Consider the following 71,851-nt stretch of genomic DNA (forward strand, 5'->3'; position numbering starts at 1 on the left):
AGCCTCAGTCCCAGTCACTTGTTTGTTTGTTTGTTTTCCTTCCTTTGTTAGTACTGGAGAGTCCCTGTGTCAACTGAACCAAACAACACCTCTTTAGAAAAAGAATCGCCTTCCAAACTGTTTGAATGCACCTCACTGTGGATTTATTTTGTCTCTTTGTAGGAGCAATGCACCAGCAACAAGCAATTACCAGATATCTCAAATGGAATTAGAAGAAATGTGTGTATGGAATATGTTTCTGAAGCAGACACGGCTTCCCTCTGTGTTTCTTTATCTCCTATATCCCCAATATGCAAATAGCTGCCAAAACTTGCATAATTAAAGAAAGCAGAAGCCATCTCAGCAAAATTAGCTTACACATGCACTGCAGCTTCATGTTCACTCAGCCTGAGCCCAAGCAAACATGCAGCCACACATAGAGCAAACATGAAAAGCAGAGCAAGCCCCTTGGTGAAGACCTTGTTAACACTACAGCAAATATCCTAACGCAACCTGGCAACCAGGGTTATAACGACATTATTGTCAGTGGCTCAGGGTGCCCAACAGAGACCTGTATCTATTTGACAGCTTAATTACTGCAATTGCATGCCAAATATCAAACAACTCCAGGGGTAAAACGTATGTTCTTGAATCGATGCCACTGTTTACTACTCGGCCAGATGCACGTACACTTCCTGAGCGTAAAATAAACACGCTGCTGGGATTCACTGGAGCTGAATGCAGAATTCCCGTCAGCTTTTAAAACTGGGCCTCCAAGTCAGTGGCCCGACTTTGAGGCGTGTTCCATTATTGTGTCTGCACATCTGAAAACACATACTGTAGGTTCACACTGGGGATTTTCTTTCAGTAATTAATAGAAGAGAGTTTCCGCTGAAGGACAGATGTTCTGCAAGATGGACAGGAAAGTGCAAAAAGGCGAAGAAGACAAACAAAAGTGGGTCTACGTACAAATTCGCTCTGTGAAGTTAGAGTGCCATGAAGTAGCTAATCATTTTAGCAACATATTCACTGCTGCTCTGAATAACACGGCATTGCAAGACAGCAGTGAGTGGAAAAAAATCTCTCCGTTTATTGACCGACTGATGGCCCGACGCTCAGCAATTTCACCAGGATTACATTTGATACACAGCAGTCAGAATCAAGTTCTATGTTATTAAAATCAGGGAGGAAGAGTCACGCGCCACATCGAGTGAGACGCGCTGGAAAGTATGCTGAGAATCTTTATGGTCCGAAGTCATGTAAGCGATGCTGCTCAGAGTTTTGGGGGGGAGTTTTTTAAACACCACCATAAATATCTCATAGATAACCTGAAGATAAGCTCAGAGGAGAGACACAAGATAAGTGATGGAGGGAGGTTTTAACGTTCAGGTTTAGCCAGTCCATCATTGTGGCCTAAAGGAAAAAAAAAAGATGTCTCAAAAATAATCAGTGGACTGAATTAATATCTGTCAGCTTCACTTTTGTGGTTGTTTATAACCGTTTTCCTCTCAGATGTTGTGCTGCTTCCAGTTTAATTATTTTTCAGCTGATTTTAACGTACATTTCAGGTTAATTATGAAACACGCATCAGGAAAATATAGAACAGAAATGGGTCAGATATCTCTAAATACATCTAAGATTCCTAAAATGAGTTCTGATGCTAAAATAAGATGCATCACAAAAAAAAACACAAGAAAGAAAAGTATTTTAAGGTTTGCTTAATGTAGCTCTTTGGGTCTGTGTGAGGTGATGCGACAGGTTAAATGACGCGCGCATCATGTAATACCTCATGTAGATTAGCTTGAATTCTACGTATTCTCCTTCTATTTGCAGCTCTGATAAGAAGACAGTGAGTGGTTGCAGTGAAGTGTGATACAAAGTAGTAGCTTATATCCATCTGGTTCATATAAGATCTGGCACAGTGCTGTGTTCCACTGCTCACTGCCAAGACTGCGCAGAGAAAGAGTGACCCCTTTGAGCTCACTAAACCTGTTCTTACTTAAGATGCATTCACGCGGTCACATCTATGCGATGGTCGCCAGGTCGTAACCCAGGTCAGCCAAAGACATAGGAGAGCCATAGAGCTCAAAGGTCACGCAATTAAACTGATACTTTTTGTCGCGTTTCGTGTTTCAGACGTCCGATGTCATGTTTTGGGAGAGAGGGCAGGATTTCAAAAGCATTTCAAGACCCCAATTTCAAATGTGACAAAGGATCCAGATTTGGGTGAAATGTTTGGGGTGCACTGTCACTCTCGATGTCACAGAGATGCCTTATCTGGGTCACAGCAGGTCAGAGCTCTCTTAAGGTTTACCATTCAAAAAAAACAAAAAACATGTCTGAGTTGGATTTAAGCTGTTTGCAGTGTGCAGAACTCCAAAAATATACACTATGCTTCAAAAGTTTGGGGTCACCCAGGTAACTTCATGTTTTCAATTAAAGTTCACACTATTATTCATGTGCCAACATAATTGCACAAGGGTTTTCTAATCATCAATTAACCTTTCAACACCATTAGCTAACACAATGTAGCATTAGAACACAACAGTGATGGTTGCTGGAAATGCTCCTCTGTAGATATTCCATTAAGAATCAGCTTTTTCCAGCTAGAATAGTCATTTACCACCTAATAATGTCTAGACTGTATTTCTGGTTAATTTAATGATAAAAATGATTTTCTTTCAAAAATAAGGACATTTCTAAGTGACCTCAAACTTTTGAATGGTAATGTATATGATGCCTCAAAATTACCAAACGCATTAATTCTGTGGTAGAATAAAAAACGTTTGCCGACACAAATCCGAATCTTTCATCATTGTAGTATGGATACGCACTGATTTATGGGTGGTGGCTGTTCTCTTCAAGCCTTTGATCATCCCAGAGCATTTTGTGTAACAGCCAGGCGATAGCCTCTTTTCAGCGTATGCATATAGACTTACCTTTCATGCTTTACTGCAAATAGGAGTAGTGTTACAAAGTCTGTGTGGGAGAACATAAAGCACATTGTGACAATTTCATATTGGTGGCAAGAGGGACAAATAGGTTTGCAAAATAAAGATCATATTTCCACACCTGGTGACAATTGTATGTTGGGGTTGAGATTCTGTTCACTTCAAGGCACTGTTAGATGTTAAACTGATGCACATGACTGAGAGGAGGGGTTCATTATTAGTAGGGAAACATTAAAGGTCACAAAGTTCATTGAATTGGTTCATATATAAGCTACATAAAGGCAAAAGTGAATAAGTAAAGTCATCGTCCAGATGAAGCCAACAAAAGTGACTCAGTTGTTTTCAACCACTTCAATGAGCACTTCCATTACTCTCCACAGCAGTAGCAAGAGTTAAACTCTCAGAAGCATTTGTCCACTGTGCTGCAGAGACTAGTCCGTCTCTCCAGGATTGGTGGGGGCTGCTGGTTTAAGCCAATAGGCAGGAAGCAGCGCTAATGTCATTTCACTGTGACCGCCGAGAGGAGCACCACAGCGCACCGTGCGCAGCTGAAATGACTGAGATGTGGTGACAGTGCGTGAAGTCAGACCAGGCTCTCTCAGCGCTCCTCTCCAATGCAGCCAGTATCTGGGGTTTAAGCTTATCGCTTTGCACAGCTCCTGGTTCAGCTTTTCGGCACAGCGGTGCACCCTCTCTGGACTTTGCATCTAATGCCAATGAGACGCAGCGTGACTCGCCTTTCTCTCTTCGGGAATATTGGTTCTGGATACTCTGCTTGCTGCGACTCAACACATTTGGAGGTGAGTTGACCAAACCTTTTTGAGATTTTGAGCTCGCCAGTCTACGTAGTTTAAAAAAAAACTATTTTTACTTCTATGATCCGCTAAAGTCTGTTTGTCGGATTTTTAATGTAATTTTATTTGTAGGTTTTACGCACTGAAAATGTTCGAAGTGATGCTGTGGAAAAGCGAAAAATTGTGACTTGGTTGTTATAGTTTACCTGAGAAAAACAAGCAGAACTTTCAGTAATATATAGTTTAGCACTTACATTCTCTATAAAGGCCATTTGTACTTGTCTCAGCCCCTCAAAGTCAGCATACTGACTGAAAATCCCCCTAACGCAACTTTGCGCTTTTACGCAGCAACATCTCCAAAAAGAGACGTTTCACTTTCTTTGCGCGTAAAGTCAGATTTCTCTGAGACTGAAAAAATGGTTAGAGTCGTCGGACGTGTGGAGGTGTGGAGTCTCTGGGGCCTCCAGATGTATGGACTCAGCTGTCGCCTGTCACTTTGGTGACAACTGGTCGACGCTCCGTGACCGCTGTCTGTCCGCCACTGCGGGCTACGTAGCTGTCAGGAGTGTTGCTTATTGAGAGAGAACGTAGTCACACACGTACAGTATGAGAAGTTACCCTCATTTTCTCCACTTCTAACCATGATGGATAAGATGAGAACGACTTTAAAAGTGGACTAACTGAAAAAAAAGAAAAAAGGATTTCTCTCCAGTAAGAGTCAGTCCTCTAATGTTTTATTAAAGTAAGTGAATTCAACTGGAAACCTTTTTTTTCCCTGGAATAACTTCTTTTGATTAGTCAGTGTAGATTCCCCTGATAAGATGATCTCCATCCTGCTCTAAAATTCACTGGCTGCTTTCAAAACTGAACTTGAGACTAAGATGTACTTTTTTTTTTAATTACAGCTTGTAGAAAGAAAAAAAGAACATTTCTGCATGCTGTTTGAGTGAATTCATCACTCCTTATGGACCTCTCATAGAGCTAAGCATGACATAAAGCGGTTCCTTTGGAGAGCAACGACACACCCTCTAGTTCAAAACATTTCCATCCTCAGCTGTGATAAAAAGTGCCAAACTTACAAGGCACAGGAGAGCTGTTACTGTTATATTTAACCAAGGCTGTCTAAAATAATATTTTGCTCTCATTGGACCACAGTAACTATCAGCATAAGCCATTAAATCCTGAACATACTTTCTTGAGGGCTGACAGAATGACAGACCTACTTGGCTCAGTGTAAGAACGCGGAGTCAAACTGGCCTGAAATCTGTCACTATGACCGCAGCTGATGAAAACAGAGCAAAGCTGATCCCGGGACAGTCCATGTAGGTGAAAGGACAGACATAGGATGTGACATGGTCTGCATGTGGACACATTAAACTGATGGGCTGTGGAAGTGGTGTGAAGGGTTGCAGGGCGATACAAGTGAAAGTACATTGAAAAAATGGTATATTTTGAGGCACTTTGACAATACAAAGGACGGAGAATAACTGCAGGTTCTGCACAGCATCAGCACTGCCACTTCAAAGTGGAACTCTCCTGGAAAAAAAAAATCAAGCTACAATTGTTCCAGAAGTTATTTTTATACACAGTCGCTCCCATGCATGGATACGGCACGAAATATGTTCTCATTTTTGTTTTGTTTTGCTTTTTTGTTCTTGAGACTGTGGCCTGTACAGGAAAAAGATCATACCAAAAGGTAGTTTGAATGGGAGTGCTGTGGATGGAGACGCAGGGAGGACAGAGCACAGAACCAAGGTGGTGGTGTCACCTAGTGGCCACATTACAGGTTGGCGGCTTCACTGCCTTGGGAGTCACAGAAGTCTTCCAAATGAGTGTAAAATCAGTGAACTCTGCTTCAAGGCTTTGCACAATAAGGTATCATTGCCAAGACAGCTTAAGGTCAAATAAAGACATTCAGTTCAAGATCTTGCATCCAATTCCAGCTCCACATTGCCTTATAGTTGCAAATCAATGATTTTACACGTATTTCACTGTGAATATTATTTGATGTATCAAACATGTCGTAAAGCCTCTGAAATCTGCATCTCATACAGCACAGCTGCAGATATTAAGGTTGAGATGATCTAGCAGGAAAGGCATGTGTTGAGGTCGTTGGGAGCTGAGCTTACGCTTTCAGCGATCGGCTGCAGGTGAGAATTCTCTCACAATCTACAGTTATTTTTAGACTAAATGATTTGCAAATGGGGCTGTTGGGAGCGGCACCACATGTCACACGCTACTTGTTCACGTCTCATTTCCAAAGCCTTGAGGTGAATCAAAGGTGCCACTAATAGAATCAAAAGACTTCCAAAGCGTGTTGTCAAGGGTTTGTGTGTGAACGCAGGAGGGGAATAAATATCTGGCTTTATCATCACTTTTTTTTTGGACACAGTAATGGAAATGGTTCTGATTCCACTGAGTCAACCAAATATTCACTATATAAATGTGGATTATGTTGTTCAGCTGTTGTAGTACCAAAGTGCATTGTTAAAAACTGGAGATTTCAGGGCTGGACAGCAGATACAGATCAGTCTGCATTATGTATAAGCAGCTCTTAAAGCTTCTTTGGACTAGAGAGGCTAACATTAGAACACATGGTGCACAGCAAGAGTGGTGGAGATGGAAACAAATCACAGAAATGAAAACAGCCTCAGACATAAACAGTGGGTCACGTCTTGGTGTGTGTGTGTGTCTCAGATGGACAGAGGCAAAGTGTTCACCTATGTGTGTGTGTGTGTGTGTGTGAATGTGTGTGTGCGACTGTTGGTGTCGCACAGTGTGTGCACATGTGGCAGACGCCCAGATGAGTGCGACTGAGCGGAATGCGAGTCCCAGTGCCCGTGCGTATACGTTCCCCAGTGTTGATTTAAAAGGCCAGTACCAGTGAAATGTACACAGAGGCCTGTTTGTGCAAAGCTAGAATGAATCACCCTCGCGTCCGTGTAAATCGCCTGCAAGCCAAACACTCTGGCAGCCTTTTATCCACAGACGTGGTCCAGCTCACCGCAGTAGGGCTAAAAGCAGAGCAGGACAGGGCCGTGTGTTGTGAGGAGCTGTCAGAGGAGGCCAGTCTTTCATGGCTCTGGACGGGGAGATGTGGCATGGAGTCGAGTTGCCACAGACAAACTCCAGAGAGCAGAGTCCATTGACTGTAAACTGTTTGTGGTAGGTTGGCAGGAGATTGGATGAAATATGGCTTGTTTAAACGCCGGTGGTCCCTCAATCTGTGGTCACTGGGCCTGGCTGAATGGACGGTGGCTTGGATGGTCAAATTTAGGGCACTGTTACAGTGTGGTTTTAGAGAGCGGGATAACCATTGTGGATGCTGCTGTCTGTAGGAGAGATTGTTACTTTGTGCTTGCCATGCAGTGAAGCTCCCCACCCCCCGCTTTCAAATGGCATCATGTATGAGAGTGAGTGGGATCTGCCTGAAGCGGTGGCACACATTGGATCCACATGCGAAGCATTATTCTAAAGTGATTAAAGGTAGTTAGTGATTTAGCGCTTCCAGGCACAACTCTGTTTATTAGGAGCTGCAGGATGATGTTAGAGGAAAACGGGTTTGGCTCGCACACTGGAGTTTAATGCCCCAGCAGATCTCTGGTAACCACACAGCATAATTGTGGGGCCAACCATGAGACCACCACGATGATGAAAGTCATACTGACACACATGTTTCATTATCACCGCCATGTATAGGCATGATGCTCTGGATGTATACTGCATAATAAGCATGGTGCAGCACTACGAAGCCGGCTATTATCAGCATGCCTGTCTTGAATAAAGGGGAATAACAGATGTAAAGAAGCCAAACGTCAGCAACCTTGGTGATGGAGATTTTGGAAAGTTCAGCTGAACCGACCTGACAGAGGCGGTGGGATGCTTGCATGTTTTCCCTCCATCCTCCACTTCTATCTATCCAAACCATCACAGGGATGGAAGCAAAAGAAAGCATATTACCCTGAGATAGTCATTAAAAAGCAAAGCTCATTTCCCCAGCACACAACAGGGGATTCAGTTAAAGCTTTCCGGACCCCCGGCTGGAAATATGCAAAACACACTCCCCCTCTCCACTCCCCTTCCTGTGGCTCTTGTTCCTCCTGTTGGCATTGTCACAGGGGTGGAGTCAGTGAGCACGGATGATATGGAAAAGGTCAACGAGGTTTAAAAATGGACCCTGCAGGGCAAGGGAGTTTTGGCCTGACAACAAAGGCATTTCCTGAGATTTTTTTTTTTGAGAGGTTACAGTTACAGACTTTGGGGACAGTGGCTGGATGTCTGCCAGAATATTCCACACAGACCTTTTACTCATTAAAACTCATTGTTATATTTTACTGTGTCATTAATCAGGTTTGGAAGCAAATAAATGTACGGAGTTTGGCAATTTTCCCAAATCACACAGTGCTGAATATGGTTATAATAAGTCTTTTAGAGTATTTCTTAAAATCTATCATAAGAAGATTATCACAAACACAAAGCAATAAATCAACACAATCTCCTATTCTGTCAGTTTTGGGAAGTGATTTAAAGATCTGTTTCTTCTTCACTTTGTTTTCCAGAGGATTTTTTTTTTAAATTTTAGCTTGTTCAGAGATAATTCTTAACAGGATCTTCCTACTGCAAATGCTTTATATTCATTATGAAACACTAACCATCTTCATCTCTACATTACATTGGTTAGTCTCTGTAGATAAAGCACACTGATATTCTTGGCATTTATTTACTGTAATCAAAATATGATTATACTCTGCACCACTGTTAGGTGGTAAATACCGACAGCCAATTCTGAATCAAAGCAGTGGCGTGCACAGACATTTTGAGGGGCAGGTGCTCAATGGAGGAAAAAAAAAGGGCACCTTGTGTGGCGTGTAAAACCACTGGCTGTCTTAATATAACAGTGTGAGATTTGAAAAAAAATAAAAAAATCTTTTTCTGTTACGTCATTTATTTTAACATTTTAATTAAAACACACAAAGGGTTAATAAAACATTGTACCATCACATTGTAAATGACATGTAGCTCCCTTTCATTGTCTTTCTTGATCCTTTCCCTTCTGAGCATGCTGCAATTGGTAAATTAAGAGATCGACAATATCAAGACTGATTCCTGACATTAGGCTACAACAAGGCAGAAAGCTACTTTTTCCTTTTTATCATTTAGCAAATAAGTCACAGCAGTGTTACCTCTACCTACTGTAGACTAATAATAAACCTACACAAACTAGATATTCATTTATAGCATACTGATCATATGCTGTACCAATTCACCAAATAACTTTGGTTGTGTGGTCATCGTCATTGCATTATGTCGATTGATAATTATTATTATTATGGGTAGCCTGGAGCTTGTTAAGCAGGTGGGCTAAAAAGGAGAGAAGGTCTCCAGGTGGGTGGTTTCAGAGTGGAACAAGGTATGAGGTGGTTCAGTTAGAGAACACGCAGCCAGACATTCCAGGTTATTGGTATTCATTGCTGGATAACTCAAAAAGCTGTTGTACTATAGACAGCTGTGGCAGATAGCTGTGCTGTGATAGCTGTGGTTCTGAAATATTATAAACAAACAGGAATAATAAATCAGTGACAGACTTGCGATTAGTACAGCCACAAAAATAATAATAATTATACTGAGAAATAACATAAAATGCACATGAACATAATAGCACAAACTGCAAAACATTGTGTATGGCTTAGCATTTCAATCACATTAACTCACATAACATTAGCAAGGCAACCAGACACGCCCTGACAATTGACAACGTGATAGGCTAATAGCTAAGCTAATGTCCGTCACATAAAGTATTGAATAACGATCAACAGGTAACAATGAACAGTGAACGCTCTACACTGGGGGAACACAAGACCACTCAGCTTTGGTCATTTACACAGAGCAAGTAAAGGAAAAATGCAACATGTATTCAGTCCGAACATGGGCACAGGAGAAACTTGTCAACAAACTGCTGCTAAAGAGAAAAACACGGCACTCGAGGTGCGTTCAGGGACATTCAGGAAAAAACATCAACATTCGATTAACTCAGCAAAGGACGAAATGCACAACACAACCCAGACAATATTCCAATCGAAATACGAAGGCTTTCTAACACGGGCAGTTGGCTAATTTAGGCACGGTTGTTCAGCGCTGCATGAGACCGGCTACTTCACAACAGAGACAAATAAATGCACCATGTGGGTTGGCAACCAAAGCTTATGAACAATACACTTGATTCATTTAGGTGTTACCTGGTTGGTGGCTACAGTCGGTGTGGAGATGCTATGGACTGTGCAGCTGCTGCCACACGCGTGATTCGCTCCTCGTGTTCACGTTACGAGATTGGGCGGGGCGAGTAGCAGCACGGGTCGTTTGTGTGTGTGGGTCTGTGTGTGTCTTTAATGTAAACTTTTTTTTTTTAAAGTTGAGAGGGGAAAGCACCTGCTTGATACTGAGGGCAAAGGGCAGGTGCTCTCGCACCACCTGGTGACTATCTGTGCACGCCACTGAATCAAAGCATATATGGAATGTTTAAAACCCAGAGGATATTCTTAAAAGTTGTGCAAAATGAAGCTTGGATCTTCTGTCAAACATAAGCATTTGAATTGTGGATAAATCTGTGTTTAGAAATGAGTGTAGGCTTAAGAAAATACAGCAGTTGTGCAGCAAAAATACTGACAAGGATAGACATTCATTCAGCACATATAGTAGCATAGTCAAATGAGCTAATCAAAGTATTTGAGTATGTAAAGTAAAACAAAATAAAAACCTGCAAACATTCATGTTGCGAAAGGCCAGAGAAAATGTAAATGCATTTATTTTATCATATACACAATCATCATTTGACAAATGACTGTTTATAGCGCCATAAATCAGCTAATTAGCGCAGCTACGAGCAGATTTTAGTCGCTGTTTTTGGGTGATATAATTCTGCAAAAATGCAGAGCCAGAACTCTCTAGAAACTTAAGGAAACGGAGGTTATATACTCACTTCATTAAGTGATACAGAAAACAAGTAAATTGAGGTTAATTTTGCAACCCTGGATGCAAATATTACAATAACAAAAATAAATTCCCAGACTCTTATTTTGAATGGCACCCTTACTTGTGAAACCTTTTTTTTTTTTTTTTTTTTTTTTTACATTTTTATGCTTCATTTGTTGCCAAAATTTACTTTGGATGTAGACGTCTGTTGATGTCAGCTGTGCACGATGTATTCTCTAACCTACACTTACTGTGATTTATACTGTGAATCTGACACTTCTTATAAAGCTTACACTGTGGATTTATGTTTAGTATTTTCTACCTTGTAATCTTGTATAATCTGTTCACACAGATGAAACATATTATTATCAGTTGGAAATACTCATTCATCCCAGTGAAGACAGATGTTGCTGGATAACATACAGATGGGTTAATATTGACAAAGGCCAACTAAGGACGTTTCTTGCAGAGCAGCAGTCTGAGACCAACAGTGGGCTCGCTGAGCTGACACAGAAACAGTTCGTTTGGCCACAACCAGACGGCAGCTCCTAGTGAGAGGCCAGTTCAAAGAGCCTGGCTTTTGTTTGCTATGCTCGCACCGTCTTCCTGTTAAGGGCTGGGCTCCCAAAAAAACAAGAGCGAGCTCAACAGATGTGCACATCTGTGCATGTGTCCTGTCTGTAGGCAAATGCATGCTTAGGGAACTCGTTGCTCATTTTATGTGCTTGAAAAGAAATCAAAAAATGAAAAGGCAGCTTAGATTTCATGGAAAGGTTTATGACTTTTCAAATTAATCAGAGTGTATCCACACTCCACTCACATGTTCCATGGCTGAAAATGGTTTGGTGTCATTACTGACCTCAGCATTAGCAGCTCCAAAAATAACACACTGATGCTGACAGAAACAGACATATTACATGCAAGGCTTCTAAGAATACGCTCTGCCCTGGAGGACTGGTATCCGTAATTTGCAGGGTGATAAGGCAGCCAGTTGTGTCCCGTTTTCCATACCACACATGCATTGTGCCAACACACACTTGTGCACACAGAGATCCCAGGCACTTATGTCTGGTCTGTATCTGATATACAGACCGAGCCCTCCTGAGGGCTTCAGACTGGACCTCAGTATATACTGTAAACAGTATAGCATGTATGCACACACTCCAAGTTAACTATATCATCTAAACTTACATCTCACAATTCATAAAGCAAGTCTTGGTGTCTGAACCATAGTTACATAAAGAGAACTGGAGTTTAACATTCATTTAATCAATGCACATCTGTACGTCAAGTCTGTAGTCCCAGTGTCACCCCATCCCAGATGTCACCTAATGTTAACAGAATTTTAGCCTGATAACAGGTTCGCCCCAAAGAATGATGGCTGTCAGGAACAAAAATGGGTGTCAAATACAAAAAACTGCCCACACAAGTCAGTTTTTCTTTTCTTATTTTTAGGTTTTTCCAGAGACAACATGATCAGTATCATACATGCTGCTTTAAACATTCCATAATCAAGTAACTGAATGCAGCCACCATCTCATTAGACAAAAATAGTATTTAGTTTGAACCTGGAATGCAGTAAGAGTGCAAGGTATGCTTTTTATATTTGAAAAAATTGGCATTGGGACAGCATTTAGTGTCAGCGGAGAGGCTTAACTAAGGTAGCTGGATGTATGAATCCCTGGTTGAGATTAACGTTTTTAAGGTTCGTGTTTATAATTAGTAGTTTCTCAGTCAGTGAGTAAAAACGCTTTATGTATTTCTGGAGTGGCCATTTTTTATATTTCTCTTAGACCGTGGGTTATAGAGGGTTGGAAGGAAATCAGTAGAGAGATACTGTATTGGGAATGACATGAGGTTGTTGAGACACCGGCTTTTCCTGACCAGCACCCTGAGGCCACCACACCCAACTGTACACATTCTTACAAATAACCTTCATTTATTAAAAAATGCAAAAAGACAAACGTTTTAAACATTATACGTCTCTCAGTTTTAAATGATGTAAGCCGAAAAACTCAAATAAAGGGAGGTGTCAAATATATTCTACACCACTAGGTTATCAGCTTGAACAACAGGTTCAATAGCTCAACCTGTTTTACAGCAGAGGCTACATCTGCAAAAAGGCTGTTTAAAAAACTCTATGGACAGTGCACCAGCAAATTAAAGTGTCAAAAGTATGTATCAAAGCAACAAAGATCCCAGTGGTCAATGGATGGACACATATCTACATATAAGATGTAGCGTCTCCAAACATGTATAACCTCTTTGTCCTCCTCAGATATATGAGTACATTCAACACATCTAACAAACAAGTCAGCCTGGCTCATTTCAGAATGGACTAAATGTCCAGCTGGACATTTTTCTCTGTATATTTTAATGTGAGTCACATGAGGAGGTGAAAGGGTCAACAACATCAGAGCAACAGGGAGCCTTACAAGGGAGATCACTGGGCCTCTCCTCTGCTCTTTCTGCTGTTTTTACTACCACCTTAATGACTTAAATTGTGTCCAATTAAGCAGAGCTGGAAAGAAGCATCCCCGCTTGCAGTTGTCAGAGTTCCCTCTGTGCTGTGGCAGTGGAGCATGTGTTTAATTAGAACACTCTAAAAAGACTGTAACAGAGCGTTTCTTCAGGAATGTTAATCATTAGTGGGATCCTGACTGAGCAGCTCTTAACTGTTTCAGAGTATTGTTGGATTCCACAGTTTTCCTTTTGAAGCCATGCAGCTGAGAAAAATGCTTCCACGTGTGGGAATTGTCAACCTTTTCGTCTCCTTATTTAAACCGCATCGTCTCCTTCCACTGCAAACAGCTCGTAGCATTCACGCCAAAGAATCGCCTGTTTTGCTACGACAGTCTCATTCATGTGTCCATTGGTGCCCAGGGCTGGAAACACACAGGAAATAGTTTGGTTGCCATGTGAATGATATACGGTTGAATTTCGAGGAAAGTTGAGAGGAAAAGCCCAGATGTGTACGAGGTGTGAGGTTTAAGTGGTGTGTGAGTTCCACTCTCTGAAAGCATGAGGTCATAAGCTCAAAATGTAGTGAAGTCTCAGAGGTCACAAGTGTTGAACCTGGACATCGACAGGGTGCTGTTTGAACAGGAGCCAACAAACATTTTCACACAGCATGGAAATGAATTCATGGAAAACCCAATAGCTTTTATAGTCATAGGGAAAATCTTAAAGCTTCACCAAAGGAATAAAACGGTGGTAAAACAGAGACTCGTTGGTTGAACACATTTGTTTGGGGTGTTAATGGGGCTGTTTTGTAATTTTATGTCTATATTCATCCCACTTTGTCCATGGAGACCACACATGACAGGCTTGGCCCTTTGCTGATCCACTGCTTTTGTTAGTGCAAGTGTGTAGTGTAAGAGTAGCCCATTCATCCTCAGCCTGCTCTGTGTGTAGACAGCCACAGGCTTTTGTTGAGTTATAGCGTCCTCAAATAAAGGGGCTTCCTCCCTTTAACAGCCCCAGGAGCTCTGTCGCTCCACTTCCCATTGTTCCCAATGAGGTCCAGCTTTTACAACTAGGTGAGAGGGTGTCAAATCGAGGGTGAAATATGACCCGTCCTGATCATACGGCTCTGCAATGTTTGGCAATACAATAGTGTACGGATGATAAAGTAAAGGAACAACTTGTTTCCTGACACAAAGTTTTGTTCAGAGATGTGGCCTGTCATGTGTTGCATGTTATTCCACTGAAACTGGAATTCCACTTTGCATTACCTCACACATGACACAATAGGGTTACTGCAAATTAAATAAAGAAGAAATAAATGGGTAGATAAGTAGTGTGTTGATAGAGAGCTTCCATAAAACCAGGACCATTCAAACTTACATCATCTACTTAATAGCTATTATATTATGGTTTTATACGATAGCATTACATACTGTAATCTAATAATTAAACCCAGACAGCCTGGTTGTAGACTTATATTTTTTAAGCATTGTGGCCCTTTGTGTTCCTATTTGGTAAGTTTGAAAATTAGATTTTCAGTTCAAGTTGAAAAGTTCACATGTAACTGTATCTCATTACCAATTTAGTCCAATAAATCTCAGATTCTTTCTGTTTCTCATTTAGATTTTTCCTATTCAGTGCCTGAGAAACATGTGATCATTAGGGGTCAAGTGTCAAGTGAGTAGATATTTCCTTGTAATTTTTACAAATGTCTCTTGTCAGAAACTAAGCTTAGATCTAAGCTTTGCCCTCAGCTGCCTCCAGTGTGTCAGAGTGAAACAGTAAAATGGGGTTATGTGAGGGTTATAGGGCTAACAAGCCCACAGTCTGACCTGAGTTTGTCAGCGCCAATCTAGCTAAGTCAATATCAATGCGCTGACTGCTCCACCAGTTGACCTTTTCCTCCCTCTTTCAAGACGTAAAAAGGATTGTTGTTACAGTAGGGTGATAGGCTTTTATTGGCCATTATAACTGAAGCTTTTGTTGGGCCTGTGTCCTGCTAATACCCGTTGGCAAGTCATTTAAACCTTGAGAATGCCTACTTTTTTATAAGGTAGCTCACACACAAGTGAGAGCTGCTCTCAACAATGGTCATCAATGACTGTAAGTTAGAGATTGACCTTCCCTTCGCCCCCTGCGGTGCCCCAATTTATGACATGTCTTCAGACTAAAACTTGACTCATTTAAACAGATTACATCAGGCTCTAACTCACGAGCATATTATCATGAGGATTACATGCTTACTGTGAGATGTAGCAGTCAGCGTTGACTAGTTGCTTCGCTTTATGGGTCCCCTTCTTGAAGGACGTGTTCGGACCAGAGAAGAATGCAGTTTTATCGTTGGGCGTTGGTTCTGATGATCATCATCTCTGTCCTGTCATTGTCAGGGCATGCTGGTCACAGACAATCTCGCCGCTAGCACAGGGCGTATTTTTCCTACTCTCCTTCTTTTACAGCAGTGAGAAGGTGCAGACCAGGTGTGAGATGCTGTTCAGGTCGATGTGGCTATGACAGGGGAATGGGCCGTAAAGCCCTGGAGCCATAGATTTATGGGTCATCTGGTGCTCCCTAAGGTCAAAGGTCAGGGATGCGTGACTTGTACAACTTTATATTATTCAACTGTCTGAGGTGAACCTTGAACTGTGCAGTTTGCTGCTTCTAACTTTAGAGTGGTAAGATCACAGTGGGATGTTGGGGGTGATGTTATTCCGATGCATGCTCCTGTAAGAGAGACTAAAGATAATTCACAGGTGCCTTTAAGTAGATGTCCACTCCATAGTTCACTGTCAATGTCCACATATTTAAACTTCAGTTTAAACCAACTTCTGCATTTTGAGAATTGTCGAAGCTGTAAGAAACCAAAAAGATTCCTTCAAATGTGGCAAAATTTGCAGTACATAAACAACTGATTCATTTGTACTTGAAGGAAATAAAGAATGGTTCCGCTTTCATACGGCCATTGTTGTTTCACTGCAACTTTTGTCCAGATTAGCTGACCGTCTTAGTTTTGCATTTCATGAATCCTGCCTTTTAGAGTAGGGGGGCACACACATTGTGTTGCCCCTCCCCTCAAAGAGTTGCTAATGGGGCAGGGTGCTGAGTCTTTTGGACAAGGACAAAGGCCTGAAGTTTGCTGTGAAAGGGTGCCTCTCCTCCCTGGCCTTGGCTGCTACAATGGCTTTGTCCACACACCCCGACACCTCTACAGTCCGTCTACCATGTCAGGGTTAATACACACCCTGACATGGTGTGTATTTTCATCAGTTTACTCATTCAAATTTTTCAGTTTCAAATAAAAGCTCGTTTATTTTCTAAAGGGAATATCTATAGGTGTAAGCTGCATTTCTTTTGATTTAAATGATAGCCACCATTCAGCACCCACACTGTGATATTTTAGCACAAAATGGTGTGAGTGTGACATGTGTGGGTGTGCAGAGGATGGAAAAACTGCCACTCAGTCAGGCACCGGCAGTCATATGCTAGAAATGAGCTTTTATCCTTCATTTTGGCAGGTTTTTGATCAAACGTGAATCAGGGTTTGCTTTGAGTTAGCAATGTTCAACCAATACGTGATCTGATTAAAGAAGAGCATGATTGCCAGACCAACATAGATTTTGATGCATTTGAAAAGGATTCTGCTGCTTTAAACTCTGTTATATCAGCCCACCTACTTAAAAAAGCACAGCCGACGGAATTAGGTCTTGACGTCATATCCACAAAATTAAACAGCTGCTAAAATGTTTATAAAGAAAGCAATTCTAGCTGTTTAATAGATTCCTTACTTCCTAGTAAAATGCTCTACTGCTTTGTTTTACTGTCTTAAAGTATGTTAACACTCTACAGTAAAAGCCTCACTAAGAAGAAAGAACTTGTAGTTTTCTGGGGCACAGTTATGTCCACTGTAAACGTGTCCTTTTGGGCGAAAGTAACACTTTGACATTGCCACCAAACAACTACAAAAAGGACGCGAAAGGTCCAAGTGTCCAGAATTTGACCCGAACAGGCCACTTTGTTTTCTGAGGCAACAGGAAGAGAATCACCTTCTGACATTTTTGCAGAGGTGAAGGAGAAGCAGAGGTCAACTACATCCTCCCTGGGGAGTTTCACTGGATGGGCAGATGTGTACATTTGAGTTTTGCAGATGTCTCATACACCTTAAAGGCAAACAGAAAGGATATCATTTAACAGATGTGTTTTAATAGATATTAAATATTATTCTACTTTCCTACAATGTCATTTAGCAGAAGCTTTTATCCAAAGTGATGTACATCTGAGAGTAGACACAACACAATCAAGAATCTAGTCAGGAGAAAACAACCAGGAAAAGTGGCATAAAACAAGTTCAAATTAGTACTCTATAATATCATATTTGTAATATGAAGATACATACAGTTAAAAAATATACTGAAACTTACAATCAGCTGATCCAAGCAGTGGATCATCATATTTGAGAGTCATTTCCACTCTGAAGTAAATATCCTGTAGTCTCTATAGCATTTTGGTTAACACTGGCTCTTCATATATAAATATAACTATTACATAATATATTATAAAAACATGATATATGTGGTTCTAATGATAAGGTTACATGACCTAACAAAGTTGAGTTAAACAATATTGGATATTTTTAACCCTCATTTAGACAAAGTTAAGCTGATAATCACAACATTGTGGTTGAAGTAATTGTCTTAGACGGAGGATTCTGTGATTTACATGTTGAAGGCCTGAAAGCTGCTCTCATGATAGTTGCTGACATCATGTTCAGTTTGTGGGAAAGTGCATTTGTGAGGCTGATCTAAGATGTTGTGGATGGTAGGAAGCAATTTTTCGAGTGGGGTAAATAAAGCATCTTTTGTTCATTTGATCTGACAATCGGTCTATAATCATAAAACTTCAGTTAGCAAGCTGCGCTCCATAACTTAGTGACATTTTAGCGCGAAAGAAATGAAAGACAAACCACCAGCTAAACCAAAGCCTGACTGTAACAGTCACCACCTTCCCCACATCTTTGAACTGTTGATAGCGGAGGAGAAAAAAGATTGTCATGTGAAAGCTGTTGTGGATATGGGGTGGTTAGTGTGGTGAAACGAGCTCTGCCATCACTGATGAGCTACTTAAAAGCGCAGTTCTTGTGCGTTCTACCGGTGGTTCTCATTTGGGAGCGTGTGTTTGAAGTACGAGGGGAGGGCCTGCTGAAGGAGAGACGCCTCACTCTGCCAAGCCCCGCCGTGACTGGCTGCTCTGAGGCTAAGGGGGCCGGGCTGAGGTGAAGAGGGCTGGGATAGAAGGCGGAGTGGTGGGTGAGAAAGACAAGGGTGGGATGACCATCTGGTTGGGCTCCTTCATGTACACGCACATGCACTCACCTCACTCAAACACTCTCTCCCATGTACTCAGATATCCTCTTGACTTCTTACAGTCTTAGCTTTGATATGGGCTGGTCCTGTGCTGACAGCTCTGCTAGAGAAGGCTGACTGATCCTGTCCTGGATTCAGAGCTCAGAGGATCTTACATAGATATGGAGCCCAGAGGCTGGAGAAGAATCTAGGACTGGATATAGCGGTGATAAGATCCATTTTCCTGCTCACCTCAGGAGAGTTGGCCTACACTGAGGTAAGACCCAGCAGAGGGAAAAGTACTCTCAGGGGAATGTGCTTTGGTTGTAGTGATGCTAAAAGAAAAAAAAACTGACTGCAGAGGCAGAGATGTTAGTTAAAGCACAACCCATCTTAGCATGTCTCTTGGTGATTCTATTGGAGTGTGAAGTCTTGCGGATTTATTTTTCCTCAACTTAAAGCAAGGATGGCTTAATTATTAATCAGTGTTTTGCATGATTCACAAAATATACAGCACATCACAAGCATAGACGGAAGTGTAAGAAATTTTGAACCTTTGCTGAAGTCAAAGTCTGTTTTCAGAAGTTCTCCTGTCAAAATAAGGCGAAGCGAAGGGCGCCAGTGTTCAAAAAGTTGATTTAAGTCTCCTGTACTGCCAACTGAATGAACTAGGGTGTAATTGCATTTCATGTCTGCAATGTGACAGCACTACACGTGTTGAGTCTTAGTTCAGTCTGGTTAGAGCATGCAGGTGGTCTCACTAGTGTGGATCTCTATGGGGATGTCACTCCCATCTATTTGATCTTGGAAAAACACTCCACACAGCCACAGAAGGAGGCCTCCATGAGCTGACCAAACTCCAGCCATGGAGCACCTCAACTCTGCGAAAATCAGGCTGTTGTTCTGTCAGCAGCATTACGCTTTCGTATTTTCTCACTGACTGGATCTGTGAATGAACATCCTCAGTGTTCTGCAGTTTTCATTTTTATGATGCTCCGCTGGTTTATTTAAGTTTGTCATATAACAGTCATTCAGTTACAAGTTTAGCCCTAAACAGTGATTTATTTAGATATACATGAGTCTCCTGGTTCACATAAGCCCTGCAGTTCAACGATTTTCACAAGAAATATAACATATGAAGTGCCAAAAGTTGACAGGCTGTCATTTGAAAATATCTGTGTGCACAGGGAGAGCATTAGTACGCTGCATATTTTTCTATCTTGTCTGACATAAAAAATAAACTGATTTATCTGAGTTCAAGCTCAAGTAAGCAGGGACGCTGAAGAGAATTTCTTGTTTTTCTCTCCAACTAGAGCCTGTCCTGCATTGCTGAGGTAGCAGAAGCCAAGTTAAACATGTTGGGCCGGTTCAAACTGACAGAGAGCACTGTGTTGGGTTGTGTGCATGTCCATCATCCACTTCCTAGAGGAATATAGACAGTAATTCAGACCAGAAGCTGCTTATTTTTCCTGTGCACTCGCTTGAGGGTTGTTAATCCAAGGCCCCAGTGTCTGGATTTTTGGGGACTCTCGGTTTAAGTGTTGTTGGATACTATTTAAAATGCCACTGTTGCCTGTATTTATTGGTCAGTCGCAGCATGAGGTTCTGTGAGAGGTTTGTATTTCGCAAAGTGATAAATAACGTGTCAAGTCAGACACATGCTTTTTTACAAGGTGAATACTTATGAGTGGTTATTCTGTTCTCTAACAAGTCCCATTTACACCCACTCATTCGTTGAGCTCCTGTTATGTAGAGCTTGTAGGAATATAAGCTTCATTGTGCACTTTTTGTCGAACACAAGCCTCCTCATTCACTCTAAGGAACATGTGGATGTTTAAGAATCTGCATTCACAGACAACCTTTCAAAGCAAAGATGTGTTTGAGCTTCCCTCTTTCACCTGGCATGACTTAAATTTCCCCTCCTTTTGTTCGACAAGACATTAACATTTTCATACATGTTGGTCGGCCTCAGTCTGATAACACCCCCGCCGCCCTCTTGCCCTCCGTGGGCAGATCAGTCAGATATGCAGGCCTGCAGCTCCCAAAGCCATGTTAACAAGCACCTTTACAAAAGAGTGAGGGGCTGTTAAACATTCAGGACTGCAGGGGTCTGGCTAGTGTGGGAGGAGGGCAAGGCAGGGGGCGGGGGTGGGGGGTGGTGGGGGGAATTTGAAAAAACCATAGATGCCTTGTTAGGAGAGAAACTTTAAAAGTCAGCACAAGTGATGAGTCAGTGAGTTGGCAGGTTGGTGTGAGCATGGTGAAGTTAGTTGGCTCAGTGCTTCTGTCATTCAAAGTGTTAAGGAAGCATTCTGGGCAAAGTCGGAGGAAATGAACTGCATGATATCTAAAGGAAGAATTAGCATGCGAGCAGATGTGGTTGCGTTAGAAGGGGGCTTCGCCTAACACTGAGCCGTGTACATCCTGTGTTCCTTCTGAGGGGCCTGGCTAAAGTTCAAGCCTGACATTCCTGTGAGTCAGGTTTGGCTGTGTGAGACATACTCGCAGATACTTGGCCAACATGCGAAAGCAAACATCTTTCTGACAAATGTGGCGCATGAGCGATTCTGCGCGTGATTATAATGTGAGGCAGTGAATTCAGAGTCTCTTGGCTCCTGACTGAACCTGCCTATAGTCAGCTATCTCCCACGTGAAACCCAAGCTGCTCTCAAACAAGGCCACATTTTTGCAGGTTATTTTGGTCTCATTTGCAAGTCAATAGATGCGAACAGAACAAGAGAGTGTCTTATTTCTGCTATCCATCTGACGACAGGTTATCTGGGTTTGAGGACTTTAACTGTCATGTATGAGAAGATAACACGCCACATCATTTGGAAAAAAGACTTAAAGACGGATAAACAGACTCTTGATGGAACAAGCCTTTAGCGGATTCTTTGACAAAGGCACCATTGTTGAGGCCATCAGAGGGCTTTTAATATGACATGTCATAAGCCAGTCTGCCTGACCTTACACTTTGTGATGTAATGCCTTTACAAATTCCCCCAAAAGCCCATGAATCCACTACCACCACTACCCATCATAATTTGATAGTCCGTGACTGGGCATGCTTGAGTGGGCATGCCAGTCTTTGGCAGTTTGGAGGCCACAGTGTCTGATTTGTCCTTGAGGAAGATGAGTTGATATGAATAGCCAGTAGTTGCCTGGACTGGCGTGTCTTGTGAAGCAGTAAATCATCCACAGGAGGGCCTGGTATGCCACCATCATCGCTAAAAGAGAAGCAATGTCCATGAGCACACAGCTGACTCTGACAGGCTGTTGATAATGCTTTATGTTCCAGTGTGGACCAGCTTAGCCTATGGTGTCTACACGCCTGCATCCATGTGTGCATTCCCTCGTCAAGTATAGGACTCGCATACTCCCCGAAGCAGCCAAGAACATATATCATTCTAGCAGAGAGCGCCGATTTTCAGGTCCTTTTACTATCACATCTGTGTTCAAAGGCTGCACTCGAGCATGTCTGGTTTTCTCAGCTGTCTCTCTGCGGCCCTCTGTGCCCTCGCCAGCCATGGGGGGTGGCGGCTCGGGGGGAGGTGGTGTAAGGGCCAGGCTGCTGGATGCTTGCTGGGCTCCCATTTGATCTCAGCTAGAGCCTTTGGCCTGTGAGAAATGACCACAAGTGGACACGCATTCATCATCTCCATGCTTACTTGGTCCTAAAAAGCTTATAGCAGCTCATGGAATAAAGTTATAAATGTTAGAAAGTGATTTTGGGAGTTACAGAAAAATGCATTGCCAATGAAGTATTTGATAGGAAGGGATGGATGGTATAAGAAGTACAACAACTAATCGTATTTAAGCGACACAAGTATAGTGCACAAACTTATTTAACTCAACCACGGTGAACTCTTTGTTCAACTATAAATTTTAAAGCTTATTCAAGTTCAAGCAAGAAACTTTTGAAAGCAGCACACTCGTCCTGTTGGAAATTAATTTAAAATCAATCACATTTGCTGTTGCTCATATCAATAAACTAAAAGGATTGTGCAGCTACAGCTTGGCTCATTATAGCAAACTTAAGATGAATATTGCAATTTTACAGATGGTATTGAAGTTGTTTGCCGACCTAATGATTCTTTCATCTTGTGTGGCTATTAAACTATGGTTTAGAATTCACTATTACTTCATTTTTGTCACCTGTAGCATGGCCAAAATTTGCCACAAAAGTATGTTGGCTTGAAAGTTACTCTCATTTACATATACTAAATTAATTCAGTGATTCATTGAATCCAGCTATTTACAGTGTTTTCTCTCATCTAGTTGGTACCACAGCAGTACAGTCATGTATGTGGATGTGTAGAAGTGCATTAGTGACTGTTGTCACCACACACATAGGTCAACACAATTCCACTCTTTGATCATCCCTGCTCTTTTTGTCTCTTATTGCACTGTCAGTATCAGTCAACCCCATCCGTCCATCCTGTAACCATCCCTCCCTCTCCAGCTCCTTCACCTGTCTGCCGTTGATTTGTCCAGCAAAAAGATGAAAGGACCATCAGACACTCACTGCAGCAGGTTGGAAAACAAACAGTCCAAAGAAAAAGGGGAGATGAAGGGAGAGAGCAGGCTTGTGGACATTCCCCATATGGTGGCCCCTTCTTACGTCCAAGCCTGTGTTTATACAGACCTCAGGCTCAACTGATTAAGCCAGCATCAGATCCCATGTGGTGGGCCCTCTTGTGACGTAGTATGACGCGGCATCTCCGCAGGGTAAAGTGATGAGTCATGCAGACCGAAAATCCACAGATGATGTGAAACAAGAAGATTTAACAGTCAGTGTTGTTCTTGCTTTTGAGTTACAGGCAAACTGAATAATTGAATAAAAAAGGAACATGAGGTCATTGCCCAAGAGCAGGCATATGTATAAGCAACTCTGAATGTGCTGTGTGTATTTATGAATAGCTAACTGCTTGTTATCGTCACTGTAATGAGATCGAACGTCACCTCATGAAGCTTAGGGAATTTCCTAATGGTCTCTACATCCTCAAAAGCCACATGAGGAGGGCACATGTTTAACTGCCACCACAATAGCAGTGAAAGGGTATAGTTCTCTTTATGAGTGTCTTTATGTAGTAGACTCATCACCAGAAGCGAGCCAAGAAAAGCTTGCTCAGATACCATAATGGGCTTTTGAGGGGGGTTGCAGGCCTCATGAAAGAGGCCGTGATGGTGTGATTCAGCTGGTGGTTACCATTCAGTGGAATGGCACTGACATGAGAGAAAGGATTATATGGAGTGAGGATAGCACCATGCAGGAAGTGATCTACAATTTTGTTTTCATGTCTTTCTGTCCTCCCCTCTTCTCCTCTCCTCCCTGCCCCAATCCTTCCATCTTTTTGTCTGTCTAGTAAAACGAGAGTCTGATGAGCCTGACGAGTGCAGCAGGGCCAGCGGCTGGCTTTCAGGGTGGAGCCCGCCAGCGAGACTTTGTCATGGAGCAGAAAGTCAGTAAGCTAACCTCTGGCTTCCAACGCAGCTCCACCTCTGATGATGACTCTGGCTGTGCGCTAGAGGAGTACGCCTGGGTACCACCTGGCCTTAGACCTGAACAGGTAAGCAGAATATGGCTTACAAGTGACTGTGAAATTCCTGAGTCTGCTCAGTTCTTTCTTTTACTGAAAAGACTTACAGCATGACTTTGTTCTTATTAACTGTGGCATCTATTTCATTGGCTTATAATCCGTTTCTTCCCCAAATCAGCACAGTGAATAATGGTGTATCCTCCTGACAGAGAATAAAAACAGCCCTGACCTGATTCTAACTCCCTTATAGCCCATTTGCCTGGCCCAGATAAACGTCACTCAGCACATTATTGAATAACACACCAAGTTAAGTGTGTATAAAATGGCACCTATGGGACAGACAACATATTTCATAAAAGTTCCGTGGTCTTTTTGTTTGCGGCAGACTTGTCGGGCTCTACCATGCAGCCACTTACAGGCAGGATGTGTGTACTTTTATTTACAAACTGCGGTGTAGCAAAGTCTGCTTGTGATTATCAGAGATCTGCTAGGAGGACTTGGTGGGTCGAGCCTGGTGCTGCTGGCAGGATTTAGGAATCATGGGGCCGTCTTTTAACAAGCCTTCTCCTCCGCAAACACAGACAGGGCTGTTAGTTGTGTCCGCAGGGCAGCCAGTGTGATGTGGCACTTTTCCCAAATCTGCTGCATTTTTTCTCTTCTCCCCTTATTGCTCTCTCTCTTCTGCTCCCAATCTCTCTCCATCCCGCTTCCCTTGTTAAACAGCACACATGGAAGCAATGAGCGGGTGATGGGCAAGAAGAGATGGGTTTGCAGCAGTGGAGAACACCCGAACCCCAAACACGCACGCCCTTTTTTACAGAAAATGCATAGGTCAACTGTAATGCTTTTACTGCAGTCATTTCCCTTAATGGGCTGTGCACTGTGGGTCATCAGTACACTGCAGAAACACACAGGTTCGGAATGATAGCTGACTGTTCCCCAGACCCTAGGGAGCTGGATGAGGGGTAATAGCAGCATGAAGATGTGCATAATTTATGGTGGAGGGGGACGTTGGGTTGATTGTCAGGGTAAATTGCTGTTACCCCCCTTCTAGACGGCCAAAGCTGCAGGAAGTCTCCAAACACACAAGACAAGCACATCCCACCTCTTTATCTGGGTGACTATAATAGCCCCTCCCTCATAAAGTTTAGTTTTCAGTGGTCAGCCCCAAGGGTCAGGGTGCCACCGTGACAGGCTGCTTTGTCCTGTCCCTATAGAGACAAGCATACGACTGAAATATACAACCGTTAAACTGATTTGACCTGTTGACCTGTTTAGGCTTGTTTAGTACAGATTTATGAGGAAGAATATTCCCTCAAGTGTCATCATCAAAGAGCACTGCTGATGTGTTGTTCTTTTGAAATACGACTGATTTGGGGGCTAGGAAAAACTCAAGTCTTTTTGATTCCACAAAGTCAGTCTACCATACATTTACACAGAGACATCCCAGAATGTGTCTCATGACAAATTAATGTGCCGGTTCTCGTTCGCTGGAAGAGAATCTGTGTTAATAAATATTGGTCTGCTCTGTCCGAGATAATAACCGTAATGTATTGCTGTAATTCTATGGATGAAAAACTGGGCTTCAAAGAAAACTTACTGCAAAACCAAAAACAACTATAGGCTGCGAATGGTGTCCAAAAACGATTGAAAATGTATCTTTTGGAACCGATTTCCGTTGGCTTCTGTTGGAAATTAGTGAACCCTCTCAGTTACCATAAAAACTGTGATATATTTGTATTTTTAAAAAAAAAAAAGTTTTTCTGCAATTTCACCAAACCCTGCCTAATACTGTACCTCCATGCCATGATTTCCCCAGGTACAGTTATATTTTTCCTGCCTGCCTGAAGATAAGGTCCCCTATGTCAACAGTCCAGGGGAGAAGTTTCGAATCAAGCAGCTCCTCTACCAACTGCCACCACATGATAATGAGGTGAGGATATTTTCTGTGCACGTGTGTAAATTCAAGTATCATAAAACTTACCCAGCAGGTTCTTCCATTTACCCCACCGCTGCAGGAAAGATCCACTCTCCATTTTGTTTGAGTAGCTGTAGCTACTGCCCACTAATCCCTCAATGCTAGAGCCTCACCATGTCCATGCCAGCCCACTAATGTGAGCCCTTGGCATTCACGTTGACAGCACACTGGGGGATTTTTGTTTCACAATCTTGTAGACATGTAGAGTGGGCACAATGTGACTTTTGACTTGATGATTTTACGGTGTTTGCCGGGAGCCCCCACCAGCAGGATTCCTGTCATAGCAGTGGTTTTTACGAGGACTGCTCAGTGGGAGAGAGGGATGCTGGTTGAAAGAGGCTTTATGTGATGCCACCACCGCAGTGGCACCACAGTTCGACTTGGCTGTCTCCCTTCTTTTGTTGCCCGTACTCTTGATTTTACTCTAAACACAGGCCTTGTTTGTGTAAACGTCTGCTTTCCCTCTTGTTAAGGCTTTGGGAAACATCAAAAAGGCCTGTTGTAAAAATGAGGTTCTCAATCAGGGACCATGGGTGGAGATATGTTGGGGGGGGGGGTTAAGGAAGGGCAAGCTGGGGTCAAGAGTTGCTTTTGTTCAGCATGCTCTGGTATGTACTCTGCCCTCTGTCATACTTACCTAAGTTCATAACCTTTATTAGTGGCAGTCAGCCCCTGCTATAGGGTCTCTTAAGGGGCTTGATTTGAAAAGGTCACTTGAACCACTTGAACAAAATTCATATCACACTTGGTGTCAGACCCTTATAAAGAAGTTATCATCCCAGTTTCTGATTGGGAAATTTCACATTTTATGGCTAACGTATCACCTCTATTCTCAGATTCGTTATTGCCAGTCTCTCAGTGAGGAGGAGAAGAAGGAGCTCAATATGTTCAGTGTCCAGAGGAAGAAGGAAGCACTGGGGAGGGGCACAGTGAAACTGCTGCCTCGCAATCTTCTGAACAGCATTTGTGAGCATGTAAGTTCGCTATCTCGTATGTATCATTTACAGTGTGGAGAGGACTGGGACGGTGGGAGTGTTTAACAGTTGTTTGGCATAGTTTAGCAGCCAAAGGGTGACCATAAACCGAGTCAAAACATACTCCCACTGATCTAGCTCTCCACAAGGACATCTTTACTTCCCCAAGATTGTTTTTACCTCTCTTTTTGAGAAACCTATTCTATCCCAAGTCAATTTAGTTGATCTGAAAAGTCATGTTGTTATGTGTCAGGATGACAGAGAGGAAAAGGAATCTGCCAGAAGTTGCAGCTAGGACAACTTTATGGGCTGGCAGACATACATGAGACACATATTTGCCCTCTCCTCAACATAGCAACTGAACTTTGAAGGCATATGATATTGTAGTTTGTATCTCCATGCAGGACTTGCATGATATTGTCATGGAATATACTGAAAAATTACAGCTAATGTACAATTTTAGAGTGACTGCAGCTTTTAATCAGTCATGTCTGCATATTGCAGTGTGGCGAAAGCATCAACGGTGGAGAAATGGCAGTGTTTGCTACAAGGGCCAGCCCTGGGCTGTGCTGGCACCCGGCATGCTTTGCCTGCTCCACTTGTAGTGAACTGCTGGTAGATTTGATCTACTTCTACCACGATGGAAAGATCCACTGTGGAAGGCACCATGCTGAGCTCCTCAAACCACGCTGCTCAGCCTGTGATGAGGTAAAACCACAAGACTGAAATACTGAAGGAAAACATTGTAGCACAGAAAAAATGTCTAAAGTTTATAGCCTTTAAAATTCCTCTGGAATAGAAAAAAAACGTTCATCTCCACTGACTTCAATAAATACAATAAGTATATAAATACTGGTGACAGCCAGATAGGCTAAAGATGACTGTTTTGTCTCATCCAGTCTATGTCTTTGTCTATAGATCATCTTTGCTGATGAGTGCACAGAGGCAGAGGGGCGCCACTGGCACATGAAGCACTTCTCCTGTTTTGAATGTGAGACAATCCTGGGAGGCCAGCGCTACATCATGAAGGATGGCAGACCATACTGTTGTGGCTGCTTTGAGTCTCTCTATGCAGAGTACTGTGAGGCCTGTGGAGAACACATTGGTAAGATCCCAACTTTCTTTATTTATAATACAGTCATGATTGCCTAATCATTCAAATCGAGAAATAGCGTATGTGTGGCTTACTATCTCATCATTTCATCTTCCCAGGTGTTGATCATGCTCAGATGACCTATGATGGGCTCCACTGGCATGCCACAGAGAGCTGCTTCAGCTGTACCCAGTGTAAGAGTTCTCTACTGGGTTGCCCTTTCCTACCACATCAGGGTCGCATTTACTGCTCCAAGGCCTGCAGTCTCGGTGAAGACGTGCATGCCTCTGACTCCTCTGACTCTGCCTTTCAGTCAGCACGCTCACGTGAATCCCGCCGCAGCGTGCGCATGGGCAAGAGCAGTCGCTCAGCCGACCAATGCCGGCAATCGCTCCTCTTCTCGCCCTCTGTCAACTATAAGTTCCCCGGCTTCAGTGGAAACCCTGATGACACCCTGACCAACAAGCTTTCTCACATGAACTTATCTGATGAGCATTTCTGGAGGGGACGTGGTGAAGAGACCGAGGCACCTGAGGACCAGGAGGAGGAGTGGGCTGAGCATGAAGACTATATGACTCAGCTGCTATTAAAGTTTGGTGAACATGGGATCTTCCAACAGGCCAATGACTCCAGGCCCACAGACTTCTGGATTGCTGAAAAGGATCCCAAGTCTAAGCAGGAGTCCTCAAAAACTGGCAGTGTTGGTGGAGGAGGAAGGGGCAGCCTGGCCAGTAAGAAGTACCAGGCTGATATGTACTGGGCACAGTCACAGGATGGGCTAGGAGACTCTGCCTATGGCAGCCATCCAGGCCCAGCGAGTAGCAGAAAAATCCAGGAACTGGAGTTGGACCACAGGGCTGGAGGAGGTTTCCAGGGGGAGGAACCACAATGGTACACTGACTCTTTGGAGTGTATCACGGACGAATTGAAGAAGACAGATCAAAGTGTCCGGGACTCTATGGACTCACTTGCTCTCTCCAATATTACTGGTGAGTGGGCAGAATTCAATAAATCATATCTGAGAAATGAATATATTATGTTTTAACAGTGGTTGGTCTGTAAAATACTTTTAGTTCATCTGCAAAGCATTTTTATTATTTTTCTTTCTCCTCTCCAGGGGCCTCCGTAGATGGTGATAGCAAAGACAGGGCCTTGGTATATTCCCTGCAAGGCTTTCATGAACTGGAGACAGAAGACTGTGAGAAGACAAGTAATATGGGAACCCTCAACTCTTCAATGTTACACAGAAGTGCAAATTCCCTGAAAAGTCTTGCATCTGAGCAGGAAGAGAATGTTCCAGAAGAAGAGGAGGCGCCTTTAGAGGAACGACCCAAACCTCATGTCCCTGCCCTCAGGAGGACACGTTCACAGTCTAGGCCTCAGCAAGTCAAATTCTCTGATGATGTTGTGGACAATGGCCATTATGGTGATCTTCCAGTGCGTCAGCCTCCTATGAGTGAACGCACTCGCCGGAGAGTGTACCACTTTGAGGAGAAGGGCCAAGAGCTTCACTCTGGTCGCCATCATCACCATCACAGGAGGCGTCGCAGTCGCAAATCTCGCTCTGACAATGCTCTTAACCTTTTGCCCAAGGAGAGGGCCCAAATGTGCTACAAAGCGGACCATAGAAGGAATGCTCTCGGCCCCAAGGAGCACCAGGCTTTCCATGGTCATCCTAATCCTGCTGCCATGTCAGACTACGGACTACAGGGCCCAGCCATGGGAAGGTTCTTGGGGCTGTATGGAGATGATGACGACGACTGGTGCTCCACGTGCTCTTCGTCCTCGTCTGATTCTGAGGAGGAGGGCTTTTTCCTGGGTCAGCCCATCCCTCAGCCCAGACCCCATAGACATTACTACACTGATGACTTGCCTTGTCCCGTAGCGGGCATGCCATCTCCTCCGTATGGCCAATGGACTAAGTCCAAAAAGAAAAAAGGTCACAAAGGGAAAAATTGTATAATTTCTTAGACTTTACTCTTTTGTGCATTGGGTAATGTTCTGAAACTCACCTCTGCCTCTTATGTTCACAGTTTGAAATACAATAACAGTCTGCTTGCTATTATTGCGTCACAGCACTCAATTTACCAAGGTGCTTGTGTAAAACACAAGTTCATATTCTGATTATTCATAGGTGTTTGCTTCTGTAGCATTACAAAATGTTGGTAAAGTATTTCAGAGTAATGCATATTTATAAAACACAATTTAAACTGTGTTTATTTAACAGTGCAGATATAATGTATATATTGTAGAATTAAAAAAACAAAACAGCTATTTTTGTACCCTTGACATGCTTCGTACCAAAATGGCATTAACAGTAAACTATTGTCGGTCGGTATAGAGACTTTTTTTTATGAGGGTGTCAGAAATGTAATGATAAATTGACTGTGACCCAAGCTCTTCAAATGTGTTTTCTTCCAGGCTTGTGCGGCGCTAAAATGAAAGCACTGTGTGTATTAAATTGCTTGGTTGAGCAGTGTATTTATGGGTCATTTAAAGCAAATCATTGTAATCTGTATAAATGTACAAACTGGAATATAAAGCAAAGATAGATGATAATTGTAATAAAAATATCTATATATCATGATTTCTGTTGTTTTTTTTCACACATGTATTAAATGGATATACTGTAAAAAAAAATGAAAAAGAAGACATATTTTAGTTTAAGGCCTCCCCATTTATTTACAAAAGTTTTTCTATAAGTCTGAAAGATAATATTCATAATAAGTTCACTTTAAACTGAAAGTAAGACAATGCATGACTTCTAAAATGCAGTCCCCTTTGTATGAAATGGTAATGCACTGGCAAAACGGAGTTGGACCCTTCAATACTGGCTGACGAATACTTGTGTTGTTCTTTGAAGCGGGATCGTATAAGGTATCTACTCATAGTCAGTGTGTTACCTATTGTAGATCGCTGGAAGCCTGATCAGCTAATCTACACAGGTGAGCAAGAACATGGAAGTTCTATGGCTGACAAAATGTAGGGCTAAAGCAGTGTCTGATGATGAGGTAAAGTAATGGGACTATTCTAAACAGTGTACACTATGGTGGATATTGACTTTTTTTTATAGGTGGATGTCTTTTAGGTGGCTAAAATATATTTTGCTGTTGACCCCAATAACAACAGTATACTTGGCATCCCTGACAGCAGTCTCTGCTTCTCCAAACTTGAAGCGTGCGGGTTATGATAGGTTGTCGGTAATCCGCTGACTATGGGTAAGCACCTCATAAAACCCCACTTCAAAGACATCAATCTGTCTTTAAGTTTGCATCAGTAGCATTTGCAATCATAGTGGCAAGAAAAGTAAATAACAGAAGCAAAACTCTTTACACTTCACTAAATTAGTTTCATGATTAACTGGCAGTGCATCATCAATAGGATTCAGCAATAAGACCAACCAAGCACGTAGCTGGTTTTGACAACACGATCCATCATTAAATCATGCAGCCTAAGTTGCTGAATCTTTCATAGAAACTGTACCTCTTGCATTTATTTCCTTAAAAGTCCTTTTGATTTTACTGAAAATACAAAAGGTATTTCACTGTAACCACATCTCCATTACATCATTAATTCAATCTAGTCTTGATACATCCTCCTTTCTGTCTTTTGTTTAGAATACTTATGAGTGATTTAAAAGAAAATCACTGTCACTAATATCTGACTAAAGACCATGATTGAAGAATTAAAAATGTAACACTTTGGATAAATTCTTTGTATTAATATTCCACATTGTCACCTCAGCATTTTACCATGTGTGGTTCAGGCTGACGAGTCTCATATCTCATCGAGCTCCTTCATAAAGTTTCTGAGGGCGTCGAGGCAGTGCTGTTTGATCTCCAACAGGTTTGCATCTAGTGGAGCTTGCAGCAGATTATCCAAGCTGGGCTCCTTGGCCACCAGCATCTTCACCACTGTGCGAAATGTCTCACAGTCCTGCCTGTAATGCTGCACATGAAAAAATCATATCAGAAACGCCAATATTCATGTTGATACAATGAGGTATACAGTGTAGAAAAGCAAAGAAACAAAACAGGCTAAAGATTCCTTTAGCCCTCACAGCAAAAATCGGTGGATTTGTTATTCTGAGCCTCTCCAACATAATCTGTCTAGGCTTGCAAAATGCATTATATGTATTTGTAGTCACAACTAAACTTGCCACCAGCTCAATCTAAGTTAACAGGTTGTGCCATACAATTTTGCATGTGTAGTACATATATAGTGCCTAATGAAAGCATTTACCTACTTTGGAGGTTTTCCTCGTCAATCGCTTTTCAACAATCAATCACAGCCAATTTAATCTGGCTTGAATTTACAAAATAAACTTGTTCATGTCAATGTGACAACATTCCTACAAAGTAATGCAAATTAAAAATGAAAAAGACATAAAATAAGTGATTCCTTAAATATTCACCTAACCAAAAAAATGTCCAATCAAGAGGTGATACAAGTCACACAATTAGTGAAATAGAGATCATGTGAGTACAGTGAATGTGTCTCTAGTGACTGTATCATAAAGACACCTGTATCTGGAAACAAGCACACCATCTCCACCATGAAGCATAGTGGTGGTGGTGGTGGTAGCATCATGATGTGGCGATGCACGTCGGCCATCAGGTCCTGGAAGCTTCAAATTAATACAGCAAACTACAGGAAAATTCTGGTGGACAATCGGATGCAGTTTGCAACAGAACCGCGACTTGGGAGAAATGTGTTTTCCAGTGAGACAATAACCCAAAGCATACAGGAAAAGCTAAAGAGAAATAGTTTAAAAACAACAAGGTGATTGTTCAGGAGCTGGACTTGAAAAGGACTGTTCACTCATGAAACCCGTGAACCTGAAAGAGCTTGAACAGTTTTGCAAAAGAGAACTGATTAAAACTGCAGTCTCCAGATGTCAAAGCCTGACTAAGACCTTTTCACAGAGGCTCAATGCTGTAATTGGGCTGAAGGTGAATCTCATACTGACTTAAAGGAGCGAATGCTTACGCCACTGCTTATCTTACGGGTTAAGTAACAGACATGACATTGTAGAAATCTGTTTTTTTACTTTGACATGAGTCATTTTTTTGAAGATGTTGTAAATCATGACCTAATGTTGAAAAGCAATTAAAAGGAAAAACCTCCAATGGGAGTGAACTGGCACCGTGCTTGGCACAAAAACTACAAAAGTAAAAATTTGTGTATTTGTTTTACAAGTGACAATGTATAGTTGTATAACAAAAAAAGTATAATGTTAAAGAAAAAGCATGCATTTATAATTTGGTGATATATTTCTTACCCCTCCCACACGGGTTAGCACTGCTGTCTAACAGCTGTGGGAACTCTACAGACCGACTCCTCACTTCAAACCTAATGAACCCAGATCTGGTAAACCGGTGTATTTCATGAAACAGTCGTGTGAATGTGTGTATGCGAGTCTATTCAAGTGCATGTCTGCTTTTACCAAAAGGGACGTGAGGTGTCAGAGTATGCTGTAGCATTCTTTCACACCACATTGCAACAAGCTCTCACATCCCTCTCAGATTTTACTGCCGACCCAAAACGGCTGTTAAGGTCTTTGTTAGAGTCCCAGGTGCAAGCTCACAACATCTTTATCACCTGGGGGGAAAAGGCTAAATGTGTGGCGGTTTACTGAAGGCACTGAGAGGTTTAAGGCTACACTGCCCTGTCAAAAAGAAGCATTAGACATCAGAGTACACCGAGGTTGAGCCCTGATCACCTTTCTCCTCAAGTTAATGTCACACAGGATACTTTTCAGTGGCTTCAAACCGACACTCTGTAGGCGATAAAACAAGTAGTAATTCTCAGATAATGTCCACACAGAAAAATGTATGTACACTAAAATGCACATGTATCAATCACCAAAATAGTCATTATAATGTCTAGTAAATTTTAAGTATCTTTCTCATGTCAGTTTTGCTCAAGTGTTTGAAGATGTGACCTACTTCTTTAACGTAATGAAAACAGTGGCAGCATCCTAAGAGGTACAATATCTGTGTCATGTGCAGACCACACAGCCATTTTAAAAATGTGGGCTCTGTTGGCCTTCGTTGTAGAACAAAAATTATCTGACAGTATCTCATCTACTATTAACTGTCGGTTAAATGCAATAAAACACAAGTCATCAGCTTTGGTAAGTTTGAAAAGAAAAATGCTGCCTGTCAACTTAAATCAATGTCCATGCTTGAACAGAATGTGAGGTTAACCGGTAAAACAGCTTTATTCCAGGGTTCTGCCAGATACGGGCAAATTTAAAGCCACAGCTACTGTTCCTTTGCCTAGATATATATTATGTAATGTGTCCTTGCTAACTTGTGATCGCGTATCTACTAATCTGCATAAGTGATTCACTGTCATATGACTTAACATTACTTGAGGGTTTTGAGCAAATAAAGTGTCAGGAATGTATGACTTGCTGCAATATTTCACGATCACTACTGACAGAGAAGAGGAGAACGAAGAAAAAATACCTTAAAATTGGAGTCAAAATCTAAAAGGGAGCTCAGCTGGGTGAGGTTTTAAACACATAGAAAAGGTCAAAGAAACCAGAAACAATATGACATTCAGCCTGGAACAATAAGCATGGAAACACTTTACCACATGGGACCCTTTCACTGTGTTTTCAAGCAAAACAAAAGTCCCAGTTTAAAAAGCAAGTGTCTGAAAAGGAGGATACCGACAGTACCTGTTTGGTAGAAAAAAATCCCAGGTGCACAACTGTGTATGTTAGACTGGGGTCAGAATAGGCTACATGAGTTTATGTGAAATTGTAAAATTATACACAGAGCTTAGTGAGAGAAAACGGGTCGTCATTTTATGCTCTACTTGATAATTAAAATGTTAAAAACTGCAATGCCTGCAGCCCCTTTAGTCCTCCTTTTTATTCATTCCTCTCTCTCCTCCTGATAATCTCTGACTGAACTAGCTACAGCATGCTCAAATACTTGATTCCCACCTGTCTGTTCATACCTGTATCCCTAACTAACCTTCTGTGCTACAGTCTATGAATTTGAAACAATGGTTGCTACAGCTACAGGGAAAATGTATGAAATGCTCTAGTAGAGTAAAGTAGCTACTATGGCTGATTATTACGGCATTATGGGTTATTAACACAGGATCACAAAATACATTGTACATACACATGCTGGGGGAAGGCCAGTCGAGAGAGCTCTGACAGAAATATCCCAGACTGTGGGAGATGTTTGGACTGTGGCGGACGCTTTAATGTCTGCAGATCATGTCAAGCGAATTTGTGGCCTCACATAATGATAGTCTTCAATGCAACCACAAGGAAGTGAGGCTCACGACACGTGTGGCCAGCTGATCTCAGGGTCAGCTTTATTCAACAAAGCATGTTTCCTTCTCAATCTCCACAGAGTATCATCTGCTCCTTTTTGGACTGTTCAGAAAGTTTTCTGTTAAATAATCCCAACTGAACGCAAAACAAAGTTTCAAAAAGGTTTCTGTGCCACTATTTCTTATGGGTAGATTACTCTTTCCTGAAAATTAGTTCATTAATAATCAAACTTTTCTGAAATTAAGCATTGTTTAGAAAAAAACACCTGGTTTCAGGTTTTAAGATAGGACATGAAACAAGGGCTTAATGAGATGCAACCATGTGGTGTACGTTCCACAGCGCCTCTTAATCATTTAAGTTTGCTATCTTTCAAAACAACACCTTCCTTAGTTTTTCCCAAGCTAAAACATTTGCTGACAGTGATTACATTTTCACTTCATTATATCCAATAGACACAGCTTGACACTTGAACGCTTCAAAATAAGCGAAATAAGCTTGGAAAAAGTAGTCTTAGAATGAACTCAGAGTGAATGAGATTTCTCTTTATTTTACTGCAGCACAGAGGAGTGTGAGCTGTCATGCGCACCAGACCACATGCAAATTTGTGTGAGATGAAGAGTGCGACTCTACCTTTATAGCAGTACTAAACAATTGTGACGTGACTTAATACAGTCTGCTATTATTGTAAAACCTGATCCCATGTTACTTGAACAAACAGGAAGAGTGCTTTTGACCTGGGCATGCTCTTTATGTTAGAAAAAAAGGTTGCAGGGAGGTTCTGCCTAGATTCCCTCCCTGAAGTGGGAGTCATGTGCTGATTTTTAAGTCTGATACTATGGGGCCACACAGGATGGACCGGAGCCCCAAGAGAAACAGCAACACTGGGGGCCTTAAGGAGGAGCCTTAAAAAGTGGGCTTCTGCTCAAATCGGATGTTTGTGGAGGTCCAAATTGTGAACATACCGACAGGAGTGTGCGCTGGAATACCGAGTGGGGGCTGGGAAGTTAGGGGTTTGAGTGAGATTATACATACGGTTCTCACATGGACATTTAGTGAGGCTCTGTTCAAATGAGCGCTGAAGCAGGCAGGGGTCCTGCATAATAAGGGAAGTAGGGTAATGACTTGAGGGCTGGTACACATTAGGGGATATTAAAAGAGCCATTTTAATCACTCAAGCTGCAAACCGGACCTCTCAATGGAGGGGCTAATAGTTGAAATGGATATGTTTCATTTGTGCTGATTGAGATGATGAATGGACTTCAGTGAAAATCACTCCCAGGCACTTATTTCAATATCACATTGTGATATTGAAATAAGGATATTTTCCAAGTTTTCTTGTGGTTTTCACTGATTTGAGGCCTATTTATGTATGATAAATAATAAAATGCATTTTTTTGGAGAATGTGGCAGATTTACTTTACACTAACTAGACTAGAGCACAAAAAAGTTGCCCACTACCTGATCTGCTCGGACAATCCCCCACAGTGACAGATCAACTGTGCCTGGGGCAGATGTTACAGTAAAGACGAGGTCGAGGTTTCTCCCTCTCACCATGTCTGTAGAAGCGGCTGGAAATGGCAGGGTAACCATGTGTGCACTAATGCCAAGAGATGTACCACACTGTGGGTGGGCCGCCTGCATCCTGCAGGGCAATTCCTGCCCTGCTTTAACGGGAACAGATAAGTGGTACTGTAGTGCATAGTGATGAAGGGGAGGGAAAAAGTGCAACTCCAAATAGTAGGCCACAAGAAGCGTCACAACCTGAAGTGCTAAGGACTTTACAGCTGACTCATCCTCCTTTTCTACAAAAAAAGTTTCTCAAATACAGCACTTCTCAAATATTAGGTGCAGCAAGCCAAGGCACACATTTATACACCTCCCACATCTAATCCTCGACTCTCAGGGACATTATGAAACCAATTTAAAAGGGCTATCCAGATACATAGCACACCATGAGATCTAGGTAAAGTCTACACATGTAATATGAGGCCACTGCACAGTAAGATGAACCTGTTAGAAACTTTAGTTTTGTGGCTGACTTGTCACAACCACAGTGTGCTGCTATCAAGTCCTGTGTAATCACCTTAACTTGGGATATTAAGGGTTGTCAGGTGTGGCATAAAAGACTCTGTCACGGGTCAGCCTCATGTTAGACTACAAAGGCTGAACAAAAAATAGGCTACTTAATGAAAAAAGTCCAGTGAAGTCAGGTTTCCTTTGCTGTCTTACTTGAGTGTCAGTACCCTTACTAGAGACGTAATAAAATAAAATGCTCCTTGATCATGACAAAAAATGTCGCTTAAAGAAATCTGAAAGACAATCTGACCTTAATGCCGGATAGTAAGGGAATAAAATATAATTACATGTCTGGGTAAGAAATAAAAGTTAAATATGATATTAAAGACCTAGTGATACTAATGAAGGAAGGTTCAGATCTAAAACAGGAAGTAAAGATATTCATGGTTGATGATGTTGTAGCACAACCAACAAAGCATCATAAATTCATAGAAGTTAGGCTGTTTCATGGAGTAAATCTGACTACCGTCTCAATTTCCAGCGCCTTAGCCTTAATGGCCTCCAACCGGCGAGCCTTGAAGTCCTCCTCTGGTGTCAGCTTTGGCTCCATGCTGGCAGCCGCCACCTCCTCCGACACCGCTACAGATGCTGAAGGTTTTTCCTGGCAGGCCAAAGGTTAAGGGTTAGAGCTGAGGTCAGCAGGTTTAGAAACTGGCTCTGATTTCAAAGTGTTTCGAATAGAGACAACTCTGTACTCTTACAGGTGTTGAGTTCCTGTTTTCGAGTGTGTCTTATTAAGCATGCTGCATGTCAACAATAAACAGAAATGAGGTACTATACAGAGTGCACTTCTCTGACTGCAGGCTCTTGATAGCCAAAGACCAAAGTTTATAGCCAGAGACACAAATACTTTAATTGGTTACGCATACAATTACAGAAAGCATAACCAAAATGTGTATCAACCAAAAACACATTTAGTAAATTATAAAAACATACCGATGTTTTTGGCACATTGACTACAATAAATATACTGCATATTACACATCGATATGTTAAAGTCACATTACAGGACAGTTTGATAACTCTTGTTTTTAACGGAACTGAAAGACACTTCCAGACTTCAAGACTGCATAAATTAATGGTGGTGCAAAAAAATGTCCTCATGTTGTTTTGTAAACTCAATCTGGCAAATCCTAAAATTGACAGTCCTTAAATGTTGTAAATATTTCCTTGTTTTCAAACCACATGAAAAAGTGGACCATGACTAATATGAACAGTGTGCAGTTTGTTTGGGCCACAACCATTACGCAGCAAGCTGCAGTTGTCTTGTAGGTCAGTGTTTAGATTATGCATCTGTGGTTATATTCTGTAACATTTCTTTATAGCTCACATTAACAGAGTTGTTTTCCCGAGCTGTTAGATAATGAGAAAATTTAATAATTGTAACATGGACACGTTACAGTTATTAACAACTTTTGTAAAATACTGGCATTACCTTTGAAGATCCTGAACCATGAGAAGGCCCCTCTACAGAGCTGCTGATAGTGTGGCTCGTCACCACATTGGGCTTATCTATGGAGAAAATATCAGAGTACAGTAAGCAAATAAGTACATATTGATCCTCAGACAGTTTTGTTAAACAAAAAGTTCTGACTGAGATTAGATTACTTCAAAAAGAGGGTTATCCAAACAATACATGAGAAAGGAAACAATGTTCTTTGAATTTTCCCCTGAACTGAGATAAACCCTGAGGGAACATCCCCCCCGGTCTTGGACATATGCCATGTTAAATACAACATCCCTGGTCAAATCTGGACAGAGATCTGTTTTATATTTTACTCTCCTCCTTTCTACACATTTCTTAGGTCTCTCTAATGTGCTGACTAATAACAGCAAAATGCCATAAAATAATATTTTACAAAGACACCCCAGAGGAGCAACTGCTTTCTACTGTGAGGCATCAAAATAACACTCAGTGATCACTATGAACCACCGTGAGGCCACAGCATTATGAGGCAGCTAAAAAGTATAAATCACAGTTTCTTTTCAATACTCCCTTGTTTTAGTCTCCCACACAATGGTGGTTGTGGAGTTCAGCTGTGCTTAAACTGAAACATTGTCCTCTGTTGGCTCCGGTGTGTCTAGATTAAAAAAAAAACAAAACAAATAGGACTGTTTGTTTTTACTAATGAAATAAGTCATTGTGATTAGGGTGATCTATGGTAAAACTTCATCTGAGTACCTCAGCGGGGACTATTGAGGCCCAAGATGGCACTTTTACAGAGAACCTGCAGACACTGCAAAAAGACTGGATACTGTGGTTCAGTGCATACAGACAAGCAACAGTGCAAAAGCCAGACACTTTTAATGCTCTACTTAATATGGCAGGTCACTGAACCATGTCTGAAGGCTCAAGGGTTTGTAGCTGTTAAAGCTGTTCTTTCAAAACTGAAGTTGAGGCAAACAGCCTGTCATCATCTAGAGGGGTTTTAATAGTACAGCTTCTAAAAAAATAAATAAATTACCTTTTAATTTGCAAAAAAAAAATTACACAGCCCTCCAGTTACAATGATGGAAACATGTGTGTGTGTGTGTGTGTGTGTGTGTGTGTGTGTGTGTGTGTGTGTGTGTGTGTGTGTGTGTGTGTGTGTGTGTTTGCGTATGTGGAGGAAAAGGTTGAACACAGAGCTCAGCTGGGGGCTCATTAGTATCCTTACATCAAGTGAATAAAGGACATGGTTTCTGTAACTGGAGCAGAGGATTCAACAAACATGACGTCCCCAGCTAGATTTCTCCAGGAGCGCACTCTTTGGACTATCATAAAAGGGTTTCAGTCAGCAGCCATGCACTATAGTTTATTAGAGGTGTAGTGAATAATCAGCCAAACATTTACAAAGCCAACCAGTTAGTCTTCATCCTTAAAGATTAAGACAGATAAAAAACAAACAAACAAACAAACATAGTACAGGGAATCTGTGTGTATAACAAAGCTTGGGAGACATATTCTTATCACCAAACACTATTTTTGTGTACTTTTCTGTGCTGCCCTAATTAGTATCCCAGATGGGTGAGAGGGTGGGAGGTACAACTGTTTTCTCACTGTTTTATTGCATTTTCAAAGGGTGGTACTAGATGGAGCTAAGCTTTCCACACACAAAAATATGTTTACACATCTTAGAAATCAAAGGACTGCAGAAATGACTGTCCACATAGCTCCCCTCAAATAAATAACACTGCCCATGTCAAAACACTTTAAAACAAGCTTTCGTAAAAGCAAATTGACAAATATCATGAGCTCAGCATTGCTCATTAAAGTTCTGAAGGCTATAAAACTCAGAAAAGAAAGTATGTCAAATGAGAGGCTCAAAGTGATTCTGACGACATCGTTAAAGCACCGAAGAAAAGGTCAGGTTCTGAATCCAAAGCCAAAGCACCCCAATAGACCAAGGGCATCCTTTTTCCCAGCATCTAAAAGTGCTCGGTGTTAGCGTAATTAACATCCTAACATGTTTCAGCACACCCTGACCCCTCATATTACACACCATCTCTGAAAACAGATGCTTAACCTATTAATTCCTTTAGACATTTCAAATATGCATGTGCCTTTGTAAACTGGGAAAATTATGTTCATTGTTGTAATTACACAGGGTGAAACAGCTGCACAGAGAAACATTGTATAGATGAGAATAAACTCACTACTTTCCTGGATCACTCCCATTATCAATTCACTTTTAGCTTTCTTTCATGCTGTGGCCAGTCACAGCGTGTCAGGTAGTTCAGAGTAGTGCTTTGTTATTAGATGTCACGCCATCCACTGGGGTGCCAGGTCATACAGTCAAGTCCATTACTGCGAGGTCTGTGCAACAGATTTAAAATCAAAGGTGGAAAACAGAGCTGAGCAGCGCATGTTTGAATCAGAAATGGAGAAAAGACTTTTCGGCTGCCTCTCTCAGTGTCAAATTTGCTTTAAAGACGATGATTGCTCAAGTATCTGAGAAAGATTTCAATTACAAATCCAAAATGGAGCAACCTAATATCTGCCATGTGAATTAAGATTGGCAGCATTTACATGTACTGAACACTGCTCAGTAGTGGCTCTACTAAGGTTAAGAGCACAGCACATAATCTGTAGACCACCGAACCACAATTGTCAGCTTTTTTTGGAGTCCTACTTTTCAGTGCCATTTAGCGAGATAGAAAGACAAGGTTTTTTGAATCCATTAACTTCAGCTATTTGACAACCACGGAAGACGTAAAGATCCCCTACTATACCCCGTTTTCAATGCAGTCAATGCAAGTCTCACGTGTCACAAGAATTTGTATTTCAAGTTTCAACTGAAAATAGTGCACATATTGTGATTTCTGTAGCACCACTACCTATGTTGTTTTTGCTTTTTTTTGTCTTTTACAGAGACAGTTTAGAAGAGACAGGAAAGGGGGGCCACCCGCTCAACCAGGTAAGCTATCAGGGTGACCTGGTTTCAGCTCTGTTCCAAACAGGCTGTTTCACAATGTGTAGCTTTACATCCAACTAAGCTGTTACTGCCCACACCCATCTCAAGAAGAGAGCCGCAGGCAAACATCTCTCTGCATCCGCTCTGTTAAGAGCTCAAATCCCAATCTCTGTACTCACAAACTTTGAGGTGCAGTTCTGCACAATGTGTGTGGGCCTCATTCACTGTCAAATCATCCTGAGGGCTCTGATGCAGACTTTTCAGTGCTATTAAGTTCCTGTCCTATGTGCTCACATATCTGCAGACTTTTTGGAGGGACTTACCCATAGTTCATACCAAAACTGGTGACATCTATACACAGTTATCCTACCCCTCATAAAATGTGCACAAACGAAGCATACATGGTATGGAGAAGAAATGTATCTGTTACCAATATGACACGGATGAGTAATGCAAATTTATCTGGCTGCTTGCTGTTATTATTTTCAGTCAAATGTCTGCATAGGATTTACAGATGTTCATGGCAATTCAGACTCTTGGTAGTTAGTTCATATGTATAAACACTGCAAATGAAATGCAAGTCTTAAATCTTGTTCATAAATGGTGACGCACCGTTTGCAAACAATGTGTGCTGTCACAATCATGTGTCCCATTCTTTCTTTTTGTACCATTTCTAGCCCTCACAAACTCACTCAAGCATTACAGCTGTGACATTGGTCTGTAAGTGGTACGTCCTCAGAGGGGAGATGGGGATTAGGTCACTTAGTGGCAGAGAGGAGCAAACCTCATTCAGAGAACACACTATAATCTAAGGACTTTGATACTTACGCTTTTGCTGTGCCTGCTGATATGGATAGCCTTTGTCCCTGTCAGGAGAGAAGTTCCTGTTGGTATTTGATCCAGAGCGAACAGTTACAGATGGCTGGGCTTCCCTCCTTCCAGGAGAGCGGTCCCGCGTGATTACAAGAGGCTGACAGGTCCTGTAGTCATCACGGTCTTCTCTATGGAAATAATGATAGGAAGAAACAATCAAGAATTTGTGCGTCCACTGACTCCTTCCAAAGTACATATCAAGTAACACTGTACAGTAAAGCAATTTATTGGTGACAAAACAGAACACACACACACACACACACCATGCGGATATATTGTATAGTATGGTCTTAAAAACGGTGTATCTGTTTAGAACTTTAGCAATACTTCTGTCTTCGTTTTGGTGAGCAAGTCATTTAGCTTCACTTGAGTAACAGGCTCAGCTTTCATGCTTTTTAAAATTTTCCTAATTAGCAAGATAACAACAGAAAAAATACATTTTATGGTGTGACAGCTTGTTTAAAAGCATCAAGAAAAAGTTAATTTATGTGTTTTAATGTCAAAGCAATAGCCTCAGTTAAATGTTAAACGCTCTGTAAAGACTAAGACTGATTGGAAACCCACTTCTTGCTTCACCTCTTAAATCAAAAAGCAGACATCTGTTTTTAAGACCTCTGTGCTTAGAAAGGCGTTTGTTAAATGGACACTAGAAAGCATTATGAATGTGAGGGCACAGACTTGGCTTTTCTGTCCTGTTCTGTCCTCGGAGGAGGGCCTAACCCTTGACCTCTTTTGCGGAAATGATGAGGTCTACCACTGCTCCTGAAACCAAGAAGAAATACAATCAAACACATACAGGCAAGTAAGGCAGTTTTATAAAGAAAAGTCCCACGAAAAGAGTAAAAATAAATCTATTACAGTATACTAAATGCATGTTTAAAATATGCAATTTTCATCATTAATAGCTTAAGAAGAAAAATGCTGGATACTCATCAGTGAACGCCTTCACATTAGTAATGGAAACAGAGTAAGCAGAAGACAAACCACAAAGATTTAAATTCAGACTCAGTGGGGCACTGCGGCACACTGATCAATTTGTGGAACAGAGGCAATCTCCCACTTTGGCGCAACCAACAGCTGGCTGACAGACGGACCAATTTTGGTCTCTCCTCACTATGACCTGTCTTTAGTTGTATGCAAAGCCTTGATTAACCCTAAATATGGAGCTGAAGTTAGAAAGCACGGTCACTGGATCTGTTATTTAACCATGTAATGAAAATTCTGACAGCATTTTAAAAGTTTCACACATCTAGGAAAACTACTAAATCATCATTGATCATTCCATCTTGTTTTCAAGATTTTCCAAACTCAAAGCTCAGGTCCGGACAACGTGTTTTGTAGAGGTATAAGCAACCAAAAGGCACCTGGCTGTCATGACCTCTGCTTGAACTCAAGCCACATCTCAAACAAAAAGCAGGTCTAACGAGGCCTCAAACTTTTGACTCGTGGTCTGTTTGAAGCAGCCAAGACTTAGATCGCCATTTGCCAAACACCAAATTTTCATTCATGCAGTACAAAGTTATATCCAAATACAAAGGTTGAAAAAGAAATTGTGTACTTACACACGTGGACAAAATTGTTGGTACCCCTCAGTTAAAGAAGGAAAAACCCACAATTCTCACTGAAATCACTTGAAACTCACAAAAGTAACAATAAATAAAAATTTATTGAAAATTAAATAATCAAAATCAGCCATCACTTTTGAATTGTTGATTAACATAATTATTTAAAAAAACAAACTAATGAAATAGGGCTGGACAAAAATGATGGTACCCATAACTTAATATTTTGTTGCACAACCTTTTGAGGCAATCACTGCAATTAAACGATTTCTGTATTTGTCAATGAGCGTTCTGCAGCTGTCAACAGGTATTTTGGCCCACTCCTCATGAGCAAACAGCTCCAGTTGTCTCAGGTTTGATGGGTGTCTTCTCCAAATGGCATGTTTCAGCTCCTTCCACATATGTTCAATGGGATTCAGATCTGGGCTCATAGAAGGCCACTTTAGAATAGTCCAACGCTTTTCTCTCAGCCATTCTTGGGTGTTTTTGGCTGTGTGTTTTGGATCGTTGTCCTGTTGGAAGACCCATAACCTGCGACTGAGACCAAGCTTTCTGACACTAGGCAGCACATTTCTCTCCAGAATGCCTTGATAGTCTTCAGATTTCATCGTACCTTGCACACTTTCAAGACACCCTGTGCCAGATGCAGCAAAGCAGCCCCAAAACATTACTGAGCCTCCTCCATGTTTCACCGTAGGGACAGTGTTCTTTTCTTCGTATGCTTGGTTTTTGAGTCTACGAACATAGAGTTGATGTGCCTTACCAAAAAGCTCCAGTTTGGTCTCATCTGTCCAAAGGACATTCTCCCAGAAGCTTTGTGGCTTGTCAACATGCATTTTTGCAAATTCCAGTCTGGCTTTTTTATGAGTTTTTTTCAGCAGTGGTGTCCTCCTTGGTCGTCTCCCATGAAGTCCACTTTGGCTCAAACAACGACGAATGGTGCGATCTGACACTGATGTACCTTGGCCTTGGAGTTCACCTTTAATTTCTTTGGAGGTTGCTCTGGGCTCTTTGGATACAATTCCAACGATCCGTCTCTTCAATTTGTCATCAATTTTCCTCTTGCGGCCACGTCCAGGGAGGTTGGCTACTGTCCCGTGGGTCTTGAACTTCTGAATAATATGAGCCACTGTTGTCACAGGAACTTCAAGCTGTTTAGAGATGGTCTTATAACCTTTACCTTTAAGATGTTTGTCTATAATTTTTTTTCGGATGTCCTGGGACAATTCTCTCCTTCGCTTTCTGTTGTCCATGTTCAGTGTGGTACACACCTTTTCACCAAACAGCAGGGTGACGACTTGTCTCCCTTTAAATAGGCAGACTGACTGATTATGAGTTTGGAAACACCTGTGATGTCAATTAAATGACACACCTGAGTTAATCATGTCACTCTGGTCAAATAGTTTTCAATCTTTTATAGAGGTACCATCATTTTTGTCCAGGCCTGTTTCATTAGTTTGGTTTTTTAAATAATTATCTTAATCAACAATTCAAAAGTAATGGCTGTTTTTGATTCTTTAATTTTCAATAAATTTTTATTTATTGTTACTTTTGTGAGTTTCAAGTGATTTCAGTGAGAATTGTGGGTTTTTCCTTCTTTAACTGAGGGGTACCAACAATTTTGTCCACGTGTGTATTTAGGAAAAACAAGCAAAATCTATAGGGTAAAATTTCAGACACTTAAAGTGAATGTTTCACGATACAATCAATACACAAGTTTGGCGAGTCATGAAGCCTAAAATTACCCATAAGCCCCACGAGATAAAACAAACTAATAGCAACTAGTTATACACTGATCTTTACTCCAGTTGATATCATTAGCTACTGTACAACGCTAACTGTTCATTAAGAGTGCTGTTCATTTGTCATCAAAGCAACAGAAGTACCGTCTGCAAGAAAGAATCCTACTTCTTGATCTGTGGTCGATGCAATAAGATGAGGGCAGAAGCAGTCAGCTGCTTCTTGACAGGTGAAGCTAAAGTGTAAATTTACCCTAAATAAAAACACCGCAGTTATACTGTTGTGATTATAGACCAATAATACATGGGTACCATGACAGAAGAGGATGACAAATTTCAGTTCTGTCTGAAAACAACACTGGGTTACCCTTTTATACTGGTAAGTTTCTGGTCATTGCAAACCTTCACTTTTTCAAACTTACCATTGTACAGTCCCTGAGTAATCTGCATCCAATGTGAGGGATGAGAGTTAAAAACCAAATAGTTCTCATAACAAAATGAAGAAAAAAATCTACAGTTTTTCAGAGGATAATATAGTTATTTAACACAGTCACATCAATCGTCAGTCATTCAGTACTGAATTCCCTCTTTGATTTTCCTACAGTGAAGGAATCTGGGACCAGCTAGACTTTGACTTAGTGAAATATTCACTTGATCGGTTTAACAACTGTAACTATGTAACTGATCATCATTTTTACTTCTAGTTTAGTTGTAGAATGCATTTTTACCCAGAACAAAAACTCTAAATTATGCCCTCGTTCACTTACACTGGCAAAATATTAGGAAGACACCATTTAATGGTCAGGAGCAGGAAAAGCTACTTCGGTGTATCTGTGGACAACTGAAAACTGTTTCAGGGAAGGTTGTTCTTCTTTTTAAAAAAAATCTTTTTCTTTAAGTCAATCATGTGTTGTAAAACTTTCATGAAGTGCTTACTAGTAGAAACCCCATACTAATGTTGTTTTGAGCAGTTGATCAGTTTTGTTTATGGCAGTTAATTTGTCGAATTTTAAAAACATTCAACACAGGTTCACGAGTCTTAAAAGTGGTCGTTCAGTGCTTCATGTATGTATGCCGCCACCACCATCCAAGGCTTCAGGAAAAATCCACAGGAGTAAATTTTCAAAAAAAACGGAAGATTAGGTCATATGAAATTGGTTATATGATCCTAAATTTGTAATTTAGGTTGGTCAAATGCCTATTTAATAGTAGGCATGTTTTTACACACCTTAACCTCTTAAACCCTGGCCATATTTTCAGAAAAAATTTCTTCGGCACACCTGTGGGCCGACCGGGCTTAAGAGGTTAAAGCATTTGACCAACATGCCCCTAACTATTGTTTTAATGCAAAAAGGACCAAAAAGACAGGACATATATGCTGCTCTGAGTGTCTGAGCTGTGCGCATGAGTGAGTGTTTGACTGAGGGAAGGAGTGGTCCAGCTGTTTTTCCTCTCAGGGTGGGGTAAGGGGTAGAGGTGGGGTTATTTGGCTGAGTGAGTAGACACTAGTGCCCTTTGTCCTTTTCTTTAGCCGGGTATGACTCCTGGAAAGGGGCCTGGGCCCCGTAAAGTGGTGGTATGTCGAAGTGGCCAGAAAAAGGAAAAGTTTCTGTTGATGTAGTTGTTCTTCGTCCTGCACATGTGGATTTTATTTAAAAATTTCAATATAAATGAATTGAAATATGTTTTTTTCCCTGAAGCTACAATTTTCTGCCACAGCAACAATGTTTAATTGTAGATGGTATGTTTTTTTTTGTTTTTTTTTACTATTGTTGAATGTTGATGGAAAAGTTATTTTGAAAAAGTGACTTTAGACTTATGAGCTTGTTTAACATATTGCTTCATGATACTACATATTAACAGAGTCACGTATTACAAGGTTCAGCCAGTTTTTCAAAAGACGGAACTCTGCCTCCATCTAGTGGTCAATTTGATGAATTACACAAAGAATTCAGTGAAAAAAATATAATTTGACAGAATCAGAATGAAACAAGAATAAACGTATTTGACAAATTAAGAATCTTGGAAATAAAAGGATCAACATACTACCTTGATTCTAACTGATGCCTCAGATCATCTCTTCCATAGCTCTGTTGAGAGTACGAGGCCCCCTGAAAGCAAAAATCAGAATTTCAGCAGCATTAACTGAAAAATGCAGTAAATGTGGATTGCTTTTGTGGCTACTGTAATTGCTTGAATCTGCAAAGGGCCTACAAGAATCTTAACTAATGAAAGCACTATGTCCTGTAGCTGTTAACCTTCCTACAGTGACACACATTGGTACACCATTCAGTCATGTCTTAATGTGATCTAACTATAGACTGGCACTGACTTGTAGCACAAAACAGGTTTTAGTGTAAAGACCATGCATGAAAAGTTTGTCTTACATTTCGTGGTGGAGAGGAATGTCTGCGATAATTTCCAAAGTTATGGTTATCGTCAAAGTACCGGCGGTCATTGGATGGATAGCTCCCTTCGCTGTGACCTCTTTCTTCCTGGTAATTGTCCTGGTAACTGTCCTGGTAACTTTCGTGGTAATTTCGAGGATTGCCATACCATGAGTCATCATTAAATCCTCTATCAAATTCCACCCCCAGTCGTGACATTGGGTTCCTCTTTTCAACAATATTGACAACTCGATGAACCGTCACCTGAAATGACAAGACATCATAACTGACATTTTAGTACATTAGCCTGAGCCAAAAGGAAATAAAAGAAAAACCCCTACATAGTAGATGACATAATGTTGTGCTTGAGTGTCATGAGAAGTCGCTACAACACTGAAGAAAATCTCACTACTCATGGCCATTCAAAGCTAAAACCTTAAAATTTTTAACAGCAAAAGTGTTCAAGGACAGTTAGTGGCAATATCAACGATTTTTTGTTGAAATACAAGTCTGTCAAGTCACGACCTATTGCCAAATTAGGTAACAGTTTGAAGTAAATTCAAGGGAGGCCTTCTGGCTTTTTAAAAATTTCTTAAAACCAGTCATGATCATATTGGGCAACTCTAAATCCAGGTTGTAGCAACAATTCCCCTGCAAAAATGAGGCCAGGGAGATTGTTTTGGTGAAAAATTTACAAGCAAGAAGACAAGCAAAGTCATTGAAAGGAATAACTTGCTGAAAGATAAAATTGAGCAGGTCTGTCTTAATGCAGAATCCAAATCTTGAGCAAAATTAACCATTTCAGCTCAGAGGTTGTTATTGTTGCTTCCTATATATATATATATATATATCAAAGAAGATATTAAAAATGACAAAAAATAAAGATAGTGAACAAGAGGGAGAAAGCCAAGAAAGATTTCATATGTCCCAGTAAAGAATGTAACTGTCAAAGTTTAATGTTATGACAAAAAAGTCCTCATTGTATGTACTTTGTCAAAGACCCAAAAGGGAAAATCTTTGGTGTTTTTAAACCAAAGTCAGAGGATCCTTACGGTCATCTGAACCCAAAATGGACCAAATACTTTCACAAGTACCACCGGTCTTTCCACATCCAGACATGTCTGAATTCAAAAGCTTCTTACTGACAGCAGAAACTAGAATGGTGTATAAAAAGTACGTACAGTACATACTTCATAAGGACAGCTGTATGCAATGAAAGTTTAAAAAAAAAGCATACAATTTGGAAATTAAAAACTTAGGATTTCTGGTAAGTGATGCTCTAAAACACATCAAATGCAATGATTGATTACAAATTGCACTTAACAGTAATAGCCACAGGTACTGCCACTTTAACAATGCAGTTTTTCACTTAGTAACTAGTGGGCTTACTCAAAGGAATACAGTTTTTGCCACGCAAACCACATCTTTCCTTACCTCTCTTGCATCTGCTGATGAGAAGTGGTCTTCATATTCCTCTCTAATACTTTTTCGACCACGGCGATATGCCACTACAAGGGGGGGAAAAAAAGAGTATGTGTTGTTTAGAATTCAATGTAAGGCTATGAAGTAACTTTTACATTGAGCCTAATATATAGCAAAATTATAAAATTCTATTCATACAGATTTGACATGAACTGGAAGATGCCTGAATAGACATGTTTAGGAGAGAAAAAGCCTGACAAACATTGTTCTACGGGTAGCCAAAATAAAGGCCAGATACTTTAAAAACAATGTTGTGATACATGAGTGCCGAGTATTTAACCCTGATTAGCAATGCAACAGGCTGTCTAATTTGTAAGTCATCAGCAGAGGCAGAAACCAACTGTGCTGTTAGTATATTATCCAGTGAAAGAAAGCTTCAATTGAAACTGTCAGGCTTCTTTTCCCTCCTGGTGAAGTTTGTAAAGATGGAGATTGGAGCCACAATCTTTAAAAGTTTTGATGATGACACTTCATGCTTTGTCAGGGTTCATGGAACAACATAGACATGCATGGCTCTGTCGGACAGCTGTTAATCACCCTTCATAAGAACACTGGGGTGTTGGCAGGATGGGAGCTGGAGGCTGCTGGTAAAGATCTGTCCAGCTGTTGTTCTGACAATTCATAACAGACATGCACTGCAGACAGAAAACATTTCTAGCAGGCCCTTGTTGACTAGCAGTTTTTGTGTTTGTCACATCCACATGATCCCCACTTTTTCTTGGTCAAATGCATCAGTCACTGGACTTCCAACCTTTACGCAACAAAGTTATAAAATTTGTTCTCCACTACAGTCTTTTTGAAAATGCTTTTCTAATGACTATTGAGAAGAAAATATGCTATGCTGACATGGCTTATTTTATATGTGAACTTGTGCAAACACTTATTCATAGTTATTATACGCATTTGAATTTATTTACCAAACTGATTACTCTAGTCATCAGCTGAAGTCTGCACATGACACTGAAGGCTAAAGTGTCCAGCTCCAGCACAATCCTACAGAAACAACACGATTTCAAAAATTTCTGGCATGACCTTCGCCAGGCTCACATTTTGATGACTGAAATAATTCTCTTTAATCTCTGAATGATGTGCTATAAACATTTCCATATGCAGAAGAAAGGGAAACAGCCAAAACAGTCCAGTTGTAGGATGAGATTTCTATGAAAGACTACTGTAGGGTTGAAAAAAATGTGCAAAATGCAGTTATTTTCACACACTGTTGCAGGAGTGATGTTGTTTCTCTGTCTGGTGTCCTCAAGGTGTTTTAGGGAATAATGATGGACCTATAAGCAAAAAAGAAATAAAGCTTAATTCATCTGACTCCATCAGTGCACAAACACCCTGAAGAAAAGACCCTGTAGTATACACAAACGCACACACAAATACAGGCATAGACACGGTTGTTGACCTCTGTTCAACGACATTTGTAGTATAGCCCAACCAAAAACATTAACTGATCCCTTTTCATAAACAGTGACAGCTCTGTAGTAAGCAATAGTCAGGCTGCACTTGTATAAATACAGCGGTTTTACATGTGGACCTTGTGCAGTGCAGTCTGGATGTAGATAAAAGCACTGTTCTTTTAATTGGCTTGTTTTTGTAATTTTTATTTTTACAAATGGAATGAAGCTTATAGGCATCTGAAATGGGGTTTTTACCAAATCCTTAGCCTCTCTGGACACACTAACTGAATGCTGTGCAGATTTGCGAGCCAAAGCAAAGTAGTATTTCCGCAGAAACTGTAGAATACAGGTTTCACAATTTTGCAAGTAAGTTTCAGCGTTAAAGTTTTACCTGAAATGTCTAACTGAATGGATAACAGGCTTTTACAGAAGTAAGAGTTGTAGGTATATAAAGGTTTGGGTCGCCCCTTAACCTAATTTGACCGTCGTAAGGGGACACTGCGTGTCCGTTCCCCTTTTCACAGCCAAATATCCAGAGTACCTAGATGTCTGCAGCAGACATCTGAATGTAAACAGTCCGCATAAGTGAGCAGAAGAGGAACTGGTATTCAAGTCACTGCTGTCAAACTGTGAAGAGGTGACGTTTGCTATGTATTCTACTGTATGTTGCTGTAACTGGGCTAAAAAGCTGTAATAGCATTGCTGTTAGCACACCTAGCTAGTATAAACATCAGTACACAAGGAAGTCGTCAGAAACTCACCAAACAATGAGGCTATTTCAACACTCCTTGCCACAAAGGCCACATTACATATCACGCCTATGGCCTAAAGACACAAGTACACCAATATAAATTACACCGCAGCCCAAACTTTCCAACTCGTGGACATAGGTACAACCAAAACACAGCTACAAATACTGTACAGTAGCGCCAAACACATCATTTCCTGTAGGCTCTTCTTCGGTGAAAATATCTGAAAGCAATGAGCAGCTGCCATCTTGTGGCGACAACACGAATTGTCTAGTTGCCACAAGATGTCGGCCGCCGATTGCTCCGAACGAGTTTTCCTTACTTCGCTAATTTACAGAAAATATTATCTTTATTAGTAAATTAGTAAAATCATGGGGGGAAAGATTAATTACTTTTTAAATTGGAAACTAAAACAAACGACAAAGAATGTAAAAACTGTAAATTATATCCACATCAAAAATCAGTATTTTTACAAATAGGCATATTTGTCCGTGATTACAAACATTTTTTATGTCAAGGAGCCAGTGAGACTACAACTCACATTTACGGTAACCTTTTTATTATGAGCTATTTAGAATTAAGTAAAAAACATAAAACATAAAATTTTAGGGAAGGGGGGGAAAATAGCAGAGGATGGTTTCGATCCATCGACCTCTGGGTTATGGGCCCAGCACGCTTCCGCTGCGCCACTCTGCTTGCGGTATGTGAGGTCGAAACAATAGATTATGTAGATAGTACAGTCAAAGCAGTCCATTTCTAGCTAATCACAAAGGTTGATGCTAGAGGTACGGACCCGTACCCGTAGCATCTGTACTAGAGGTACGGACGTGTTAAGGTCACTGAAGAGCTGGCGATGGTTAACTACTATTTGCTGCACATTACAGGCAGTTTATATGAATGACTTTGACGGCGAACATTGTATAATTTAACTAAAATACAACGTCTCCTCTCACACTTTACGTAGACAATGTAGTTTTTATGCTTTTAGACGCCGTGTCTAAATTGTTTGAAGTCCAGTTCCTATTAATTAGTTTACCGCGTTTAGTGGTGGAAGCGGCTGACGAACTCCATTGCAAATGTTCCCATTTAATTTCGGACGCTAATTTACAAGATAAAATTAAGGATGTCGAATATGAAACAAACACTCGTGAATGGTGAGGAGCAGCTCTTTAATTCGGCATGAATTAAAAAAAACCCACAAACTCGATTTACGGTGATATTGTGAGATTTGTTTGTGGTGATGTAAATTAGCCATTCAACAGAGTCCGCTAGCATTAAAGTGACTGTGACAGGGTCTGTGTTGACAGACGCAGAAAATACGTCAGGGTTTTGTTTAGGTTGTTAATATGTAATAGTCTGTCGCTACTTTTGAAGGTAAAAAAAATACTTATAGTTTGCTGGCTGTTGGTTCCGCCATTCATTCCGCAGATTCACCTCGAATCACGGAAGCGCCTTCATCAGCGTCGCCGGCTCATTAATATTTATGTTAAGGGAAAGTGCTGTATCCGTAGGCCACAGGCTACGGGTACGGGTCCGTACCTGTAGGGACAAGGTACGTTTTATCCGTTTGATTCCCGGCTATAAAAGACACAAGCAGAAACAAAAAATCAAGCCGTTTTTTCATTTTTTCGTTTTGAGCAAAAAACAAAAAAAGCAGGAAACGGTTCGTTTTTTCGTTTATTCGTTTTGAACAAAAAACAAAAAAACAGGAAACGGTTCGTTTTTTCGTTTTCACCCCCAAAATGAAAATATGACTCCATATTTCGTTTCATTGGTGGGCGGGGCTTCGGAGCCTGCCAGTGCACAATAAAGCTCCTGCCCATCACAATAAAGCTCTTGCGCTGGCATTCATAGACAGACTGACTTTCATTGTATTGCCTGCCCCCACTGCACTTCCCCTAACTCTAAATCAAAGCAAGTCGTGTACACAGTAATGGCAGTCATAACCAGTGGTGTAGTCTAGTTTTTTCTACTGGTTATACTCCAACCTCATAAACCAAAGCCAGGTCAGGTTCTCATATATGTGCGCGTGCACTCACATGTCCGCGCACACACACACACACACACACATACACACACACACACACACACACACATATTATGTTTTTCTATCATTGTGGGGACTTACCATTGACTCCCATTCATATCTAACCCCTAACCCTAACCTTAACCAAACCCTAACCCTAACCAAAACAATGGCTAACCCTAAAGAAACGTTTTTGCATTTTTACTTTTTTCAGTATCAACAACATGGCCAAGAAAACACTGTTTAAACTTGTGGGGCCCGAAATGAGGTCCCCACAAGTGACATAGTTTTCGGTTTTCCTACCGTTGTGGGGACATTTGGTCCCCCACAACGTAGCAAATGCTAGAACACACACACACACACACACACACACACACACACACACACACACACACACACACACACACACACACACACACACACACACACACACACACACACACACACACACACACACACACACACACACACACACACACACGCAGCAGCAGCTCCTTTATTTCAAACTACCAATTAGATACTTATAGACATTATAGCGTCAGCAGCTCCTCCTCCTGCCATCAGGTAGAGCTGATGTTTCCTCTTCATCAGGTAGAACTGATGTTTCCTCTCCATCAGGTAGAGCTGATGTTTCCTCTTCATCAGGTAGAGCTGATGTTTCCTCTTCATCAGGCTCCCTTTCCTAAATGTTAACCTTAGCTCCAGCTGTAGTGTTCCCTAAAGTGGCAGTATTCACAGGACAAGCAACAGGCTTATTAAAACACTGAAATAGTTTCATTTAGCTTTGCTTTCTTATTCTTATTTTTTCTCCACTGACTGATGTTGGGTCATTAGAAGTTCTAGACTCATGTCCCTCTTCTTCTAAGCTAGGGGTATTCAGCTAAAATTCAGAGAGGTCCAGTCAGCAAAGGTCCAGAACATCATAATGTCTAACTTGAGTTACTGTGATATATGCTGATGTAACCTGGTAGTTTTATTAGAGTCTGCCTGTGATCAAAAACTGACCGTCAAATAAATTCAGTACGGTTCAAAAACATTTTGACATTTATTAATAAATAACTTTTATGTAACTGTATATCTTAGAATAAAGTGCAGAACTTAAAAAAGCATGACTGAACAACCTGAATCAACTTCTATACATCTTTAACAATACATAAATCTCATAAATGTAAACATTTGAACACTTTTACATTTTTGTCTGTCTCATATCACTCCCCTAATATCTCTGCAGCTTAATGGGAGAGCTGAGCTGCTGCTTGTTTGAGCCGTTCTCAAAACATATTTTGATTATGTTCATAGTTGAGAAAGCTGCCTTACAGCTGTTTGCTGAGCCAAACATGGTCAGCATGTGACCACAGTCTGTCCTCTAGAGATGTATAAGGCACAAAAGATACGACTCTCAGAGCCGATGCTTTGTAGTAAATCTGAAGAGCCGACTCCTAACGTATTTAATGGAGTATGGAGTTTAACACTGTCCTAGCAGAAAACATGTTACTGGATCCTAGATTAAAGAAGCTTGCCTTCAGTGACAACAGAGCTGTTGATGAGAAACTTCAGAGAATAAGAGCAGCAGTCTGACACCTCCACCATTAGAGGACCAAGTGGAGGAGGAACCTCAAACTTCTGCTGTGTGGAGGCTCTTTGATGGAAGAGCTACAGGAGATGATTCAGGAGAAATCCTACAGCTGATGTGGTAATGGAGGTTCATATCTAGAGGAAGCCCTCATCCAATCAGCAGACGACCCACTGAGCTGGAGGCAGGACAAGGCCTCAGTCTGCCCCACCTGGTGAAGGTGATGGAGGAGAGACAACTTCTTCCATCTGAGAGAATCTTCTCAGAAACACAGCAGATATTCACTGAAAGAAGAAATGTATCAGCCCATCCAAGCTCAGCCATCTGATTTTTCTGAATGTCAGCCTGCTCTGAGGACATTTATACTGTTTGAATACTGAGTCTGGTTCTGTTTCTGTTCTGGTTCTGTGGGTTCATGTGCAGAGTTTTGTTCATTTGTTTTTGTGCAAAAAAGTTTGGTTGAAATATTAAACAAAAGCAAGAATACCTGTTTTTGTAACAGAGCAAATGTACAAAATGAGTCAATTATAAGGCTTCTCATAAAAACACTGAATGAAAAAGAGTTTGTCAAAACACAAACGATTCATATTTGCCAGGTTAGGATAAAATATGAGGCTACAAAGAATAATAAATTAGGAGCCATTTGGGAGCCGAAAGAACCGGCTTTTCTTTGGAAGCAGTGCCAAAAGCTCTCTAAAAAAAGAGCCGAACTTGCATCACTACTGTCCTCTCTGTCCCTCATCTCTCAGCTGCTTTTTGAAGGCAGAGCTGCGATGCAATTCAGCGATGTCATTGGCTGAGTAGCGTCACGTGGGATGCCTGAACTCCTACATAATTGGTGATGTATAGAAGTTGATTCAGGTTGTTCAGTCATGCTTTTTTAAGTTCTGCAGTTTATTTTAAGATATACTGTTATATATAAGTTATTTATTAATAAATGTCTAAATGTTTTTGAACCGTACTGAATTTATTTGACGGTCAGTTTTTGATTACAGGCAGACTCTAATAAAACTACCAGGTTACATCAGCATATATCACAGTAACTCAAGTTAGACATTATGATGTTCTGGACCTTTGCTGACTGGACCTCTCTGAATTTTAGCTGAATACCCCTGGCTTAGCAGAAGAGGGACATGAGTCTACAACTGTCAGGGTCCTCTCCTCATTCCCTCCCCACCTGGCATCCCAAACAAAACCCCCTCCCTTATCCTTTTCCTCCCTGTCTTGCCTCCTGTCTCCCATCCATCCCTTTTCCTCTGCTTTCCCTCACAGCACTGCACCTGAGTGGAGTTCGGCTTCACAGCCGTCTCCACTCAGGTAATCAACCTCCTCCACGAGTCCCGGGCAGCTGGAAGAAATCATCCTGATTACTCACCAAGCAATAAGTACCGGCTCAACACTCCACACCCTGCCAGATTGTTGAAATAGACTGCTGTCAGTTCACTCTCTAGCCTCCAGAAAGTTTGTTGAAAATTTGACGTTTTTCTAGCGTATCTCTCTCCTGCCTTCTTCCAGACCCAGCTGCCCGGGAACTTACCCACCCGAAACCCTCACCTGAACCCCCCAACCCATTCGGCACCGGTCTCCTCCCCACTCGGATCCCCCATTCCGCCCGGACCCCCTCCTGGAACCCCCGACCCATTTCCTTCCCGGCCGCTGGAGCTGCAGCAGTCAACCGACTGCTCCCTGCCTCCCGGAGCTCGTCCCGGAACATCGCCTGCGAGACGCCGTCTCTGCCCGGCCAGTCCAACACCTCGGCCCCCCGGATCGTCAGAGTGCTACGTCTCGTTCCCTCCGAACCCCTCCTCCTCCATCGAACTCTGAGCCCTTTGACGTCTGGCCGCCAGGGATCCCCCACAGCCATCTGCGACGCTCCGGTCCCGCCCGGACCTTGGACAACCGCCGATCCCCGTCCCCAGACCCACCCGGCCACATCCTCCCTCCACCAGCATCCCTGTTCCTGCATCCCGGTCTCTGCACTCCAGCCATATCCACCCCTGTACAATAAAACCCTTTTTCAACTTCTCCGGTTCTGGTATAGTGGCTCTCGGCTCGGGTCTGCCTAGCTAACACGTGACAACATCTTTTAATGACCCAACATCAGTCAGTGGAGAAAAAGAAAGCAAAGCTAAATGAAACTATTTCAGTGTTTTAATAAGCCTGTTGCTTGTCCTGTGAATACTGCCGCTTTAGGGAACACTACAGCTGGAGCTAAGGTTAACGTTCAGGAAAGGGAGCCTGATGAAGAGGAAACATCAGCTCTACCTGATGGCAGGAGGAGGAGCTGCTGACGCTATAATGTCTATAAGTATCTGATTGGTAGTTTGAAATAAAGGAGCTGCTGTGTGTGTGTGTACGCGTGGACGTGTGAGTGCACGCGCACATATGAGAACCTGACCTGGCTTTGGTTTATGAGGTTGGAGTATACCCAGTAGAAAAAAACTAGACTACACCACTGGTTATGACTGTCATTACTGTGTACACGACTTGCTTTGATTTAGAGTTAGGGGAAGTGCAGTGGGGGCAGGCAATACAATGAAAGTCAGTCTGTCTATGCCTGCCAGCGCAGGAGCTTTATTGTGATGGGCAGGAGCTTTATTGTGCACCGGTGGGCTCTGAAACCCCGCCCACCAATGAAACGAAATATGGAGTCGTATTTTCATTTTGGGGGTGAAAACGAAAAAACGAAAAAACCAACCGTTTCCTCTTTTATTGTTTTTTGTTCAAAACGAATAAACGAAAAAACGAACCGTTTTCTGTTTTTTTTGTTTTTTGCTCAAAATGAAAAAACGAAAAAACGGCTTGATTTTTTTGTTTCTGCTTGTGTCTTTTACAGCCAGGAATCAAACGGATAAAACGTACCTTGTCCATCTTCACGGTGAGTAAATCAAAAGTCATTTTGTTTATTTGTAGTTTCTTTACGCAAATCACCGATATTAAACTCGTCAAATTGTAATGTAATTGATTTCAAGTGTTTGCCGGTGCTTCCCTACAGTTGGCTAAGAACCAGAGGGCGACTTTACAACTTAAACGTAGCGTAACATTATTGTAATTTATCGCAGACGTTTTCTGACTCATTTATTATTAGCAAATGTCGGGTATCAAATTGCCAAATGTTAATTTCCCTGTGGCCTTACAGTGTTGACCACTTTGCAATCTTAAATTATAAGGATGTACTGTAAACATTAGCTAAGAAATAGTAAAAAAAAAAAAGAAAAAAAAAACACATTAGCTTAGAAACTGTACAGTCGGTAGCCATTTTATGATATGTAATAATAATGATACAGATAACCCATTCAACATATGACATATTCCCTAAATTTTAAATTTACATTTAAATTCTAAACCTCAGATGTCAAAACCAAAGCGGCACCGTGCTATGGGGGACGAGGAGTGACTGTCCCGGCTGAGGAGGTTCACCTCCACAGGGATTTGGCCTACTGATGCTGGGAATAGGCCATCTCCCAAACAAAAAAAGTGGCATGACCTGTATCATAAGGTATAGCTTTGTGACAGTATCATCAATTAATGTCATGTGTTCTAGTTTTTAATTTTTATATTGATTTGTTACAGATAGAAAAGTGTCCACTGCAGCATGGAGGGCAGATGTCTCTGTTTGGTGGACCACAGGTTTGCTCATGTGGATTTCACATCAGGAAGGTAAACTAAATTGGGAAACTTTAATGATTAAGCTAAACAAAGATGTTAATATACACTGTGAAGTTTAACTTATATTCATGAGAACGGGTTTTGTTGTTGTTGTTGTTTTATCAGACGACACCACCCACATCTGGTTCATCAGTGTCCTCAGCTGCAGCATTTCCTGCCAGTGGTGCTGCCGACTCTGTTGGTCAGGTTGTGAAGCCAAAACTCAGCCTTGAAATGGTATGAAGCATTATGTGTAATGAAAGATCAAACCAAAACCCACAATCTGCGACCCCTATACATAATGTCCCACACTACGTTTTATGTTCATGTATACTGCTTTGACCTTCGTTTAATTTCTGACATTTTATCTTGATCTAGTTTGCCAAATTTGGTGGCTCACTGAGCTCAGCAGTGAAGCCAAACCTCAGTGTTGCCTGAAAACCCACTCAGGTATAATTCCAAATATAATCATTTTCTGCTATTGTTTGTTTGTTCCAATTTCTATGAATCTCATAGTGGTTTCCCTTCACTTGATCATCGCAATTCCATCTCTCCAGTGACATAAATGGTGATAGATATGATAAAAAACAATGTTGAGAAACCAAATGTGTTTCTTTGTGAAACACATTTGTTTGATCATACTTCTGTTTCTCTTTTATGTAATACTGTATTGTGCATGTACATCACACTTTGTTCACTCATGCCACCTCTTTCACATCACTTCCTCCCCTTCAGCCCTTTACATGAACAATAATTCACTTTCTAAAGTACTGAAACTGATTTGTACTTTCTTGCTCTCCCTCTTTCTCTTTTTGTGTTTGTCTGTTCCACGTTGAATTAGGATGAAATTGCCTCACCTGTTCCAGCAGTACCTTTGCCTCCATTCAGTAATCCACCTACAACCAGTCAACACTGGTTGCCGGAAAAACTTTCAAAAAACTCTTCCTGTCAAAGATCAGCAGTGGATTGCTGCTGCATTATGGAGGAACCAGCGCCTTCGTGACGACCTCAAATTGTGGTATGAACCACCAAATCCATCTTTAATCTACCACCAGATCCCCACTCCAGAGCCCTTTTTCTGCCACCAGCTTCTTTTGTGGAGGCCATACCACCTCTGGAGGGTTAGAGTGTTCTGCCCCAGATGCAGTGGGCACCTCACAGGAGGGGGTGTTCACAAAAGAGCACGTCAGGTGTTGGACATTGACAGGAACTACATAATGATCACAGAGACATTCAGGTGTAGTAATGCTGGATGCAAGGCATCCTACCTGTCATCTACCAGTGCTGTACTGGATCAGCTGGACCTTCCTCATCGGTCAGAGTTCAGGATCATAATGACACGCAAGTGAGCTGCTGTCATCACATTTGATCTATGCACATATTTGATTTATCTCAAATTCTTTTCAAATTCTATTCACACACAAATTTTGTGTAATCACTAATCTGCTGTAGGAAGATTTTATTGGATATTAGTCATAGTGGATATTAGTCAAACATATGCAGGTACACGACAGTGTACCTGCATATGTGTTAAGACTTAACATAAGGGATTTTATTGATCACTGTCAATGTCCATTGATTATTTTTTCTGTTTCTGTGCCTGTAGGTATGAGAGAGAGGATCTAACCACAATGTGTCAAAATTTGATGGATCTTTTGTTCACTGGGCGAACAAAAGGAAACATGAGGTCAGCATAAATTAGCATAAATTAGCATAAATTAAGCAATGACATCACCCTCGTTCCCACGGTCCACCTCCTCGTCCTCCGGGGAGGGAGGACATCACCCTCCACCTCCTCCTTCACCTCCTCGTCCTCCGGGGAGGGAGGACATCACCCTCGTTCCCATGGTCCTCCACCTTCTCCTCCTCCTTCGCCTTCTCCTCTCTCTCAGGAGAAACTTCTGGTACTACTCCTACACCTACTACTATTGTGCTACTAATACTATGTCTGATGGAGTTGTTCTAACTGCACCTGTGTTGTGTTACATAGTAGTATTTTGGACATGCATTTCTTTCACACACACACACACACACACACACACACACACACACACACACACACACACACACACACACACACACACACACACACACACACACACACACACACACACACACACACACACACAAAACTCAGACTGGTACCCAGCTGAGACAGGGAGAAACTTCTACAAAGCCAGCAACAAGGAATACACAACTCACATTAACTGAGTGCAAAAAGTTTGTGCATGTGAGATGAGGTTCACCATTTTTCACAGCAATGCAGCCACTTTTGCATGACAATGAGACGGAGGTGAGAAAAACACCCCACATTGAGAGAGAGCGTGAGAACAACAAACCAGAATGATATGTTTTTCTGACTCTATGCAACACACACACACACACACACACACCTCCTCTTTCTCCAACTACTCTCTCATACATGACACATACATGCACACACACACACACACACACGCACACACACACACACACACACACACACACACACACACACACACACACACACACACACACACACACACACAGACATGCTGTCAGTGACATGCAGGGCGTAGAAAAATGCCTTCTAAGGTTTTTGAAAAGGGAAAAAGCATAGTGAATGCTTTTCTAAAGTTTGCTAAAGTTTGAAAAGGCATAGAAAATGCTTTTCTAAGGGTTGAAAAGGTGTTTTTCCATGTTTCATTTCACAAGTAAAGTGTTTTGTTATTAATATGTGTGGGAATACGAGGAAAAGACCGCGAAAACTGGGTATAAAAATCACGTTCTCCGACACACAAGTACCATCGGAGGACACGCACACGCCAAGAGACACGTCCAGACATGACTCACGGTAAACAAAACTCATTTTGGCACAATTTCTTCAAACTATCTTGATATCCACATGACTGTTATCCTCTGTGTATTTTAGAAGTTAGAGCCGAGATCCATTCAGCACCAAGACGTTCTGGTGAGTATTATTTTTTCTGTATTGTATAAGCCTATGTTTATTTTTTGTTAAAAAGTTTAATGGTTTGTTTTTTTTGTTTTTTGCCTGTCTCATTAAAGTGATCCCAGTGGGCGACAACGGATCTGTCTATCCGCAATCAGATTTCGGTAGGTTTAAAAAAAAAAAAAAAAAAAAAAAGATCTGCATATCTACAAAAACAATAATAACAGGAAAAAAACAACTGTTTACAGATTATGAAGCGGCTATAAGGTGCCTACCGGATCCGGGTGATTTGCAGTCCTTTTTTGAGGATGAATGGTTGGGTGAAACAGCGGGTCCCACCGTGAATCTTCAGCCGGCCAGTGAACCTTCTCGAGCCGGTCAGAGGTCGGTCGGAGGTCCGCAGCATCCTGCAGCTTCATCTCCGCCGGAGACTTCCCGACCCGGGCCTAGCGTGAAACGTGCCGGCAATTCAGAGACACAACCCCCGCAGAAAAAGAAGTCCAAGTCCGGGGCGAAGCCTCCGAGAGCCACGGGCACTCGACCAGCTCAAAACCCCAGAAACAGAGCACCTCAGCCGGTCAGACCGCCCGGCAGCACCGGTGTTCAGCCTCTGGCGGTTCCCGAACGTCAGAGCTCAGCCGGAGCTCCACCACGGCGTGAAAACCCGACTACACTGAGGACAGACTCGGGTGAGTCTTAATTTATTACTTTTTCCAATTTAAATGATGCTGGAAAGTTTTTAAAAAGTTTGAGGAGCTCTTACCCCGAGCGCGGTTATTGTTCAAATGAAAATTACGTCAGCCTTGATGTCGCATCTCTATGACGTAGTTCCTGTGCGTCTGCGTGTAGCTGCATGTCAACCCTGTGTGTGTGTGCTAACCTATGAAGATCTGCCATCCATATATTTTTGGTTTTTTTTAAATATTTTCTCCCAAAAGGGGATATTGTTAATACTAATGCTAATATTACTACAAATAATAATAATAATATTTACCGGTACAATGTAAATCTAGTAAAAAAAATTTATATAATGTAAATGTAATAAACATAATAATCAGATATTATCCAGTTTTTATATTTATTGGTTACTCCTTATCCCTTCTAAGTAGAAAAAAACTCAAATGCAAACCAAACCAAAGCTTGGATCTTAGAAGTGTAGATTACATTTTGCATTTACATAGCACGGTGTACTATCTACATAACCCATGGTGTGTTTTACTATATACTATGTATTATGACTATATAATTATAACTATACATACACATACTGGTATATATATATATGTATATATGTATATATATGTATATTATAACTACATAATATATACCCATATATTCTGTACTATGATCTTCTAACATTTGTCACACATTATTTTATCATATGCAACAGATCCACAACCTGCAGTATCAGATCCAGCGGACTCAATCATCATTCCAGACACACCTCCAACCTCACCAACAGAACAGCAACCTCCTTCTGTGCCAGTTCTGCTGGCTGCAGATCCACAGCCATCTACATCCTACAGCCATGCTGCAACCAACGTACTCTGGGCACCGCAGAAGCCTGTACAACGCCGTGCTCGAAAAGTGACGGCGAAGAACACAACTGCCAAGCGGTTGTTTAATGGTACGTTTTGTTGTTTGTTTTTTTTTTACAATTTTCCATTTCTAGATTCTAGATTTCTAACATTTTTTTCTTTACAGAGGTCCATCAAAACGCAGCAACCCCAGCACCACTGCATAGGAGTGAGGAGACAAACCCGCTACCAGAAAGTCAGAGGGGGCCAGAACAACAACTGCATATAAGTGAGGAGACAAACCTGCCACCTGAAAGTCAGAGCGGGCCGAAACGGTTGAAACCACCCCACGTCACTCTTCAGCTACTGTGTCAAGTAGTACAAACTTTCATGTCCTCTGTTTTAACCTTGTGTGAGAAAATGTAAATTTAAAAAAACTGCAAGGTGTGACATTTCCCCCTTAAACATGGATAAAGAAGTAGATCCTGATCTTGATGAAATAGCGATAGCTTTAGGTCAATTAAATCCTACCCCTGTCTCCTCTCACATAGATGTTAGACATAATCTAGATGATTCCTCTTTTGCATTCACAAAATCAGAATCACAAAACAGTTACTCTAATGACCCTCTGAGACCGATTGAAATGGCGCTTCAGCATTTAAACGACCAGACAGAGCCTCATTCTCCACTCTCACCAGATTCTCATCAGAATTTGGTCGAAATTCTTTCTCCCCCAGCCTCTCCAGACACACAGCCACAAAACAGTTACTCTAATGACCCTCTGAGACCGATTGAAATGGCGCTTCAGCATTTAAACGACCAGACAGAGCCTCATTCTCCACTCTCACCAGATTCTCATCAGAATTTGGTCGAAATTCTTTCTCCCCCAGCCTCTCCAGACACACAGCCACAAAACAGTTACTCTAATGACCCTCTGAGACCGATTGAAATGGCGCTTCAGCATTTAAACGACCAGACAGAGCCTCATTCTCCACTCTCACCAGATTCTCATCAGAATTTGGTCGAAATTCTTTCTCCCCCAGCCTCTCCAGACACACAGCCATCAAACAGTTACTCTAATGACCCTCTGAGACCGATTGAAATGGCGCTTCAGCATTTAAACGACCAGACAGAGCCTCATTCTCCACTCTCACCAGATTCTCATCAGGATTTGATTGAGATTTTTTCACTACCAACCTCTTCTTCAGAAGAGTCACAAAGACCTCCGGCTCATCAGCGAGGTCACGGTGTAGGGGATGATGAGACCAGATCAACTTCACACGACCGCTTTAACACAGTGGTCATGCGGCGCGCTTTCACAGTGCCCGAACCCGCTGCCGAACCGAATCTTGCTCAGTTTTATTCTGATGTGATGGGGATAATTCATGGGTTATCTCTGGAGGCCGAATTACATGCTAGACGAAATGACATCATTCAGCTGGAGGTGGTAGGTGAAAATGTGCGAGACCACGTCTCTGTTGTTGTTGATGATCAAGGTGGAAATGTTCTTCCTGCTTTTGAAGGTTTGCTTGACCGGTTAGTGCAGTCTAACAACAGCATTGTCGCAGATGAGAATGTGGAATTTGTTGTTCAGGTTGTACGTAATCCCAGGGGTGGTGCAAAACGTAAGCTTGCACGAACTCTAGATTGTGAAATTGTCACCAAAAAAAAACGCTGCTTGTACATTGTGCTGAATCGCAAAGATCAGCTCTGCTTTGCCATCAGTCTAGCTCACGTGATGCATCCAGATCACACAGTTAACCAGTGTGTAGAACTGGCCCGTGAGTTGCAGCGTCAAGCCGGTCTGGATGAGCAGACCCCCGTCACTTTTGGTGATGTGAGCAGGTTTGAAGAAATTGTCAAACGTAAAATTGTGATTTTTTATCCGACATCTCACAGTCAACCCCTCTCACATTTTGAGACAGACTACCCAGATCGCTCCAGACCGTTGTTTTTGTTTTTACTGCAAAACCATTACTACGGTATAAAGAATCTCAAAGCTTTTATAGGTGCAAAATTTGTCTGCCATCATTGCTACAAGGGTTTTGACTGCTCCTATGTGCACAGTTGCCGAGGTTACTGTCAGGTTTGTAATGACCCTATCTGTCCTACAGAAGACCTCCAGCCTTTGCACTGCTCAGACTGTAACAGGATCTGTCGCTCGATCTCCTGTTTTGCTAGACACAAAGAGACTAAACCGAGTCATTTGAACAGACAACCCTCTGCTCTCTGTGACAGGGTAAAAAAATGTACGCGGTGCAAACTATGCTACTACGTTAACATGCACACAGGCAAGGCGACGCATAGCTGCAGCACCAAATGCAAAATTTGTGGAGAAAAATTACCGGCCGGGTCTGATGTAATCCTCGGTAATCACCAATGCTACATTCAACCGCTCTCACAAATAAATGATCATCCTGATTTGGTTTTTTATGATTTTGAAACATTTGTGAACGAGAAAGGCGAGCACATCCCCTTTCTAGTCTGTGCAAAAACATTGAAAGGTACGGAGAAGGTGTTTTATGGTCTGCAGTGTGTTAAACATTTTCTTCTGCATTTCAGAAGCAACCGCTACCGAAGAAATGTTTTTATTGCACATAATGCTAGAGGATTTGACGGCTACCTGATTTTGAGGGGCATGCTGAAAGAAGGTGTAGTACCGCAGCAGATTCTCATGACTGGAAGTAAACTTCTCAGTTTTGAGGAACCCCACTATCAACTAAAATTCATTGACTCTCTTTCTTTTCTAGCCATGAGGCTCAGTGCTATGCCAAAGGCTCTGGGCTTCACCGACCAGATCAAGGGGTACTTTCCACACCATTTCAGCTCAGCGGGGCGTCTTGGGTATGTGGGAGTCTATCCTTTGCCAGCCGAATATGGCACAGAACGCATGACACTGACCGAGCAGAAAGAGTTTTATGAGTGGTACGGTCAAGTCAGTCGCGGCACCTTCGATTTCAGGAAGGAGGCCGTGCGTTACTGTAAAAATGATGTTGACATTCTGTCCAAGGCCTGTGTTCGATTCAGAGAACAGTTTCTCAGCGAAACGGGGGTGGATCCGTTTGGTTCGATCACTATTGCCTCTGCTTGCATGAGGGTGTTTCTTACCAAATTTCTACAGCCCAATACTCTCGCTATACCATGCCCGTACGAGTACAGAGGTCAGTGTAAAAGATTCTCGGAGCCCTCCATTCAGTGGTTAGAGTGGGTCATGCACAAACAGAAAATCTTTATCCAGCACGCTCTGAACTTGGGGGAAAAACAGATTGGTTCTTTTTTTGTGGACGGTTACGCAGAGATTGATGGTGTAAAATGTGTTTGGGAGTTTCACGGTTGCTTTTACCACGGGTGTCCTAGTTGTTTCTCTCCTACAGAGACCTGCACCTTGAGAGGCGTTTCCTTTGGGGAACTGCATGTGGCTGGTGAGGACAGAGTGCGCAGGTTGGAATCTCAACATGGCATCCGAGTTGTTGTCATGAGAGAACATGTGTGGAATGAGATGAAAAAATCCTGTGCAGAGGTGAAAGAGTTTCTCAGTGTTTTTGACCCCCCTGAACCTCTCTCCCCACGCAAAGCCCTTTACGGGGGCAGAACGTGTGCCCTAAAATTGAGACACACGGCTGAACCTGAAGAACAGATTCACTATGTGGACTTTACGTCTCTTTATCCATTTGTTAACAGCACCTGTTCTTATCCGCTAGGTCACCCAACCATCATCTACAAAGATTTTGGGGATCCTAGAGACTACTATGGGTTCATTCGTGCCACCGTCTACCCGCCGCGTGGGCTATTTTTCCCTGTTTTACCTTACAAAACCTCACAGGGTAAACTCATCTTCACACTTTGCAGAACCTGTGCAGAAAATAACCATCAAGAGGGCCCCTGTCATCACGACGATGAGGCCAGAGCATTGACAGGGGTGTGGGTGAGTGTGGAGTTTCACAAGGCTTTGGAGATGGGTTACAGAGTCGGTAAAATAACAGAGGTTTGGCACTTTCCAGACAGTAGTGACAGGGTGTTTGTGGACTACATACACACATTTCTGAAAGGAAAGCAGGAAGCTTCGGGTTATCCTCCAGAGGCTTCAGATGAAGTCAGCAGGGAGGAATACATCAGGGACTATCAGGTTCATCAAAACATCCAATTAGATCCTACCAAAATTGAGAAAAATCCTGTCAAAAGGCAGGTGGCTAAACTGTGTCTCAACAGCCTCTGGGGAAAATTTGCACAGAGACATAATCTGCTTCAGACCTGCATCGTCACAGAACCCGAAGAATTTTTCAACTACCTGTTTTCGGGTAAATACAAAGTAGAGTACTTTCAGGTCCTTGACAGCGAGAGAGCTTTACTTCAGTGGAAATACACTGAGCGCTGCATTCAACCTCCGGGTAGGCAGAGTAATGTCTTTCTAGCTGCATTCACCACAGCACACGCACGACTCAAGTTGTACAGCTATCTGGAAAAGCTGCAAGAGAGGGTTCTCTACACTGACACAGACAGCCTGATTTATGTGGTCAAGAAGGGTGAGACCCCTCTAGAGCTGGGAAACTATCTGGGGGACTTAACAGATGAGTTGGAGGGTGACAGCATTCAGGAGTTTGTGGCTGCCGGTCCCAAAAGTTATGCCTACCAAACAAAAAATAAAAAAAAAATGGTCATGCGTGTCAAAGGTATAACTCAGACGCGTGAATGCTGCGAGCGTGTGAACTTTGACAGTGTCAGAGAGCTGGTGGAGGGTTTCCAAACACACAATTCACAGCAGAGGGTCATTAACACACCACAGCACAACATTGTTCGTAATAAAAGTGGGTTTGTGTTAAAGAACTTGACATTTCAGAAAAAGTTTCGAGTGGTGTATGACAAACGACGCCTCCTGGCTGATGGAACTTCTCTGCCTTTTGGTTATTAAAACTTGATTTTTTAAAAAATGTCACATCTTGCTGTTACAGAGGAAACTGATTTTGAACCTCGGTTCATTTTTCCCTTCTCAATGCTTTTGGCTGGCCCGTCCGGGTGTGGCAAGACATATTTTGTCCGGAAAATTCTTGAGCATTGTCAACATGTGATGACTATGGTACCTGAAAACATTGTCTGGATATATACTTCGTTTCAACCCATGTACAATGAATTGCAAAGGATGAATAAAAACATTAAATTTGTTGAAGGACTGCCTGATTCTTTTGAAGATGAAAACCTGTTTCCGCCTAACAAAACGCATTTGATCATTCTGGACGATGTCATTTTTCAAGCTTCAGACCATCCTGAGGTTGTAAAAATTTTCACACAGCTTCGCCACCATAAGTCCATGGCCGTTATTCTCTTAACACAAAATGTCTTTCTCAAGGGTAAACACAGTCGCACCATCAGTTTGAACAGCAATTATTTGGTCTTGTTTAAAAACCCCCGGGATAAGCTACAGATAAAGATATTAGCTCATCAAATGTACCCATCACAGAAGGCGTTCTTTTTAGAGAGCTTTGAAGACGCCACCAAAGAACCTTATGGTTATTTATTGGTCGATCTTACTCCTTCGACCCCAGAACGTTTCAGGCTGAGAACCAGTGTACTTCCCCAGGAGTGGCCGACCGTTTATCTTCCAAAAACATCATCTTAAATCATCATGTCGGTTCGCATAAAAAGGAACGCTCCATTACTCCGCGCTTTGTACCACGCTTCGCCTATGAAACGTAAAGACATTCTCACTCATAGTTCTCCAGACCTTATTCAGGCATTGTGTGAGATTGCTTTAAATCTTTTGAAGGGGAACATCCCTCTATCTCCTACACAATTTAAAAAATTGAAAAGGCAGAAAAAAATTATTAGACTGCTGGCAAATAAGAGAGTTGGTTTAAAGCATAAACACCAGGTTTTAAAAAAGCAGACCGGCGGTTTTCTTTTACCTCTGCTCTCTGCAGCCATACCTATCATTGGAAACCTTGTAGGAGGGCTCCTGAACAAACAATGACTCTGAAGAAGGCGCAGAAAATGTTTCTCGTCTCCCCACATCAATTAAACGGCTTAACTCGACATGCACCAACCATCAATGAAACTGCGGAGGACGATTTGGACGACAGAATGAGAGCTGTACTAAATGAGCCCGGGCTGAGTTCTTATGAAAAAATTAAAAAGTACAGCGCTTTGTTACAAAGATATCTGACCCTCATGAAGCAGGACCGGAAAGACCAGAGGCGGCTGACTCTCACACTGCAGGATCAGACGGTGGACGCAGACCCCCGTGACACTGACGCCGAGACATCTTCTCTCGCTGCTGGGATATCTGACAGACCCGGTTTTGATGACACGGCTGATGATGTTTTGAAAAGCCTCCCCCCACGAGATCGCAAGAACGCCAACTACATCTTAACCAAATTGTCCAAGAGCGACGGTGGTTGGAATTCAAAGGGGGAATTTCTTTATCAGGGAAGTGTTGTAACCGGGTCTCATATGATTGATTTATTCAAACATCTCTTGCTCCCTTACAAAAAAACTCGAACCCTACCACCAACTGGTTGGTCACATTTTTTAAATACTCTGTCAGAACTGAATATCCCTCTATCCTCCGTGAAAAATCCGCATGCACGCGAACAATACCATACCCTGAGACAGGACGGCTTGCAAAGTTTTGAAGAACACACACCCGTCGCTAGCCACAGGAAAAAAAAAAGGGGGAGACAAATAACTCTGTCCCGGCATCGGACAAGGCCCCTGGGAAGGGTTGAAGAAGCGGATGAGGGCTCAGGAGATTTTGGACCACAAACCAGATTGCGCAGAAACAGAAAACCAATAATTCTGTCCCCGCACTGGATGAGCATGTGATCATAAATAATTGTAAAACACACCACTTTTTTTTTTTTTTTTTTTGTCTTTCATCAATAAAGCGTTTATTCAACTTATTTTAAGCGTACAGTGTTTTTTTTTCTCAAAAAAATTACAAGAACAAATTGTGGTTAAAAGCAAAAACATGAGACAACATTTTAAGACAAGAAACCATAATAAAAACAAATCACAAAAAAAATAGTATTGTTAGTCAGTAGTGTTAGTCGCGATAGCATTCTCTAAATAGCTGTAAAGAGCAACTCCCCTGTTCTGGGAAGCCAACAGATTCATTTCTAATACAACGTTGATATCTTTTTACAAAGTTGTATACCTTCAGGTCATTTTTTATCACATCATCGTCGTACAAAGACAACACTTGTTCAAAAGATAATCCGCGGGCCCGCTGGCAGAGATAAAAAATGCAGTGTTGACCGCAAACGGTTGACAGGGGGTGTTGCAATTGAGCGGTTTGATATTTAATGTTTTGAGAACGCTCATCCAAAAACTGTAAAATACTCTCAGGGTAGTGAACAAAGTCAGGAGGAAATCCAAAAGAGTCAAAAAAGGTGGCTTCATCTTTCTTTTCCAAAGTTAGAGCTAACCAGTGCTCTCCTGGCAGGTGGCCGGGGTCTGTATTGACTATGAAGCAGGCTGGAGGTGTAAATGATCGCTTCAGCAGAGAAAGTTGGTCAGAAGACCACACCCCACAAAAAACACTTCCCAAAAGACGGTGCAAAAGATTCTCCAGCTGAAGATTATCCATGGTTTAGTAATAATCCACCAGGACCTCTCTTTTAGCATTTATTTCAAGAACAGAGTCGTAGCATGCATAGACGATTAATGTGGTTGTAGCTGGTAATGGAGCTCTGAATCTCATCTCCAGTCTTAAACTGCCGCTGGAGACCACGGACAGGGCATCGTTATCACCCCCGGGGTTGAGATTAAACACAAACAGAGAATATCCGTTGTTAAATTCCTCACGGTCTATACTCAGGGGTAAATCTTTGAGATGTCTCCCGGTGGCGAGGAACATGTTATAAAACTCTCGCACGGTTAACCCGTTGTTAAATTGTGGCTGGAAGGCCTTGGCTGGAATTTGTCTGCCATCCTGACACAGGGCTAGATATTCAACGTCATTGTGGCGAAAATGGAAGGGTGACAGGTTTCTTCTCCCCGTGAAAGCTTCATGATGGACCATACCCAAAACCACATATTTAGGCATAGTACCCAAAAACAGATTTTCCTGAGTGCAAATACGAGAATTTTCTGGAATAGAAAATGTTTTAACATTAAC

The 71,851-nt window shown here is 41.7% G+C and overlaps 3 protein-coding genes, 1 long non-coding RNA gene and 1 other non-coding gene across 9 annotated transcripts; 3 read left to right on the forward strand and 2 right to left on the reverse strand.

The window, feature by feature from the left end:
- The first annotated feature begins 3,374 nt into the window (after positions 1-3,374).
- On the forward strand, positions 3,375-30,667 carry prickle1a (prickle homolog 1a). Of its 2 annotated transcripts, none has more exons than XM_022210613.2 (8): positions 3,375-3,730; positions 23,862-24,065; positions 25,855-25,968; positions 26,850-26,987; positions 27,492-27,695; positions 27,906-28,092; positions 28,200-29,069; positions 29,198-30,667. In XM_022210613.2, exons 2-8 carry the CDS (start codon positions 23,877-23,879, stop codon positions 30,049-30,051), a joined length of 2,556 nt encoding a protein of 851 aa, XP_022066305.1. In that variant the 5' UTR covers positions 3,375-3,730; positions 23,862-23,876; the 3' UTR covers positions 30,052-30,667. The 2 variants fall into 2 exon arrangements, with proteins under 2 accessions (XP_022066305.1, XP_051807729.1); XM_051951769.1 differs by lacking the exon at positions 3,375-3,730 and adding an exon at positions 18,539-18,772.
- Positions 30,668-30,736: 69 nt separating this feature from the next.
- LOC110962623 (periphilin-1-like) lies at positions 30,737-52,293 on the reverse strand. The gene is made up of 10 exons (XM_022210614.2): positions 52,058-52,293; positions 51,111-51,176; positions 49,846-49,919; positions 48,412-48,675; positions 48,074-48,135; positions 43,402-43,485; positions 42,679-42,851; positions 38,892-38,968; positions 37,923-38,057; positions 30,737-32,028 (listed from the first exon to the last, which is right to left on the reverse strand). Coding segments are annotated over exons 2-10 (1,041 nt in total). The 5' UTR covers positions 51,112-51,176; positions 52,058-52,293; the 3' UTR covers positions 30,737-31,857.
- Positions 52,294-52,669: 376 nt separating this feature from the next.
- trnam-cau (transfer RNA methionine (anticodon CAU)) lies at positions 52,670-52,741 on the reverse strand. The gene has a single exon. It is a non-coding gene; the product is annotated as a tRNA-Met (tRNA).
- Positions 52,742-56,643: 3,902 nt separating this feature from the next.
- Positions 56,644-57,669, forward strand: LOC127535038 (uncharacterized). Its single transcript, XR_007943670.1, has 2 exons — positions 56,644-57,078; positions 57,160-57,669. It is a non-coding gene; the product is annotated as an uncharacterized LOC127535038 (long non-coding RNA).
- A 4,336-nt stretch (positions 57,670-62,005) lies between these two features.
- LOC127535029 (synapsin-1-like) lies at positions 62,006-68,905 on the forward strand. Of its 4 annotated transcripts, none has more exons than XM_051951762.1 (6): positions 62,009-62,125; positions 62,204-62,242; positions 62,341-62,388; positions 62,473-62,913; positions 63,615-63,851; positions 63,929-68,905. In XM_051951762.1, exons 1-6 carry the CDS (start codon positions 62,116-62,118, stop codon positions 64,165-64,167), a joined length of 1,014 nt encoding a protein of 337 aa, XP_051807722.1. In that variant the 5' UTR covers positions 62,009-62,115; the 3' UTR covers positions 64,168-68,905. The 4 variants fall into 4 exon arrangements, with proteins under 4 accessions (XP_051807720.1, XP_051807722.1, XP_051807723.1 ...); XM_051951761.1 differs by having other exon boundaries at positions 62,026-62,125; XM_051951760.1 differs by having other exon boundaries at positions 62,006-62,242.
- The last annotated feature ends 2,946 nt before the right edge of the window (positions 68,906-71,851 follow it).

The sequence above is a fragment of the Acanthochromis polyacanthus genome, chromosome 8 (assembly GCF_021347895.1).
Source record: "Acanthochromis polyacanthus isolate Apoly-LR-REF ecotype Palm Island chromosome 8, KAUST_Apoly_ChrSc, whole genome shotgun sequence".
Taxonomy (NCBI): domain Eukaryota; kingdom Metazoa; phylum Chordata; class Actinopteri; family Pomacentridae; genus Acanthochromis; species Acanthochromis polyacanthus.

Excerpts from the sequence above, each read along its gene's own strand:
- LOC127535029 (XM_051951760.1), top strand. The coding sequence starts at position 64,208 with ATGGATAAAGAAGTAGATCCTGATCTTGATGAAATAGCGATAGCTTTA.
- LOC110962623 (XM_022210614.2), bottom strand. Across the intron at positions 38,969-42,678 it reads TCAGCAGGCACAGCAAAAGC|ATAAGCCCAATGTGGTGACG; the intron begins GTAAGTATCAAA and ends TTTTCTCCATAG. Across the intron at positions 38,058-38,891 it reads ATGGTTCAGGATCTTCAAAG|GAAAAACCTTCAGCATCTGT; the intron begins GTAATGCCAGTA and ends TTGGCCTGCCAG.
- prickle1a (XM_022210613.2), top strand. The coding sequence starts at position 23,877 with ATGAGCCTGACGAGTGCAGCAGGGCCAGCGGCTGGCTTTCAGGGTGGA. Across the intron at positions 24,066-25,854 it reads CTGGCCTTAGACCTGAACAG|GTACAGTTATATTTTTCCTG; the intron begins GTAAGCAGAATA and ends TGATTTCCCCAG. Across the intron at positions 26,988-27,491 it reads TGAACAGCATTTGTGAGCAT|TGTGGCGAAAGCATCAACGG; the intron begins GTAAGTTCGCTA and ends TGCATATTGCAG.